The 53,465-nt window shown below is 48.2% G+C and overlaps 1 protein-coding gene across 1 annotated transcript; it reads right to left on the reverse strand.

The window, feature by feature from the left end:
* Positions 1 to 4,392: 4,392 nt before the first annotated feature.
* Positions 4,393 to 40,279, reverse strand: LOC149429179 (cytochrome c1, heme protein, mitochondrial-like). Its single transcript, XM_089666633.1, has 6 exons — positions 40,128 to 40,279; positions 31,538 to 31,728; positions 20,029 to 20,155; positions 16,558 to 16,715; positions 9,583 to 9,743; positions 4,393 to 4,556 (listed from the first exon to the last, which is right to left on the reverse strand). The coding sequence occupies exons 1-6, from the start codon at positions 40,275 to 40,277 to the stop codon at positions 4,408 to 4,410; spliced, it is 936 nt and encodes a 311-aa protein (XP_089522759.1). The 5' UTR covers positions 40,278 to 40,279; the 3' UTR covers positions 4,393 to 4,407.
* Between the last annotated feature and the right edge of the window lie 13,186 nt (positions 40,280 to 53,465).

Consider the following 53,465-nt stretch of genomic DNA (forward strand, 5'->3'; position numbering starts at 1 on the left):
ACACTTTCCCCCCTTCCAGTCCAGGACAATTTTCAGCTTTCAGCGCTATCACAATTTGAATGACAATTGCGCGGTCATGCTACACTGTACCCATATGAATTTTGTAGCATTTTTTTGAGACAGATAAAACTTTATTTTGGTGGTATTTATTCACCGCTGGGATTTTTATTTTTTTTGCTATGTAAATGAAAAAGTATAAACATTTTGAAAAAAAAAAAAGTATTTTTCTTATCAAATTTTGCAAATAAATATTTCATTATAAATCTTGGCCAAAATGTATTCCGTTATCTTTTTAATATAAAAAAAAAATACCCAAAATAGTTTATAACCAAAAATTATATATATTATATTTTAAACATTTTTTTTTTTACATTTTTATATTATTTGTTTTTACATACTGTCACCCTAGCAGTACAGTGTCACTATTACTACTTGTGGGGGGTGATTTTTTTTTTTTTATACTGATTGCTTTTACACCTGTACAAGGCTGTAAAAGCAATCATTTCTCCTTCTCTCTGGCTGTATTCTTGCAGCCATTGAGAACTACTGTGTGAGCTGTGATTGGTCACAGCGCGTCACATGGTACAAGGCAGTTGTGAATGTCCCTGTACCATGTGACCTCTGTGATCATTCACAGATTTCACACGTAGTAAGCAATGATGTCAGAAGTGACATCTTGCTTACTACTCTGCATGTGATCACTGATTGGCCAATCAGTGATCACATGATCAGGACCTCGTACAGAGGTCCCGTACGACGATCGGTGTTCCACTGTGTCCGGACCCGGGAGCGCGCACAAGCAGGGGGTGGGGAGGCCGTTTATAAACAGCCACCCGCCCCTGCACTGCCACCGTCCGGCCGTCTATATACAACGGCCGGACGGGAGGTGGTTAAAAGCGTCTCCTATAGAAAATATAGGGCACTGAAGTTTGTCGCCATTTCACGAGCGCGCGCAAATTTAAGGTTTGATATGCTGGATATCTTATTTACTCGCTGCAGCCTCATCTTTTATAGTTCACAAAAAAATAGAGTAATTTATTGCTTTTTTGTGCCCTAAAATTAACTTGCTTCTATTTTTTGCTGAAATTTTGCGGTAATATCACCTGACATAAAAATTTGAAACTACCACTATTTTATTCTCCAGGGTCTCTGATTTCAGAAAATATATCACGTTTGGGGGTTTTATGTCATCTTCAGGCCTAAAATTATTTTTTTTAAATGTGCAAAAAACCCAAAACCGGCTCTGGCAGCGAGAACCCAAAAACCGGCTCTGGCAGCGAAAACCCAAAAACTGGCTCTGGCTGCGAAATCGGAACTGACAGCAGAAACGCACAAACGGCTCTGGCAGAGAAATCGGCTCTGGAAGCGAAAATGCAAAAACGGCTCTGGCAGCGAAAATGCAAAAAACGGCTCTGGCAGCGACAACCCAAAAAACGGCTCTGGCATTGAAAACGCAAAAAACGGCTCTGGCAGCGAAAACCCAAAAACCGGCTCTGGCAGCGAAAACCCAAAAACCGGCTCTGGCAGCGAAAACCCAAAAACCGGCTCTGGCAGCGAAATCGGCTCTGGCAGCGAAAACCCAAAAACCGGCTCTGGCAGCGAAATCGGCTCTGGCAGCGAAATTGGCTCTGGCAGCGAAATTGGCTCTGGCAGCAGAAACGCACAAACGGCTCTGGCAGCGAAATCAGCACTGGAAGCGAAAAAGCACAAACGGCTCTGGCAGCGAAAATGCAAAAAACGGCTCTGGCAGCAAAAATGCAAAAAACGGCTCTGGCAGCAAAAACGCAAAAAACGGCTCTGGCAGCAAAAACGCAAAAAACGGCTCTGGCAGCAAAAACGCAAAAAACGGCTCTGGCAGCGCAGGACAAAAAAACAAAAAATGGCTCTGGCAGCTGTGCCCACCCCTTCTCTCCTCTGTCCATTCACAGAACACTTTGTATTTTGTGATTGGCCAGATGGAGAGGAGGGGTGGGCAAAGTGGCTGCAAATCTGCAGCTGAGAATAGAAGTTCCGGCTTCAGAGCACTAGAAATCTAGTGATAGCCGTGCGCCCGGTGCTCAGTAAACACCTAAACTGTGAATTAAAGAGATAGGTCCATGAGGTTGCATGCATGTCGTTGGACTTAAAGTGATACTAAAGCTAAAAACGTTTTTTATCTTAAAGTGTTACTAATCCCACAACAGTACAATCAGTCTGTAGATGCAGTAAAGCATGCTTGTTATACTCACTGTGGGACCTAAGGGGTTAATCCTCCGCATTGTGTAGAAAGGCTGTTTGATCCTGTCTTCTCTGCCCCTCCTCTTGTTGAAATGACCACCTGATACAGACTGAACCAGTGGTCACATGCTCAGTTTGGTGTGTATTGCTAGAGAGGTTTTTTTTTTTTCTTTTTTTTTTTATGGGAGGGTGCATATGATCAGCACAGGGCCAATTGGCACTGTCCAGACAGAAGGTCAGGGGATTTCCATCCTCCTAGAGCAGAAAGAAAACTCCTCCTACAAGCTTTAACCAGTGCTGTGCTGGACACTGATAGAAGTCACAAGACTGCTCTATACTGCTGATGAGGAAAGGCATTTAGCAGTTTATATTTACTAAAATAATTGCATTTCCATGTTCTGTGTACTGTGGGAGACCAGATATAGTGAATGCGGGGTCCGGGGAGAGCGGATATAGTGAATGCGGGGTCCAAGGAGAACGGATATAGTGAATGCGGGGTCCGGGGAGAGCGGATATAGTGAATGCGGGGTCCGGGGAGAGCGGATATAGTGAATGCGGAGTCCGGGGAGAGCGGATATAGTGAATGCGGGGTCCGGGGAGAGCGGATATAGTGAATGCGGGGTCCGGGGAGAGCGGATATAGTGAATGCGGGGTCCGGGGAGAGCGGATATAGTGAATGCGGGGTCCGGGGAGAGCGGATATAGTGAGTGCGGGGTCCGGGGAGAGCGGATATAGTGAATGCGGGGTCCGGGGAGAGCGGATATAGTGAATGCGGGGTCCGGGGAGAGCGGATATAGTGAATGCGGGGTCCGGGGAGAGCGGATATAGTGAATGCGGGGTCCGGGGAGAGCGGATATAGTGAATGCGGGGTCCGGGGAGAGCGGATATAGTGAATGCGGGGTCCGGGGAGAGCGGATATAGTGAATGCGGGGTCCGGGGAGAGCGGATATAGTGAATGCGGGGTCCGGGGAGAGCGGATATAGTGAATGCGGGGTCCGGGGAGAGCGGATATAGTGAATGCGGGGTCCGGGGAGAGCGGATATAGTGAATGCGGGGTCCGGGGAGAGCGGATATAGTGAATGCGGGGTCCGGGGAGAGCGGATATAGTGAATGCAGGGTCCGGGGAGAGCGGATATAGTGAATGCAGGGTCCGGGGAGAGCGGATATAGTGAATGCGGGGTCCGGGGAGAGCGGATATAGTGAATGCGGGGTCCGGGGAGAGCGGGTATAGTGAATGTGGGGTCCGGGAGACCAGATACAGTTCTTTCCCGTCCGCCATGCAAAGCACAAACACAGCCCAGTATGTAAAACAGCACACAGTTAACCCTTTGATCACCCCTCACATTAGCCCCTTCCTGCCCAGTGCCATTAGTACAGTGTCAGGGGATGTCAGTGACACCAAGTCACTTCCCCCCCCAGCGTCAGACTATCCTTTGCAGTCCCGCTATAAGCCACTGATCGCCGCCATTACTAGTAACAAAAAATTTTTTTTAATCCCAGTATCTATACCGCCATTTGTAGATGCTAGAACTTTCACGTAAACCAATTAATTGACACGTATTGTTTTTTTTTTAGAGAACTTTGGCTCTAAATTTATGACGAAATTATATTTTTTTACTGGACATGTTTAATAGCAAAAAGTCCAAAATATTGTTTTTTTCTCAAAATTGTCATTTTTTTTTTTATAGCGCAAAAAATAAAAAAAAATAATCGCAGAGGACATCAAATACCACCGAAAGAAGGCTCTATTTGTGGGAAAAAGAAAAATGTAAATTTCATTTGGGTGCAGCGTTGCATGACCGCGCAATTGTCATTTGAAGTAACGCAAAAAATGGCCCGGTCAGGAAAGGGGGGAATCCTCTGGAGGGCTTAAAGTGGTTCTCACATTAACACTGCCTGGTCCTGAATTTCCTGCCCCCCCCCCCCCCGTATTGTGACGAATGTACTTGCAGGAACCCTGTACTGAGAGGAATATGGGGCTGACGTCCTTCTGGAAAAGCTGGAGATCCTAAACTTTCTCACAACGTTTACAGTATAATAAAGGACTGACGACTCCCATGAAGTCATTTTATGAATGGAGAGATTTTCCCCCTATTTCCTGCCCAATGATTGGATGTGTATGGTGACCGGGGGAGGAGCTCTACCATCCACCCAATCCAGACGTAAACACAACTTCTGGCTTGCATCCTATCAGGTCACATTTGGTGCCTCGGTCAGGCCGGCCTCCAGTCCACTCACTTTGAGGCCCATGCGCTTGCGGTCATCGTATTCCGGTTCGGCGGCCCACCGCAGGAACGTGCAGACGTCTTTAGCCACCTGAGACATTGTGGCCGGGGTCCCTGAGAAGACAATAAATCCACACGTTAGTAACCACGTCCTGCTCTTCACAAATCCCTAAAACCATCCCTCGGCCATGACTGAAAGGGAGCCAATCACAAAGCATCAAATGTGTGTGAGAAGCCCTGGGTGGAAGCTGTCAGCTCAACTTCAGTATTATTACTATACGGGATTTATACAGCGCCAATAGTTTCTGCAGCGCGTTCCCCATAATACACGACATTCTGCGCTGGGCGCCCTCTAATGGACGACATTCTACGCTGGGCGCCCTCTAATGGACGACATTCTACGCTGGGCGCCCTCTAATGGACGACATTCTACGCTGGGCGCCCTCTAGTGGACGACATTCTACGCTGGGCGCCCTCTAACGGATGACATTCTGCGCTGGGCGCCCTCTAGTGGACGACATTCTGCGCTGGGCGCCCTCTAGTGGACGACATCCTACGCTGGGCGCCCTCTAGTGGATGACATCCTGAGCTGGGCGCCCTCTAACGGATGACATTCTACGCTGGGCGCCCTCTAACGGACGACATTCTACGCTGGGCGCCCTCTAATGGACGACATTCTACGCTGGGCGCCCTCTAGTGGACGACATTCTGCGCTGGGCGCCCTCTAGTGGACGACATTCTGCGCTGGGCGCCCTCTAGTGGACGACATCCTACGCTGGGCGCCCTCTAGTGGACGACATTCTGCGCTGGGCGCCCTCTAACGGACGACATTCTGCGCTGGGCACCCTCTAATGGATGACATCCTGAGCTGGGCGCCCTCTAATGGATGACATCCTGAGCTGGGCGCCCTCTAATGGATGACATTCTGCGCTGGGCGCCCTCTAGTGGACGACATTCTACGCTGGGCGCCCTCTAGTGGACGACATTCTACGCTGGGCGCCCTCTAGTGGACGACATTCTGCGCTGGGCGCCCTCTAATGGATGACATCCTGCGCTGGGCGCCCTCTAGTGGATGACATCCTGAGCTGGGCGCCCTCTAACGGATGACATTCTACGCTGGGCGCCCTCTAACGGACGACATTCTACGCTGGGCGCCCTCTAGTGGACGACATTCTGCGCTGGGCGCCCTCTAGTGGACGACATTCTGCGCTGGGCGCCCTCTAGTGGATGACATCCTGAGCTGGGCGCCCTCTAACGGATGACATTCTACGCTGGGCGCCCTCTAACGGACGACATTCTACGCTGGGCGCCCTCTAGTGGACGACATTCTGCGCTGGGCGCCCTCTAGTGGACGACATTCTGCGCTGGGCGCCCTCTAGTGGACGACATTCTGCGCTGGGCGCCCTCTAGTGGACGACATTCTGCGCTGGGCGCCCTCTAGTGGACGACATCCTACGCTGGGCGCCCTCTACTGGAAGACATTCTGCACTGGGTGCCCTCTACTGGACGACATTCTGCACTGGGTGCCCTCTACTGGAAGACATTCTGCACTGGGCGCCCTCTACTGGAAGACATTCTGCGCTGGGCGCCCTCTACTGGAAGACATTCTGCGCTGGGCGCCCTCTAGCAGACAACATTCTGCATTCGGCACCCTCTACTAATGGACGACATTCTGCACTGGGCACCCTCTACTAATGGACGACATTCTGCACTGGGCACCCTCTACTAATGGACGACATTCTGCACTGGGCACCCTCTACTAATGGACGACATTCTGCACTGGAAAAATCGTTCAGAATTCGACCCATGTATGGCCTGCATTAGCCACATACTACTCGGAGGGGGTTCATTATTAACCACTTCCTGGAAGCCCTATAGATGTTTTACTGCTACAAGGCGGCCGCTCGGCGCAAAATCATGGCTCCTGAAGATGTCAATCACCAGATCCTGGTCAGCGATTCATGGCTGGGACTCTGTGATTGGTGGATCAGCTGATGGGAGAGATCTGTGAGTGTAAACACCATAGATCTCTCTCCTGTCGGCGAGGACGTGCTGCTTTTTATCTCTCTGCAAAAGTGTGATAAAAAAAAAAATTTGGAACTCCCACCATTTTATTCCCTAGGGTGTCTGCTTTCAGAAAATATATGTTTTTGGGGTTTTGTGTAATCTTCAGGCCTGACATGATTTTTTTTAAACGTGTGCAAAAAAAAAAAAAAAAAAATGCAAAAACAGCTCTGGCAGTGAAAGTTATTTATTTCGAATAGCACTGCCACTAACCACCAATGCTGGGGAGTTCAATTTGCTAATGACCACCAATGGGAGCGAAGGAGGGGGTTATTAGGACCGACACCAATGCTGGGGGTTATTATTGTGTCCACCAACACCAATGCTGGGGGTTATTATTGCGTCCACTGACACCAATGCTGGGGGTTATTACTGAGTCCACTGACACCAATGCTGGGGGTTATTATTGCGTCCACTGACATAGCTGTTGGTTATTATTGTGTCCACTGATACCAATGCTGGGGGTTATTATTGTGTCCACTGACACCAATGCTGGGGGTTATTATTGCGTCCACTGACACCGTTGCTGGGGGTTATTATTGCATCTACTGACACCATTGCTGGGGGTTATTATTGCATCTACTGACACCAATGCTGGGGGGTTTTATTGAGGACACTGACACCAATGCGGGGGGTTATTATTGCATCTACTGACACCATTGCTGGGGGTTATTATTGCATCTATTGACACCAATGCTGGGGGGTTTTATTGAGGACACTGACACCAATGCTGGGGGGTTTTATTGGGGACACTGACACCAATGCTGGGGGTTATTTTTGCGTCCACGGACACCAATGCTGGGGGTTATTATTGCATCTACTGACACCATTGCTGGGGGTTATTATTGCATCTACTGACACCAATGCTGTGGGGTTTTATTGAGGACACTGACACCAATGCTGGGGGGTTTTATTGAGGACACTGACACCAATGCTGGGGGGTTTTATTGAGGACACTGACACCAATGCTGGGGGTTATTGCGTCCACGGACACCAATGCCGGGGGTTATTATTGCATTTACTGACATCAATGCTGGGGGTTATTATTGTGCCCACTGACACCAATGCTGTGGGTTATTATTGCATCCACTGACACCAATGCTGGGGGTTATTATTGCATCTACTGACACCAATGCTGGGGGTTTATCTTGCATCTATTGACACCATTGCTGGGGGTTATTCTTGCATCTACTGACATCATTACTGGGGGTTATTATTGCGTTCACTGACATCAATGCTGGGTGTTATTTTGTCCACTTACACTAGTACTGGGGGTTAATATTGCATCTACTGACACCAATATTGGGGGTTATTATTGTGTCAACTGACACCAATGTTGGGGGCGATTAATGAATACAACGACATCAATGAAGGGGGTTAATATTGTATCTACTGACACCAATGCTGGGAGTTATTATTGCGTTCACTTACATTAATACTGGGTGTTGTTACTGTGCCCACTTATATTAATGTTGGGGGTTAATAATGCATCCACTGACACCATTGCTGAGGGTTATTATTGGGCATACTGATACCAATGCTGGGGGTTATTATTGAGGACACTGACACCAATGCTGGGGGTTATTATTTAGGACACTGACACCAATGCTGGGGGTTATTATTGAGGACACTGACACCAATGCTGGGGGTTATTATTGAGGACACTGACACCAATGCTGGGGGTTATTATTGAGGACACTGACACCAATGCTGGGGGTTATTATTGAGGACACTGACACCAATGCTGGGGGTTATTATTGAGGACACTGACACCAATGCTGGGTGTTATTATTGGGCATACTGATACCAATGCTGGGGGTTATTATTGGGCATACTGATACCAATGCTGGGGGTTATTATTGAGGACACTGACACCAATGCTGGGGGTTATTATTGAGGACACTGATACCAATGCTGGGGGTTATTATTGAGGACACTGACACCAATGCTGGGGGTTATTATTGAGGACACTGACACCAATGCTGGGGGTTATTATTGAGGACACTGACACCAATGCTGGGGGTTATTATTGAGGACACTGACACCAATGCTGGGTGTTATTATTGGGCATACTGATACCAATGCTGGGGGTTATTATTGAGGACACTGACACCAATGCTGGGGGTTATTATTGAGGACACTGACACCAATGCTGGGGGTTATTATTGAGGACACTGACACCAATGCTGGGTGTTATTATTGGGCATACTGATACCAATGCTGGGGGTTATTATTGAGGACACTGACACCAATGCTGGGGGGTTTTCTGTGTCTACTTACACTAATAATGGAGGTTACTTTTGCACTCACTGACACCAATGTTGGTGGTTATATGCACTGCGATAAGCTGCTAAAAATAAAGCAGGATCAAAATTTGGGGTGTTGACGTATGGAAAATTAATTTCTATAGTGAGGCCCTCTGAAGATGTCGGGGCGCACTTGAGACCCTCTATAATTTTCAAGCTGACCACCACTGGGATGAATTACACTGTTTCTGGCACTGGCTGCAATCCAAAAGCTTTCCTCTCTCGCACACTGACTGGTGTGTGAGAGGAAAGTGAGAGCCGGTGGCAGCGATCACGTGGTACAGAGCCACTCACATCGGCTCTGTGCCTTTTTTTGTGATCTGTACTTTCCAATGGACACTGCAATCACATGACTTTGCTAGGGGGCCTTACCTTCTGTAGCATTCACCTCCCCTCCATTTATGTACAGTGGGGGGATGGAAGATCGTGAATGATCCAACACCCAACCATCTAATCTTGTAAGCCAGGGGTGGGCAACTGCGGCCCCCCAGCTGTTGTAGAACTACAAGTCCCATGAGGCATTGCAAAACTGAGTTACAAGCATGACTCCCAAAGGCAGGGGCATGATGGGACTTGTAGTTCACCAACAGCTGGAGGGCCACAGTTGCCCACAACTGTTGTAAGCAATTAAATATCTGACAGGAACTCGAATCTTTCCACACTTCCAATCTGGTTGCAGCTTCACTTTACCGCCAACGTCTGCTCAGGCGAATGATCACACTACACGGGTAACGGCCGAACACACACCGAGTACACGTGACACCACTTACCATCATCATACTCCAGCACCTCGTCATAGATAGGAGGAGCCATGGCGATAGACTGGCCCACGAAGTAGGGGTTGAAGTACAGGCCTTCCCTCACAGCGACACCGGCAGGAGGATCGCAGTACCCGGTGAGGAGAGAGAATATATAATCCTCCTCTCCATGCCTGGAATACAAAGTCACGCAATCAATTCTATGTACCCTCATCTATGTACACATTTCCCATAATCCTTTACAGCCAGATCAAGCAGGATTTTCACAGTGCTCACAGATCTACAGTCTCTTACCAAATGATGTGAATCGTCATGTCCCTCAGATCTATCTCCGGGGTCACAGATAAAGGGGTAGAGGCAGTACTCCCCTACTGGCCCCCATTGATTCAGGAGGAGGCGGCTTGGGCCCAATAGGGTCCTGTTATAGTGTGCTGGCTGCCCCTGCCTGATTTCATCTGTCCAGGAGGGCACGGTGGCATGGCTTCGGTGTCACAGAGCAAGCAGCAGTGCTAGTACAGTACAATGCTAATTTGTATTAACCCCTCGGTGCCGGCGCCTCCCGGCCCTTTAAGGGTTTCTGAAGCGGGGAGGCGGGGCTTAGGGTCATGTGACCGCCGTGACGTGCCGTCACATGATTGGGAAAGAGATCGGGACCTTTCCACGAGTACCGAACATGTGTGCTGGGAGAGCTCAGAGCGCGCACTCTTGGAACACATGTCCTTTTTTAATTGAACGCAAATGTGCGGCCGCTCGGCGTCTAGGCCCAGATGCCGGGAGGCCGGATATTTGCATCTGGCCGGCGTGAAGATGTTAAGGCAGGGGTGTCCAAACTATGGCCCTGCAGCTGTTGAAGTACTACAAGTCCCATCAGTGCCTCTCGGTGTCTTGCCTGTGGATGTCAGAGTCTTGCAAGGCCTCATGGGACTTGCAGTTCCTCAACACCTGGAGGGCCATAGTTTGGACACCCCTGGGTCAAGGGATTCAGAAGCCGGGAGGCGGGGCGGGGTTTTACGGTCATGTGACCACCATGATTCGCCGTCACGGCACTCACATGATCGGGAAAGGTCCCGATCGAAAGAGGAGATCGGGATCTTTCCGTGAGTACCGGACATGTGTGCTGGGAGCGTTCTTAGCACATATGTTTTTTCTTATTTGCACGCTAATGTGCGGCCGGCCCAGACGCCGGGAGGCCACACATTTGCGTGCGGCCGGCGCGAAGAGGTTGCCCTCCCTAGCGGTCCGATTATATCAGTATTTCTGTGCTCAAAGCGGTTACATTGCTTTCAATGGAAATATGTTGGTTTTTTTATTGTAATTCTTAGGAATAACTCACTGAAATCTGTCCGAACAAGAGTCTAGTAAACATCCCGGGGAGGATAACATTTGAAACACGAAATCATAAATTATAATTTAATAAATAATCATAAAAAATAATAATTATAAATGTAATTCAATAATATAATCAAACCAAAAACACTGAAATGTGAAATATAGCGCCAAGTTCGCACATCGCTGAGCAAAGTCGCAGAATCGTTTTCAGTGTCTGATGAGGAATTTCCCCCACCAATCATTATCACTCAATTCTGCAAGTGGTTCTGATTTACTATCGCTGTTCTCTAGCCGGTCTAAAACCGCGTCTGACCTAAAGGGACAGTTTTTGGACGCCATGGACGTTTCTCAGTTTCCAGGCAGAAAGAACAGTAAAAATGCAGGCAGGGCGCCGGACAAAGCACTCGGGACAAAATGTATGTGAAATGGTTTGATACAGGAATGTTATACTCTGTGATTTTAGTGGATTTAGTGAATGTCACTTTTTTACATTTTTGAATTTCCCGCCAGTCCCGTCCCCCCGTACGTCCCGACGTCACAGGGAACGGAACCCGGAAGACAGATGCCGGCATCGGCCGGAGGACATTGCCGGGGACACTGCAGGGGGGACATCGCGGGACAAGTGCTGGAGGGATCCCAGAGCAACACTGCAGTGTATTCCCGAGTGTAGCTCACGGTTACCACTTCCGGTACTGAAAGTTAACCCCGAGCTACACTCGGGAATACCGCCAGGGGGGTTAAAATGTTTACATACATTGTCATTTATTTAGCACTGCACTATTGTTTTGTGATGTTTACTATGCTATGTATTATGGTCTTGTGCTAGCTGCTATGATTTTGAAACCCAACGTAGCCTTGGCGCTTTTTTTTTTTTCCGTGCTCATTTACAATACTAACCTGTTACTGACGGGTATCTCTTAGACTCCGCCCCAAACTGCACAGAGAAGGCGTTTCGGCCAGCGCTGTGGATTGACGTTAACCCCTTGACGCCGATGTCACACAAACATGCGGCCTCACAGAACTGGGCTTCTTTCCGTGGGGTCGCACATTTGCGTACTTGTCTTTCTACTGGGAGCACACCGTGCACAAAGACCGCAGTGTCACTGAGAGCCCCGTTCTAACGATTGGGACCCGGGACTCCCGATTCCGGGTCACATGATCGCTGTGATAAATATCAACAATCGTTAAACCACAAAATTTCTTAACGTGAAATAACAGAAATCCCCTAGACCAGGGGTAGGCAACCTGCGGCTCTCTAGCTGTTGTGGAACTACATTTCCCATGAGGCATTGCAAAGATTACAAAACTAAGTTACAGCTGTGACTTGCAGAGGCATGATGGAACTTGTAGTCCTGCGGCTCTCAGGTTGCCTACCCCTGCCCTAGACGCACAAAAAGTCACACTTTTCCCCAAAAAAAGTCCAAAGTCAAAAAAAAAAACCTCCTCCGCGTCTGTGAATCTTCAAATTATCATGCATAAACTTGATCCATCTCCAAAACCCAAACCTTAGGTGTCCATGTGTACCTCAAAAAAAGCAACATAACTGCATATAGTGCATTACCCTCAATTACAACAAAATCAATATCAATGTGTATCAATCAGTATAGAAAATCCTTTTTCTGTTCATACTTTTTCGCTGCCATGTATAGACAACATCTTCTCGTCTTCAGATATCTCCAGTGGTACCAATCAATCTTCTACATTCTCTAGCCACCTGCCACCCAGACACTGTAGAAATACGGCAGCAGGGCTGGACAAAAGCACGTTTTAAAACGTGCGCTTTGTAAACAGGTAGGGGAGGCGCGCTGCCGCCCTACCTGTCCCGCCGATCACAGCCGCGGATGTCAGTCGCCGGGTCACAGCCGGTCGTTACCGGCTATGTCCCGGCGATCGGCGGCAATCACTGACAGAGAGCACAGCTGCAGTAGCTGTGCTTTCTGTCAGATCCCTGACAGCTCCAGGACATGCTGATCGGGACAGAAGAGTTTCTCTCTCCCGATCAGTAGTGTTCCCTGCAGTACACCCCCCCCCCGCCCCTAGTAAAACACTCCCCCTCACACAATATAAGATAAATAGTGCAGCGCTAGATGATATATGACTGCACCAGTATTTAAGGTGATGCAATATCCTTTAATCCAATGTCAACTAGTGTAGGCCACATATATTGTATGCGACCTTCCCAAGAAGTGAAAAAAGGAAGTAATAACGTGTACTCCACACGGCTTCACTTCATAATAAAAACGCACAATATGAATGCACAATATAAAATAGTCCAATAATAGTCTAGTAATCAAAAAAGCACAGATAGATGTATCTTGATAAGATCCTTGTGATGCATATAATCCGGCGTTTGTGCAGAAAAATGAATAACTTGCGCACTCACCGGAAGCACAATTAAATTGTGCGTTTATATCTCATACACCAAGGATCACTCCGGCTGTAGATGGAAGGAAGCTCTGAACAGGTGATTCCGTGATGGGGGGTAACACATCTGGGGGTCCCTTATGGTAGACCAGGCTCCAAACAGGATCAGCTGAATATTATTCTGGGCCTTGGGGTAGTCACCTGGTGGTCCTGAGGGATTAAATGCTCGATGTGGAGCAAAAAGGAATACCCATAGTGTAGTATTTAAATCAAATTTAAAACGGATTTATTGAATATTAGAGCAAGAAACACTTAACATGAGTATGAAAGTAAAATCAATCCTTGTGCACAAAGGATGTCACGAAATACACACTGACCAGCTGGTATAGAAGAGTGGCCGCCGGACCTCCTTGATCCGGCGGCTTTAAAGGAGGAGCCCCTGCTAGCCGTGACGTCAAGCCGCCGGATCAAGGAGGTCCGGCGGCCACTCTTCTATACCAGCTGGTCAGTGTGTATTTCGTGACATCCTTTGTGCACAAGGATTGATTTTACTTTCATACTCATGTTAAGTGTTTCTTGCTCTAATATTCAATAAATCCGTTTTAAATTTGATTTAAATACTACACTATGGGTATTCCTTTTTGCTCCACATCGAGCATTTAATCCCTCAGGACCACCAGGTGACTACCCCAAGGCCCAGAATAATATTCAGCTGATCCTGTTTGGAGCCTGGTCTACCATAAGGGACCCCCAGATGTGTTACCCCCCATCACGGAATCACCTGTTCAGAGCTTCCTTCCATCTACAGCCGGAGTGATCCTTGGTGTATGAGATATAAACGCACAATTTAATTGTGCTTCCGGTGAGTGCGCAAGTTATTCATTTTTCTGCACAAACGCCGGATTATATGCATCACAAGGATCTTATCAAGATACATCTATCTGTGCTTTTTTGATTACTAGACTATTATTGGACTATTTTATATTGTGCATTCATATTGTGCGTTTTTATTATGAAGTGAAGCCGTGTGGAGTACACGTTATTACTTCCTTTTTTCACTTCTTGGGAAGGTCGCATACAATATATGTGGCCTACACTAGTTGACATTGGATTAAAGGATATTGCATCACCTTAAATACTGGTGCAGTCATATATCATCTAGCGCTGCACTATTTATCTTATATTGTCTATTTGAAGGTTCATGGTTTTTCCTTTTTAGTGTATCAGCTGCTGTGTCGGTTAGCGCTCACTGAATCCCTCATTATTATATCTACTCCCCCTCACACAGTTAACCCTTCCCTGAAAAATAAATTTAACCCCTTCCTCCCCAGTGCCATTAGTATAGTGTCAGTGTTTTTTTTTTTTTGCACTGATGACTGTATTGGTGTCACTGGGGATGTCAGTGACCCCAAATCAGTATCCCTCAATGTCAGAATGTCCGTCGCAGTCCCGCAGTCCCGCCATAAGTCTCTGATCGCCGCCATTATTAGTATAAAAAAAAAACCTAAAAATTCCAGTATCTTTCCTGCCATTTGTAAACGCTATAACTTTCATGTAAACCAATTAATTTACACGGATTGGATTTTTTTTTAGCAAAGACATGTCACAGAATGCATTTTGGCAGAAATTTATGACTAAATTTGATTTTTAAATTTTTTTTTTACTGGACATGTTTTATAGCAAAAAGTCCAAAATATTATTTTTTTTTCCTCAAAATTGTCAGCCTTTTTTTTTATAGCGCAAAAAATAAAAACCGCACAGGCGATCAAATACCACCGAAAGAAAGCTCAATTTGTGGGGAAGAAAAAGGATGTAAATTTCATTTATGTACCGTATTGCATGACCGCGCAATTGTCCGTTAAACTAGCGCAGCGCTGTATAGCAGAAAAATGGCGTAAATTGCAGTATCTATACCATAGTTTGTAGACGCTATAACTTCACACAAAGCAATCAATATACACTTATTGGGATTTTTTTTACCAAAAACATGGAGCAGAATACATTTTGGCCTAAATTTATAACTAACTTTGAGTTTACTATATATTTTTTATAGCTGAAAGTAATAAATATTGTTTTTCTTCAAAATTTTTGGCCTTTTTTTGTTTATAGCGTGAAAATAAAAAGCGCCCAGGTGATCAAATACCACCAAAAGAAAGCTCTATTTGTGTGAAAAAAAGGACGTAAATTTCGTTTGGGTGCAGCATTGCACGACCGCGCAATTATCAGTTGAATTAGTGCAGCGCCGAGTAGCAAAAAGAGGCGTGGTGATTAAGGGGGGTAAATCCTCAGGAGGGCAAGTGGCTATAGCTGCGGTCCTCTTCTTAAGTTAACCCCCTGATGCTGACGTAACACAAATACGTGGCCTCACAGAAATGGGCTTTTTTCCCGTGGGGCCACATGTCTGCATACCTGTCTTTCTGCTGGGAGTGCCCCGCACGGTTCTCAGTTGAAGCAATTTTCATGCATTTTCATTAATGGCAACACCCCTTTTGAAAACGTATTTGATACGAAACGCGTTGAGGAGCCTTGCTACGCCGTGACGTCACGCCGCCAGATCACGGAGGTCCGGCGGCCATCCTTCCAAACCAGCTGGACCCCGGGTGTTCTTTCCAGACCAGAGGAGGGAGCTTTCTGACCAGACCCCATTACAGCTAACCCTTAAAGGGGACCTCCGATTGACATCTAAGCGCCCAAACCCACAGAGGAGGTGATTCCTGCACCAGGCTGTATCCTGCTAAAGAGGAGACCTCTGGGTGATTTACATGATTAATGCGCATTAAGATTGCGCTTCTGGTGAGTGTGCAATCTTACTATTTATCGCATGTCACTGGAGTATTATCTGTTCACACTGGGACCATGAAGTTACTCATCTGGATATAACAATTCTGGAACTCTTTATAACCAATTTCCGGGATATAGTCCTTTAACTGGGATTTATAATAATATTTTGCACTTTTAGTGGAACATTCTCTTTTTATGCAGATTATGTGTATCGGTATAACCATCCTATTGTTTTAATTACCACTTTATTTTGGGTTGCTACCATAATCAGTTGTTGGTAGTTTTGGTTACGTCCTACATTTATACTGCTTTTATTATCTCAGTGGTACTGTTTACGTATTTATTTCCTTGATTCAAACGCTGCACAATTTTTATCCTATTGCAATTTTCATGCATGATCTGATAAATGTGACCATTTGTAGTAAGTAGGCCCCACCCAGTGCCCGCAGAGCAGTTACAACCTGCAATGTTGCCTCTGCTGCACTCGGTGTATTCACACGGACAATGTATTACCTGGCGTTGGCAATGTAGCTGAGATCAGGGGGCAGGGCGCCATTGTTGGCTGCTCTAGCTGCCTCGGGGTTGGGGTACGGCTTGGGGAAGTGGTCAGACAGTTTCCCAGGACGAGTGAACATCTCACCGTTGTCATCAGGACCGTCCAAGATCTCAAACTGGAAATAAAATGCAAACAAAAATGTTACAGGTCAAGATACAGAGTATACAGGGGGAGCACAAGATACAGAGTATACAGGGGGAGCACGAGATACAGAGTACACAGGGGGAGCACAAGATACAAAGTATACAGGGGGAGCACAAGATACAAAGTACACAGGGGGAGCACAAGATACAGAGTATACAGGGGGAGCACAAGATACAGAGTATACAGGGGGAGCACAAGATACAAAGTACACAGGGGGAGCACAAGATACAGAGTACACAGGGGGAGCACAAGATACAGAGTATACAGGGGGAGCACAAGATACAGAGTATACAGGGGGAGCACAAGATACAGAGTATACAGGGGGAGCACAAGATACAGAGTACACAGGGGGAGCACAAGATACAAAGTATACAGGGGGAGCACAAGATACAAAGTACACAGGGGGAGCACAAGATACAGAGTATACAGGGGGAGCACAAGATACAAAGTATACAGGGGGAGCACAAGATACAGAGTATACAGGGGGAGCACAAGATACAGAGTACACAGGGGGAGCACAAGATACAGAGTATACAGGGGGAGCACAAGATACAAAGTATACAGGGGGAGCACAAGATACAGAGTATACAGGGGGAGCACAAGATACAGAGTATACAGAGGGAGCACAAGATACAAAGTATACAGGGGGAGCACAAGATACAGAGTACACAGGGGGAGCACAAGATACAGAGTATACAGGGGGAGCACAAGATACAGAGTACACAGGGGGAGCACAAGATACAAAGTATACAGGGGGAGCACAAGATACAGAGTATACAGGGGGAGCACAAGATACAGAGTATACAGGGGGAGCACAAGATACAGAGTATATCCTCACACTGTGTTTTGCATCTCCCTATGTGTATCAGCAAGATGAACAGTCATATCAGTGCGGGAGATTAACCCCTTCCAGTCCGGACACTTTCACCTCCTTCCTGTCCGGACGCTTTCACCCCCCTTGAGGTCCGGACGCTTTCACCCCCCTTCCGGTCCGGACGCTTTCCCCCCCTTCCGGTCCGGACGCTTTCCCCCCCCCTTCCGGTCCGGACACTTTCCCCCCCTTCCGGTCCGGACACTTTCCCCCCCCTTCCGGTCCGGACACTTTCACCCCCTTCCGGTCCGGACACTTTCACCCCCTTCCGGTCCGGACACTTTCCCCCCCTTCCGGTCCGGACACTTTCCCCCCCCTTCCGGTCCGGACACTTTCCTCCGCCCCTTCCGGCCCGGACACTTTCCTCCGCCCCTTCCGGCCCGGACACTTTCCTCCGCCCCTTCCGGCCCGGACACTTTCCTCCGCCCCTTCCGGTCCGGACACTCCTCCGCCCCTTCCGGTCCGGACACTCCTCCGCCCCTTCCGGTCCGGACACTCCTCCCCCCCTTCCGGTCCGGACACTCCTCCCCCCCTTCCGGTCCGGACACTCCTCCCCCCCTTCCGGTCCGGACACTCCTCCCCCCCTTCCGGTCCGGACACTCCTCCCCCCCTTCCGGTCCGGACACTCCTCCCCCCCTTCCGATCCGGACACTTCTCCGCCCCTTCCAATCCGGACACTCCCCCCCCCTTCCAGCCCAGGCCAATTTTCAGCTTTCAGCGCTATCACACTTTGAATGACAATTGCGCGGTCATGCAACACTGTACCCATATGAATTATTTTGCATTTTTTTGAGACAGATAAAACTTTATTTGGGTGGTATTTATTCACCGCTGGGATTTTTATTTTTTTTTTTGCTATATAAATGAAAAAGTCAAAAAGTGTTTTTCTTATAAAATTTTGCCAATAAATAATCTTTCTTCATAAATCTTGGTCAAAATTTATTCAGTTACTTTTTAGTTAAAAAAATAAAATAACCCAAGCTAGTTTATAACCAAAAATTATAACTTTTCAAAATTTTTTACATTTTTATTCTATTTTTTATATTATTCATGTTTTGTTTTGTTTTTGTTTTTTTACATACTGTCACCCTAGCAGTACAGTGTTACCATGGTGACACTGTACTACTTGGGGGTGATGAAGATTTTTTTTTTTTTTTTTTACACTGATTGCTTTTATACCCGTAAAGGCTGTAAAAGCAATCATTTCTCCTTCTCTCTAGCTGCATTCTTGCAGCCATTGAGAAATACTGTGAGAGCTGTGATTGGTCACAGCTTGTCACATGGTACAAGACTGTTGCGAATAGCCCTGTACCATGTGACCTCTGTGATCATTCACAGATTTCACACGTAGTAAGCAATGATGTCAGGAAATGACATCTTGCTTACTACTATTCATGTGATCACTGACTGGCCAATCAGTGATCACATGAATTGGGACCTCACACAGAGGTCCCGTACAGCGATCGGTGTTCCGCTGTGTCCTTCGGATACTGTGAGAGCTGTGATTGGTCACAGCTTGTCACATGATACAAGGCTGTTGTGAATAGCCCTGTACCATGTGACCTCTGTGATCATTCACAGATTTCACATGTAGTAAGCAATGATGTCAGGAAATGACATCTTGCTTACTACTATTCATGTGATCACTGACTGGCCAATCAGTGAGCACATGAATCGGGACCTCACACAGAGGTCCCGTACAGCGATCAGTGTTCCGCTGTGTCCTCCGGATCGCAGTGTCGCGCTCTCCCAGGGAGCGTGCACAGGCTGTGAATGCGGGGGCCGTTTATAAACGGCCACCCACTCCTGCACTGCTCCCGTCCGGCCGTTTATGTACATGGTCCGGACGGGAAGTGGTGAAGGAAAATGATAGGGGAGTCCATCTGGTCAGTGAGCGCCCCCAGCAGGCTATACAATTCTGGCAGAGCTTGCAGTCCATCCCAATAAATGAAAGTTGGGAGGCAGAGTGAGCTCTCCAGCCTGCTAGTTATCTTCACAGTAACAGTGAGCTGGAAGTCAGCTGACAAGGCGGCTCCCTTCACTCTACAAGTGATGATGTGTATGACCCCCGGTTCACATCTGTGCTGGTGGTGCAGCTACAGATTCGAATGAAAATCCGTGCAGCTGAATTTCGGACCCGCGGGCAGCGCCATTAGTTCTAACGGCACGACGCCCACACTGGGAAAAGCAACTGTACTGGGAACCTCGGCTGCGGTTTCCAAAGTAGTGCAGGGACTTCTTTCCCTGCGTGTCCCGGGCACAGGAGTCCATTCAAATGAATGTGCTCTCGTGCCCGTGCAAAACGTGGCCCGCACAGCCGCATAGATGTGAACCTGGGGTGAGGGCTGGGGGTCAGTACACAGGGGGTTTGAGGACCCCCGACCCAGTGGATGCAGAACAGCAAAAACCTCACCTCCTCAGCCAAGGCTTTGACTTCAGCCTCTGTATGGGAAACACCAACCAGGTTCCTGAAGGCCAGGTAGTCCATACTGTGACAGGCCGCACACACCTGCTTGTATACTTGATAGCCCCGACGGACGCTGCACAGAGAAAAAGAACCGGTCAGGAACAGAGCTGACAAATGATATTACAGAGATAAAGGACATGACACAGATTACAGCAATTGAAGGGCTCATGTACACGGCAGCTGATAAACGCACGTTCAGGAGCTTTTCTGCGTTTTTTTCAGCCACCCCTGAACTCTCCCTAATGTTCTCCTACGTGCCCGTGTACACTCCGTCGTTTACAGGCATTTGAGTTTACAATCTTTCTTTTGAACGCAGGAAACTTGCGTTCAGCAGTCGATTAAATCAGCGTTTCAAACGAAAAACGCTTGTAAACGCGGCAAATCACGTTTATAAGCGTTTGTGTTTGAAATTTGTTTTTTAAATTCCAGTTCCCGAAGCCTTTTTTCATCATGAAAAATGCATGCAAAGCGTTTTCAAGGTACTCAGATGGACTAAACACTGAACACAGGATGTTCCTACAAAGCTTGTTATACATTATAATGACCAATGACACCTCAGATCTCTCCCACCCTTGGAAAATAAAGATATGTTAATAATCAATTCACACCTTAGACCTCTCCCACCCTTGAAAACAAAAGATGTGTTAATGATCAATTCACACCTCAGACCTCTCCCCCCTTGGAAAAAACAAAAGATATGTTAATGACCAATTCACACCTCAGACCTCTGCCACCCTTGGAAACAAAAAGATATGTTAATGATCATTCACACCTCAGACCTCTCCCACCCTTGGAAACAAAAGACATGTTAATGACCATTCACACCTCAGACCCCTCCCACCCTTGGAAACAAAAGATATGTTAATGACCATTCACACCTCAGACCCCTCCCACCCTTGGAAACAAAAGATATGTTAATGACCATTCACACCTCAGATCTCTCCCACCCTTGGAAACAAAAGATATGTTAATGACCAATCACACCTCAGACCCCTCCCACCCTTGGAAACAAAAGATATGTTAATGACCAATCACACCTCAGACCCCTCCCACCCTTGGAAACAAAGATATGTTAATGACCATTCACACCTCAGACCTCTCCCACCCTTGGAAATAAAAGATATGTTAATGCCCATTCACACCTCAAATTCCTCATGAAGAACCCCTGCCAGGCGGCCTTAATGACTCCCTCCACCAGACACCTTTTCCACCCTTGGAAACAAAAGAAATGTTAATGAGCAACTCTCACCTAAAGCTAATCTCAACATATACTTCCGTCTCTGCTTCTACTCTCTGTATTTTTCTGAAATAGTTAATAATTTACCACTTTTCAGTGCATTCTGGGCATTAGGGAGGTTCTCCTGTGCTTATCTTTAAAAAATGCTTCTAAACGCAAACGCACATAAACGCGGTATGCAAACGTGGCTAAACAGACTTTTTTTTAACCTACGTTTTCCAGCAGTTTCCATCGTTCAGATGTGTCCCGTGTACATAGGGCCTAAGGCTTTTAAGACCATTTAGCCCAGGTTCACACTGATACGGTGCAAATTCTGCAATGCATCAGAATCGCACCCCGTTCATGCGAACTGATGCGGATGTGTATGTTAACACCCCGAAATCAGTCCACACCATACGCAGAATCAGATCGCATAGGTGTGAATGCCCATGCGATCCGATTCTAGTGCGGACCAAAAAAAGGGTCCTGTACCTTTTTGGTGCGGATGCGGTGCGATTAGAGCCATACGTAATGTACGATTCCGATCACACCGCACACAAATCGCATGTGTGGTGCGGTTCCTGTGCGAATCACAGGCGATATACAGAGCCGCAGAAGTGTGAACCCCGAGCTCAAGGGCAGCCAAGACACTCGGTTGGTTCAGCTCTGAGGAAGGAGGTCTAGACTCCTGAAACGAGTTAGCTTGCCAACCAGGCAATTCCAAGATGGGACGTATCATCTAAGGTTGAGACACTCATGTTATGTGCCTGATGTGTTTAATTGCTTGTGAATATCCATTAGGAATTATCTGTGCGGTGGTAATGCACAAGGAGTTTGCACCCTCTTGTTTGCGTTTTTACAGTTGGCTGGAGATTCCCCGATCTGTGGAGAGCTGCATCTGAGGAACCATTGCACACCATATCGTAAGCCGTATGGGCAACACCTCATCTGCTGCCAAAACAAAATCGAGTCAGCCTGACTACTTATCCACCATTCAGGAAAAGCCTTGTATTTTTACCAATGATAACGAAGCTTCCTCTGATTGGTCAAGGTGGAGAGGTGGGTGGATGATGTCCGGTACTCACGGATGGATCACTTTTACAGGCAGTAGAACAGGACGTCCCCCCCTCCAACTCCTGCTGCCTTCAGCGGGCTCTCCAGATGCCTAGGTCATCTTCCCCTGCTTGGCTGAGGCACGCTCCGGACCAGTACCGCCCCCCCCACGCTGCCCATTGGCAAAGGGAGCCTCCAGTCAGAGTCATATCTTCTCTTTCTCCAGCGACTCCCGAGCAGAACGTGATCCGGGCCAGGCAGTCATGCAGAGAACACATGGCTCTGACTGGCTGTGCTCTCCGCCAATGAGCAGCAGGGGGCGGGACTGTTTTTTGTTTTAAATAAAATTATATTTTTATTTATTATACTATCTATATACATACACACAGTTAGGTCCATATATATATTTGGGCACAATTTTCATACTTTTCTCTTTGTATGCCACCAGAATAAATTAAAGTGAAACAATCCAAATGAATGTGAAGTGCAGATATTCAGCTTTCACTCAAGGGGTTGAACATAAATATCAAGTACAAATTTTAGGAACTGCAACCATACACAGTCCCTCCATTTCCAGGGGCTCAAATGTAATTGGACAAATGAATATAGTCATAAATAAAATGTTTATTTTGAATATTTTGTTGAGAATCCTTTACTGGCAATGATTGCCTGAAGTCTGGAACCCATGGACATGACCAAAGACTGGGTTTCCTCCTTTCTGATGCTTTGCCTGAAGTCTGGAACCCATGGACATGACCAAAGACTGGGTTTCCTCCTTTCTGATGCTTTGCCTGAAGTCTGGAACCCATGGACATGACCAAAGACTGGGTTTCCTCCTTTCTGATGCTTTGCCTGAAGTCTGGAACCCATGGACATGACCAGAGACTGGGTTTCCTCCTTTCTGATGCTTTGCCTGAAGTCTGGAACCCATGGACATGACCAGAGACTGGGTTTCCTCCTCTCTGATGCTTTGCCTGAAGTCTGGAACCCATGGATATGACCAGAGACTGGGTTTCCTCCTTTCTGATGCTTTGCCTGAAGTCTGGAATCCATGGACATGACCAGAGACTGGGTTTCCTCCTCTCTGATGCTTTGCCTGAAGTCTGGAACCCATGGACATGACCAAAGACTGGGTTTCCTCCTTTCTGATGCTTTGCCTGAAGTCTGGAACCCATGGACATGACCAAAGACTGGGTTTCCTCCTTTCTGATGCTTTGCCCGAAGTCTGGAACCCATGGGCATGACTGTAACAGAACCAAACCCCGAATGCACTAGGGCAGTGATGGCGAACCTATGACACGCAGAGCCATCTCAGTGGGCACGCCAGGAAGAAGAGGAAGAACGGGCTCTCCTGCGCACCCCCGGGGGCGCGCTCCGGGCGATCTCCGTGATCGCTATGTCCTACGGACACAGCTGATCATGTGACGTGGTAAAAGGCCAATCACAGCGGCCTTTTACCACGTGATCAGCGGTGTCCAATGACACGCTGATCACCGGGAAATGCACATGCCGGTTCTCGGCTGCACTTTCCTCACGCTGTCAGATCGTGAGGAAAGTACTGCCGAAAACCGGCAGTTGTCAGTGCAGGGAATGGCACCGATCATCAGTGCCCTGATCATCGGTGCCCAGCAGTGCCACACACAAGTTCTGCCCACCTGTGCCCAGCAATGCGCCCACCTGTGCCACCCACCTGTGCCCAGTAGTGCCGCCCACCAGTGCCCATCAGTGCAGCCCAGCAGTGCTGCCAGTCAGTGCCCATTGGTTGTGCCAGTCAGTGCCCAGCAGTGATGTCAGTCAGTGCTGTCTATCAGTACCGATTATCAGTGTCGCCTATCAGTGCCACCAATCAGTGCCACCAATCAGTGCCGCATATCAGTGCCACCTATCTGTGACACCTCATTAGTGCTGCCCATCAGTGCCACCCATCAATGATGCCCAGCAGTGCCCGCCGGTCAGTGCCTCCAGTTGGTGCTATCAGTCAGTGCCGCTTATCAGTGCCCATCATTTCCTGCATATCAGTGCCTCCTCATCAGTGCTCACCAGTGCCGCCTCATCAATGCCCATCAGTGCTGCCTATCAGTGCAGCCTCACCAACGCACATCAAAGAAGAAATATTACCTGTTTGCAAAATTTTAGAATAGAAGCAAAGGAAACCTTTTATGTGTTTAATTTTTTGCTATAACCATATGCAATTGTGATTAAATACCACCAAAAAAAGCTCTATTTGTGTGAAAAAATGATAAAAATTGCATATGATTACAGTGTTGCATGACCGCACAATTGTCATTAAGTGCTACAGCACTGAAAGCTGAAAATTGTCCTGGGCAGGAAGGGGGTAGAAGTGCCCGGTAGGCAAGTGATTAATTCCAGTGTTGGCACTTTGAAATAAAAAATTTGGTTTTGTGTTGCAGTTTGGGCACTCGGGCTCAAAAAGGTTCGCCATCACTGCACTAGGGTATTTCTATTAAGCTCCCGAACACAGATCCACGGACAACACTGCTGGCCATAAGAGATTAGATGCAACCAGTCTTGAAATAAATCAGGAAACAGACTACTTTATTTTAACACAGAGACAAGATATATATACACAGGGTGGGGCAATACACACCCAGTAACAAGAAACACATCAGCAGACAGTCCCATCAGGGAGAAGGGCTGCCGGAAACACCCCTCACCAAGCCAATACACAAACACATACATCCAATAATAGTTTGCTCCCAAGCAAAACACACAATAGAACAATGGGATACAACCACATGGCATTAAACAAAGACAACACCCCACCTATACATGAATATCAGAATATCTCACCCTGCACCCCTAATAGGCACAGGGTGACTTACACATTAGATGGATATGGGGAGCTGAGACAGGGGTCTCCCCACCTCTCCAAAGTGAGCTGTGTTCCATGGGCCCCCCACCGAAAGTGACTCCCATCACAATGACCAAAGCCTGGGTATCCTCCTTTCTGATTCTTTGCCTGAAGTCTGGAATCCATGGACATGACCAAAGACTGGTTTTCCTTTTTTCTGATGCTTTGCCTGAAGTCTGGAACCCATGGACATGACCAAAGACTGGGTTTCCTCCTTCCTGATGCTTTGCCAGGCTCTAACTGCAGCTGTCTTCAGTTGTTCTTTGTTTGTGACTCTTTCAGCCTTTAGTTTTGCCTTCAGCAAGTGAAATGCATGCTCAATGGGGTTGAGATCAGGTGATTGACTCGGCCATTGCAGAATATTCCACTTCTCCTGGGTTGCTTTTGCAGTGTGATTTGGATCATTGTCCATCTGTACTGTGAAGCGCCATCCAATCAGCTTTGCTGCATTTGGCTGAATCTGGGCTGACAGTATATCTGTAAACACGGCAGAATTCATCCGGCTGCTTCTGTCTTCTGTCACATCATGAATAACCACCAACGACCCAGTGCCACTGGAAGCCATGCATGCCCATGCCATCACACCGCTTCCACCCATGCCATCACACCGCCTCCGCCCATGCCATCACACCGCCTCCGCCCATGCCATCACACCGCCTCCGCCCATACCATCACACCGCCTCCGCCCATGCCATCACACCGCCTCCACCATGTTTTACAGATGACGTTGTGTGCTTTGGGTCATGAGCTGTTCCAAGCCTTCTCCACACTTATCTTCCCCTCATTCTGGTACAGATTCATCTTAGTTTCATCCATCCAAAGAATGCTTTTCCAGAACTGGTCCGGCTTTTTTAGATGTCTTTTGGCAAAGTCTAATCTGGCTTTTCTATTCTTCAGGCTTATGAATGGTTTGCACCTTGTGGTGAACCCTCTGTATTTGCTCTCGTGAAGTCTTCTCTTGATTGTAGACTGACAATAATACGCCCACCTTCTGGAGAATGTCCTTTACTTGTCTGGATGTTGTGAATGGGTTTTTCTTTACCATAGAGGATCCTGCCATCATCCACCACTGTTGTTACCATGGACGTCCATGCTTTTTTATGTTGCTGAGCTCACCAGTGCGTTCTTCTTTCCTCAGAATGGACCAAACTGTTGATTTGGCCTCCTGATGTTGTTATTTCTCTGATGGATTTATTTTGTTTTTGAAGCCTTACAATGGCCGGTTTCACTTGCATGGACAGCTCCTTTGAACTCATGATGTAGGTTCACAGCAATAGATTCCAAATGCAAATACTACACTTAGAATCAACTCTGAACCTTTGACCTGCTTAACTGATGAAGACATAACAAAAGGAGTAGCCCACACCTGGCCATGGAACAGCTTTTGATTCAGTTGTCCAATTACTTTTGGTTCCTTGAAAAAGGGGGGATGGCTACTCCTAAGAGCTGTAATTCCTAAACCCTTCCTCCAATCTGGATGTACATACCCTCAAATTACACCTGAGAGTGCGCACTGTCCGCCCAGATCCATTATAGAACTAAAGCTGGAATATGTTTTGGTAAATACCTGAAAAAAACTAAAATTGTGCCTGTGTCCAAAAATATATATGGACCTAACTGTATATACCTACAAAACACACCACCAAGTCTTCTAGGCATGGGATGAACAAGTTGGCGTCATATTGCAACATCGATCTTTTTCCATTCTTCAAGAACGACCTCTTTTAGAGCCTGTATGCTGGATGGAGAGTGATGCTCAGCTTGTCTCTTCAGAATTCCCCATAGGGGTTCAGATCAGCAGATATACTTGGCCACTGAATCCCTTCCACCCTGTTCTTCTTCAGAAATGTTTTGGATCATCGCCATGTTGGAAAAGTGCACGACGACCGAGGGCACAGAGTGATGGGAGCATCTTTCTTTCCATATAGAGCAGTAGATCTGTGAATTCATGACACCATCAATGAAATGCAGCTCCCCCACACCAGCAGCACTCATGCTGCCCCACAGGACACTGCCACCACCATGTTTCACAGTAGGCACCATGCATTTTTCTTTGTACTTCTCACCATTGCGACACTATACAGTTTTGAAGCCATCTGTTCCAAAAACAATTATCTTGGTCTCATCACTCCAGAGTACAGAGTACCAGTAGTTTTCCTTTCAGCATGAGCATATTCTAGTCAGGTTTTTTTGTGCATGGGCTTTAGGAGAGGCTTACTTTGTGGACGACACCCATGCATGACATTCCTCTGCAGTGTACGCCGTATTGTGTCACGGGAAACAATTACCACCGTTTGGCTTTCTACTTCTTTAGCTAACTACAGTGAACTTGCATGGCGATTTTCTTAAAACCCTTCTCATCAGAAGACACTACTAACTTACATGGACAGCCTGGACGTCTCTGTGAAATGGTTGCAGTTCCATCTTTGTATGACTTTTGCTACAGTATTCTGACTGATAAATAAAGCTTTGCTGATCTTCTTGTAGCCTTCACCTTTCTTGTGTAAAAAAAAATCTCTCTCTCTCAGGCCTTGTGACATTTCTCTTCCATGTGGTGCCATTGCTGACAGCATTAAATGGTAGGGGTTTTCTTTGATAAGAAACGCCCTTTATATAATCACCTGTCCGCAGTCTCTGGTCATCCCTGTGCTGTGTCTGCAGTCTCTGGTCATCCCCTGTACTGTGTCCGCAGTCTCTGGTCATCCCCTGTACTGTGTCCGCAGTCTCTGGTCATCCCTGTGCTGTGTCCGCAGTCTCTGGTCATCTCCTGTACTGTGTCCGCAGTCTCTGGTCATCTCCTGTACTGTGTCCGCAGTCTCTGGTCATCCCCTGTACTGTGTCCGCAGTCTCTGGTCATCCCCTGTACTGTGTCCGCAGTCTCTGGTCATCTCCTGTACTGTGTCCGCAGTCTCTGGTCATCCCCTGTACTGTGTTTGCAGTCTCTGGTCATCTCCTGTACTGTGTCCGCAGTCTCTGGTCATCTCCTGTACTGTGTCCGCAGTCTCTGGTCATCTCCTGTACTGTGTCCGCAGTCTCTGGTCATCTCCTGTACTATGTCTGCAGTCCATTCGTTCAGAATTTTTTTTTTCCTGTTTTCTGCCTCTAAAACCTAGGGGTGTCTTATGGAGCGAAAAATATATATATATTTGTATTTTATTTAATTTTTTTCATTTATGTGGTGTATTATCTCATTGTTATTTGCACATTATATGTATTTGTTTTGATATTTTTATTATTTTCTACTTGTATTTATTTTGTTGTAATCTGTTATTTGCAGATATATTTTTATTAATTTACATTTTTTTTTATTTTTGTTGGTATTAACTGATTATTATTTGCAGATTGTACTTTTATTGAAAAATTTATTTTTATTTATTTTTTGCTGTTACAAATCAATTGTTATCTGCAGCCTTTTACCATCCAAGTCCCATCCATTGGGAGGGGAAACAGAGCCTGCCCATTCCGGGACACCAGATCAACCATCATAGAACTGGACAAAGACCGGAAGCGCTTTGTCTGCCTCTATGATATAGGAAACAGAAAATGATGAGCATACATCACTTCCACAGATGGCACCATTTCTAAAAATGGAATCCATTTGATCACACAGATCTTGGTGTGATCAAATGCTGTTAAGGGCAGAGGAAGAAGTCCGGAAGTGACGAAACGCGTTAGGTGACGTCAAGACGCACGCACGCTAACCGGAAGTGTTGCCGCGGCCATTTTGTTGGTTGTCTACGTATGGTTTTCAGCCAAATGTTTGTGGAGCCTGTACAGAGCCATTGAGGGAGCTATGTTGAGAGCTGAAAGTTCCTATCTTTATTGTAAGTTATGAATAAATTTGTTTCTACGGTTTTGAGATCTGTCTTATCTTTATGAGGACTTTGGAGGAGTACCCCTGAAGTGAAGGAATGGGAAGATATGGATTCTATAATAAAGCCTATGCTTGTGAAAAACTCCCAGAGGGTAATAGTATCTAGTATCACGGTTGGCTAGATCACAGAGTGCACATATTATTGGAGTGTTCACGGAGTTTCACTTTTTGGTTTTATTTTATACATTTAAATAAGTAAAAAAAATATATATATATATATATTTTTTTTTTTTTTTACACAATTTTGAGAGTGGTTTGCGTTTTGCACAGAGGGGAGTGTTTATATATAGTAAAAAGTAATGCACTGTGGATTTTTCTTTTTTTTTTTTTGAGGTTTTCGTGGAATATGTAGGATTGTTTTCCTTCTTACCGGATTGAAGTGGAAATTTGGGTCTTTGGACGTTATTGGACACATTTGAATGTTTATTGGATACACTTGGGACTGAATTGAATATTGGACATTTTTTAATTTTTTTAAAATTTTATTTATGCTTTTTTTATTTGTGTTGAATTTTATTTTATTTTGTGTTTGGGAATTTATGCGGTTGATCACAAAAAGGTATGTTTCATTGTGCACTTTCTATGGAGAAAGTGTGACTTTTTGGGGGGAGTGAAGTATAAGGAGGTTACTTATTGATTGGAATGTGCACCGCTTGCTGCCCTCAACAGACCGGTGTGGTCCAAATTCACTAAATGGAAAAACAAAAAGAGAGCGCACCAACCGAGTGCATTATCCTTTAAAAGTATTTATTGAGAGAACAAAGTAAGCATCATACTCACAATGGACATAAACACAGGCATGTCACAGCGAACAAGATGTTCGATCCAAACAGCATCTGAGTCCATACGATGGAACCCTGGATGACCAACTGGCTAACGCGTTTCGAGGACACAGCCTCTTCCTCAGAGCCCCTGTCCTGGATAGGGCGGGTCAACTGGGTGAAAATGACTATCCTGCCTAAATTGTTATATTATTTCCGCACTCTCCCAGTTCAGGTTCCTCATTTCCTCTGGCTGATTCAGTCGCAGTTGAAGCGACTTATCTGGGCTGGCAGACGCCCCAGAAATACGCTTTTGGTTCATAGACTTGCCGGGAAGTCTTGGGGTACCTAATGAGAAGTATTACCAGGCGTGCCAGATTGCCCCACTGTCCATGTTGCGTGCTTCCTCTGATGTTTCTTCCTGGGTTCTCCTGAAACGTTTTCAGAAGTGCCGGGACTTTTTTCCCTGCGTGGTACCGGAGTCCATTCAAATGACTGGACCCTCGTGCCCAAGCAAAACGCAGCCCGCATAGATGTGCACCTATGGTTAGAGCGCCCCCGCTCTGGAGGATGAAGCACAGGGGGCACCCTTGGACAGCAGCATTGTCAGTCCGGCGGGAGGGGAGTGTTAGATGGACTAGCAGGTTTAAATACACTAAAGAATTGAAGCCAAACTCCACCTCACACTTTATGATCCGTTACGGCAACCATTTTTTTTTCCTTTTGGGAAAAAGGTTTTACATGAATAAAAGGGCAGCACGGTGGCTAAATGGTTAGCACTTCCGCCTGGCAGTACTCGGGTCGTTGGTTTGAATCCCAACCAAGGCACCACCTGCCTGGAGTTTGCATGTTCTCCCTGTGCCTGCGTGGGTTTCCTCCGGGAACTCCAGTTTCCTCCCACACACCAAAGACATGCTGGTAGGTTAATTGGATCCTGTCTAAATTGTCCCTAGTATGTATGAATGTGAGTTAGGGGCCATAGATTGTACACCCCTTGAGGGTTAGGGACCTTAGATTGTACGCCCCTTGAGGGTTAGGGACCTTAGATTGTACGCCCCTTGAGGGTTAGGGACCTTAGATTGTACGCCCCTTGAGGGTTAGGGACCTTAGATTGTACGCCCCTTGAGGGTTGGTGACCTTAGATTGTACACCCCTTGAGGGTTAGGGGCCATAGATTGTACGCCCCTTGAGGGTTGGTGACCTTAGATTGTACGCCCCTTGAGGGTTAGGGACCTTAGATTGTACGCCCCTTGAGGGTTAGGGACCTTAGATTGTACGCCCCTTGAGGGTTAGGGACCTTAGATTGTACACCCCTTGAGGGTTAGGGACCTTAGATTGTACGCCCCTTGAGGGTTAGGGACTGATGGGAATGTACAATATATATGTAAAGCGCTGCGTACATTGACGGCGCTATATAAGTACCTGAAATAAATAATCATTGCAAGCACCCCTGCCAGTGCTAAATGGTTTGTCTCATCCCTGTAAACGGATACATTATGCTGGAGAGCTTGTGCTTTTGAAAATACAACAGACCTACTGGCTGGATCACCAGATGAAAATAGAACCATAAAAAAAAGAAAGAAAACGAATGCAGCCATCACATGTAGGAATCAGCAATATAGGACATGTTTGGTTTTTAGGTGTAATACCGCTTGCAGCAGCAGTAAAGCGGACTTTACCTGGCGTGATCCAGGGAGTAGAAGAGCCCGCCGTGGCTCCAGGGGTAGCTGGGAGCGTGTAATTCTAAGTCAGAAGCTTTCACGGACCTGTGGAGGGCCAATGCCAAGCCGGCTCCCCCAGCCAGCACTACACCGAGAGTGGACAGAGCCATCCTCCGGCCCCGGGACATGGTGCTGAACGACATGTTGGCCTGGAAGAAACAGAAAAAAAATGAGAAAACCGAGAATCTTCTACCGTGTCCCTCCAATCACATCCAACCAGAGTCCCTGGGTATACCTGTGCCTGGTGACCCCATACACTCACCTTCCTGATTATCAGCAGTGGTTATAAACCATTCCCGGCCTCAGGGGATACACAGAGATGAGGAGAGAAGAGAGGAGAAGAGAGAAGAGGAGAAGAAGAGAAGAGATGAAGAGGAGAGAAGAAGTGAAGGAGAGAAGAAGTGAAGGAGAGAGAAGAGAAAAGAGAAAAGAGAAAAGAGAAAAGAGAAGAAGAGAAGAAGAAGAAGAGAAGAAGAAGAAGAGAAGAAGAAGAAGAGAAGAAGAAGAAGAGAAGAAGAAGAGAAGAAGAAGAAGAGAAGAAGAGAAGAAGAGAAAAGAGAAGAAGAGAAGAGAAAAGAGAAGAAGAGAAAAGAGAAGAAGAGAAAAGAGAAGAAGAGAAAAGAGAAGAAGAGAAAAGAGAAGAGAAAAGAGAAGAGAAAAGAGAAGAGAAAAGAGAAGAAGAGAAAAGAGAAGAAGAGAAAAGAGAAGAGAAAAGAGAAGAAGAGAAAAGAGAAGAAGAGAAAAGAGAAGAAGAGAAAAGAGAAGAGACATGCCCCCCACACCCACACATATTACAGGAACAGAGCTGAGGCTGTCAATCACAGGCTGTGTGCTGGAGCTCCCTCCCGTCACCATTTTTCTCTTGGTGTCAGAAGTGACTGATAGAGGAAGGAGGCAGCAGACAAAGATGTCTGGACTGAGCCCAGTACACACTATAGAGGGATATGCTTTGTACATATTTCATGTCTGAGGGTTACAACCCCTTTAAAGAGAACCTGTCAGGTTGGCCATTACCTGCTGGGAGGGCCTTTGGATGCTTTACTCCCCTAATGAGGATTATTGTCTGGGAGGTGAAGTGTCACAGAGGAGTACTACACCCCAGAACTGACCCCACCTCCAGACGTCAGCCAATGGCTGCATGGGAGTCGACCACCTCATGCTGTCACCAGAACCCCTTGCCTCCTATTCAGGCGAGGACTCACAATGTTCAGTTTTCCCATCATGGTCCCATCAGCACACAGACAATATTCTTCAATCAAACCTGTTTTCAATTCATGCTTTATTTCAGTCCTGATGTCATCGCTGGGTCTCTGTGCTTCTCTAAGCAATGCAGGTAGATCATGGCTGGTGGGAAGGTGCTGTACATAGCCTCCAAAAACCATCACAGCGCCCTGCCTCAGTTCTCCTGTCAAGTGCCCTCAGCCTTGATACGAGCAGTGGGAGGAGTTATGCAAATACCAATAGGCCTTGATGGGTGGGTGTCAGTTTGGAGCAGTGGGTGTTCCTAGGCAGGTTGTATTTGCATAGGTAACGCCCAAATGTGATGCTGAGCCTCCATAATTGATAGAACTGAAATCCAATAAATGAAAGGGGCGGGGCGCTAAATACTGCTGGATGTCCTCCAGCCAGGAAATGAGGCGGGCTCTAGATTAGGAGGCGGAGCTCTGACTGGCTGCAGCTTCTAATGCACATTGTGAGAAGCTCACATTGTGCAGGAACATCAGAGGAAGTCACTCCAGTCCAGGGGAGGAGCCGGTACACCCGCGCAAGGCTGGAGGGGAGGAGCCGCTACACCCGCGCAAGGCTGGAGGGGAGGAGCCGCTACACCCGCGCAAGGCTGGAGGGGAGGAGCCGCTACACCCGCGCAAGGCTGGAGGGGAGGAGCCGCTACTCCCGCGCAAGGCTGGAGGGGAGGAGCCGCTACTCCCGCGCAAGGCTGGAGGGGAGGAGCCGCTACTCCCGCGCAAGGCTGGAGGGGAGGAGCCGCTACTCCCGCGCAAGGCTGGAGGGGAGGAGCCGCTACTCCCGCGCAAGGCTGGAGGGGAGGAGCCGCTACTCCCGCGCAAGGCTGGAGGGGAGGAGCCGGTACACCCGCGCAAGACTGGAGGGGAGGAGCCGGTACACCCGCGCAAGACTGGAGGGGAGGAGCCGGTACACCCGCGCAAGACTGGAGGGGAGGAGCCGGTACACCCGCGCAAGACTGGAGGGGAGGAGCCGGTACACCCGCGCAAGACTGGAGGGGAGGAGCCAGGACACCCGCGCAAGACTGGAGGGGAGGAGCCGGTACACCCGCGCAAGGCTGGAGGGGAGGATAGAATAGTCCATGTAAGTGACAATCTCTCTTCCCTGTGCAGCAGCATCCCATAAAAAAAACAATCATGCCCCCCCCCGCTGTCAGTCTAACACAGAACACACCTCCAGGAGGTGACCTCCATGAACCTATAATTTATGGAGGAGGCACCTCAAGATGGGGGATGGGAAGAGACACCGGGCTTCATAATGGTCAGGATGCCAGATTCTGGTGCATCACAGACAGTCCTAGTTGCAGGAGGAAACCCTGACTATCCAACCTGCGGTGAGACTTCATTATGTCATTCAGGGTGGAGCAGCCTGTGTATGAATGGTGGAGGGGTCATCCTCTGCTGTAGCACAGACAGTCCATATTGCAGCAGTCTCTGGTTACATAACCTGGTGTCATCTATACAGAGAGGGGTCACCTCCTTGTACTGCAACACAGACAGTCCATATTGCAGATACCAGGCCTCGCTCAGGATGCCAGACATCCCTTGGTGGAGGGACTGCAGGACTCCGATGATGGAAGGGTCATTCTTGGTGGAGCACAGACAGTCCGTATTGCAGGAGGAGGAGTTTGGTTATCTAATGTGATGGAGGGGGGGTCATTGGTGGAGCACAGACAGTCCATATTTCAGGATCTCTGATGACCTGTTATATGTCAGGGGTCCCCATGTACAGACATGGGGGGGGGTCCCCCGGACTCTGTACTCTGATGTAGCACAGACAGTACATGTTGCAGGAGTCTGGTTATCTAACCTAGGAATCCATGTACATACAGGACACAGTGCAGCACAGACAGTCTAAACTGCAGGAGCCTCTGCTTATCTAAGCTGTTGTCACATGACACTGCCATGTCCCTGTGCAGCACAGACAGCCCATAATCCAGGGGGAGGAGTCAGGCTAAGCTGTTGTCACATGACATTGCCATGTCCCCGTGCAGCACAGACAGTCCATAATACAGGGGGAGGAGTCAGGTTATCTAACCTGTTCCATTGTGTCATTCAGGGTGGAGGAGCCGTATACAGGTGATGTCGGAGTCAATGAGCCCTCCTCTGGTGCAGCACAGACAGTCCATATTGCAGGGGGAGGAGTCAGGTTATCTAAGCTGTTGTCACATGACATTGCCATGTCCCCGTGCAGCACAGACAGTCCATATTGCAGGGGGAGGAGTCAGGTTATCTAAGCTGTTGTCACATGACATTGCCATGTCCCCGTGCAGCACAGACAGTCCATAATGCAGGGGGAGGAGTCAGGTTATCTAAGCTGTTCCATTGTGTCATTCAGGGTGGAGGAGCCGTATACAGGTGATGACGGAGTCAATGAGCCCTCCTCTGGTGCAGCACAGACAGTCCATATTGCAGGATCCCTGGTTACATGTGTTACAATAACATTGCGGGTGGAAGAGAATCTGTACCAATGGCAGAAGGGGAGGTAATCCTAGTACTGTGTCTATGCACAGACAGTCCACGTTGCAGGAGGGAGTCGGATTATCTAACCTGTTGTGTAATGTCAGAGGGGGGGGGGGTATGTGTCACTGGTCCTCAGTACAAGCTCTGCCCTCCTACGATGCAGCACAGATAGTCCACATTGCAGGAGGCAGTCTGACTAACCTGTTGTGTAATATCCGGGTGGGGGGGGGCTCCACATATATATGATGGGGGGGCACCTGTCCTCAGTACAAGCTCCGCCCTCCTCTGGTGCAGCACACACAGTCCATGTTGCAGGATCTCCCATTCCCTCATTTTATCATTCGGGGGGAGGAGCCCCATACAGACGACAGAGGGCTTAGCTCTACTACTTGCTTGTCCCCGGTGCAGCACAGACAGTCCGTATTGCAGGCAGATGTCCTGACTCTGAAAACTGAACCCTCTGGAGGGACGATGCAGGGGTCTCAGCCTGTCCTGGTGAAGCACAGACAGTCCGTATTGCAGGAACTTCTGGTGATCCAAGCCATTCAGAATGGAAGAGCTGTGTACAATAGCAGATAGGTCACTGGCCCATCCTCCAATGCAGCACAGACAGTTCATGTTGCAGGATCTCTGGTTAGTTATGTAATGATATCATTTGGGGTGGAGGAGCCGTGTACAGAGGGATCTGACTTAGTACAGCCATGTCCTGATGCAGCACAGACAGTCCACAGTGCAGGCAGAGGTCCTGACTAGAGGTGGTATGGGGTGGGAGGGGTCACCAGGTCTCAGCCCCCACATTACCCTGTCCTGCTGTGGCACAGACAGTCCATGTTGCAGGATGCGTCTGCCAATGTAAATTTCTGTATAATTACACAGCGTCATTCGGGGTGGCGGGGTCACCGGGCCATCCACTGCAGCAGCACAGACGGTCCATATTGCAGGGGGAGGAGTCTGGTTATCTAACCTGCTGTGAAATGCATAGAAATGAGAGGGGTCACCTCAGTACAAGCTCTGTTCTCTTCCTGTGCAGCACAGACAGTCCATGTTGCAGGATCCCTGGTTACTTATCATATTCAGGGTGGAGAGGCATCTGTAAGGTGATGGAGGGCTCCTTCCTCATCTACGTGCAGCACAGACAGTCCATGTTGCAGGACATCTGGTCACTTTTTATTCTCATTTCTATCAGTCCTGGTACCATCATGTCCCAATGCAGCACAAACAGTCCATGTTGCATGTGGAGGTCCAGACTGGAGAGGTCACAGAGGTCTTCGGGTCTCAACCCTCATATTGCCCTGTCCTGGATCAGCACCGACAGTCCATGTTGCAGGCAGAGGGGGTGTTGCAGAGGTCTCAGCCCTCATATTACCCTGCTCTGGATCAGCACAGACAGTCCATATTGCAGGAGGAGGATTTTGGTTTCCTAACCTGTAATGTCAGAGTGTCCCCATGTATATAACTGACAGAGGGGGACACCAGACTCCAGTCCTCAGCACAGACAGTCCATATTGCAGGAGTCGTCGTCTGATTATCTAGCCTGTTACATTGTGTTGTTCATGATGGGGGAACCATATACAGGTGACAGAGGGGTCATCGGGCCATCCTCTGATGTAGCACAGACAGCCCATATTGCAGGGGGAGGAGTCTGGTTGACCTGTCATGTGATGTCAGGATGTCTCCTGATGTACAGTCATGGCCGAAATTGTTGGCACCCTTGATATTTCTCCAGGAAATCATGTATTTCTCACGAAACGTATTGCATTAACACATGTTTTGCTATACACATGTTTATTCCCTTTGTGTGTATTGGGACAAAACAAAAAAAGGGAGGAAAGAAAGCAAATTCGACATAATGTCACACAAACCTCCAAAAATGGGCTGGACAAAAGTATTGGCACCCTTTCACAACTGCGGATAAATAAGAATGTTACAAGCATGTGATGCTCCTGTAAACTCACCTGGGGCAAGTAACAGGTGTGGGCAATATAGAAATCACACCTGAAAGCAGATAAAAAGGAGAGACGTTCACTTAACCTTTGCATTGTGTGTCTGTCTGTGCCACACTAAGCATGGACAACAGAAAGAGGAGACGAGAACTGTCTGAGGACCTGAGAACCAAAATTGTGGCAAAATATCAACAATCTCAAGGTTACAAGTCCATCTCCAGAGAACTAGATTTGCCTTTGTCCACAGTGCGCAACATTATCAAGAAGTTTGCAACCCATGGCACTGTAGCTAATCTCCCTGGTCGTGGACGGATGAGGAAAATTGATGAAAGATTGCAACGCAGAATAGTCCGGATGGTGGATAAGCAGCCCCAAACATGTTCCAAAGACATTCAAGCTGTCCTGCAGGCTCAGGGAACATCAGTGTCAGCGCGAACTATCCGTCGACATTTAAATGAAATGAAACGCTATGGCAGGAGACCCAGGAGGACCCCACTGCTGACACAGAGACATAAAAAAGCAAGACTACAGTTTGCCAAAATGTACTTGAGTAAGCCAAAAGCCTTCTGGGAAAACGTCTTGTGGACAGATGAGACCAAGATAGAGCTTTTCGGTAAAGCACATCATTCTACTGTTTACCGAAAACGGAATGAGGCCTACAAAGAACAAAACACAGTACCTACGGTAAAATATGGTGGAGGTTCAATGATGTTTTGGGGTTGTTTTGCTGCCTCTGGCACTGGGTGCCTTGACTGTGTGCAAGGCATCATGAAATCTGAGGATTACCAAAGGATTTTGGGTCGCACTGTAGGGCCCAGTGTCAGAAAGCTGGGTTTGCGTCCAAGATCCTGGGTCTTCCAGCAGGACAATGACCCCAAACATACGTCAAAAAGCACTCAGAAATGGATGGCAAAGAAGCGCTGGAGAGTTCTGAAGTGGCCAGCAATGAGCCCAGATCTAAATCCCATTGAACACCTGTGGAGAGATCTTAAAATTGCTGTTGGGAAAAGGTGTCCTTCCAATAAGAGAGACCTGGAGCTGTTTGCAAAGGAAGAGTGGTCCAAAATTCCGGGTGAGAGGTGTCAGAAGCTTATTGATGGTTATAGGAAGCGACTGATTTCAGTTATGTTTTCCAAAGGGTGTGCAACCAAATATTAAGTTAAGGGTGCCAATACTTTTGTCCAGCCCATTTTTGGGGTTTTGTGTGACATTATGTCATATTTGCTTTTCTGCCTCTGTTTTATATTTGTTCCAATACATACAAAGGGAATAAACATGTGTATAGCAAAACATGTGTTAATGCAATACCTTTTTTGTGTGAAATACTTGATTTTCAGGAAAAATATCAAGGGTGCCAACAATTTCGGCCATGACTGTATATACAATCAGGGGTCTCCGTGCACAGATATTGGGGGGGGGGGGGGGGTCACCCTGGTTCACAATAACCATTTGTCCTGGTGCAGCACAGACAGTCCATTATTCAGGTTCTCTGATGTTGTGACCTGTTATATACAATCAGGGGTCCCCATGTACAGATATTGGGGGGGGGGGCTGGGTGTCACCCTGGTTCAGTACAATGACTATTGGCTGTGGTGGAGCCCCAACAATCCATGTTGCAGGAGCAAGACTGGTTGTGGAATCTCAGATATCCCCATGTATATAAATGACAGAGGGGGATCACCAGTCCTCAGCACAGACAGTCCATGTTTCAGGAGGATTCAGCTTCTATAACCTCCGGTGTCCCCATGTATATAAATGACAGAGGGGGTCACCAGTCCTCAGCACAGACAGTCCATGTTTCAGGAGGATTCAGCTTCTATAACCTCGGGTGTCCCCATGTATATAAATGACAGAGGGGGTCACCAGTCCTCAGCACAGACAGTCCATGTTGCAGGATCTCTAATGATGTGACCTGTTATATACAATCAGGGGTCCCCATATACAGATATTGGGGGGGGGGTCACCCTGGTTCACAATAACTATTTGTCCTGGTGCAGCACAGACAGTCCATGTTTCAGGAAGATTTGGCTTCTATAATCTCAGGTGCCCCCATGCATATATATGACAGAGGGGGGTCACCGGTCCTCAGCACAGACAGTCCATGTTTCAGGAGGATTCAGCTTCTATAACCTCGGGTGTCCCCATGTATATAAATGACAGAGGGGGTCACCAGTCCTCAGCACAGACAGTCCATGTTTCAGGAGGATTCAGCTTCTATAATCTGAGGTGTCCCCATGTATATATGACAGAGGGGGGTCACCGGTCCTCAGCACAGACAGTCCATGTTTCAGGAGGATTCAGCTTCTATAATCTGAGGTGTCCCCATGTATATATGACAGAGGGGGGTCACCGGTCCTCAGCACAGACAGTCCATGTTTCAGGAGGATTCAGCTTCTATAACCTCGGGTGTCCCCATGTATATATGACAGAGGGGGGTCACCGGTCCTCAGCACAGACAGTCCATGTTTCAGAAGGATTCAGCTTCTATAATCTGAGGTGTCCCCATGTATATATGACAGAGGGGGGTCACCGGTCCCCAGCACAGACAGTCCATGTTGCAGGATCTCTAACGATGTTATATACAATCAGGGTCCCCATGTACAGATATTGGGGGGGTCACCCTGGTTCACTACAATGACTATTGGCAGTGGTGAAGCCCAGACAGTCCATGTTGCAGGAAGAGGATTCCAGTTCTCTAGGCCGTGGTGCCAGGTCAAGGTGTCCCCATGTATATAACTAAGAGAAGGGGTCACCAGGCCGCAGGCCTGCCCCGGTCTACACACAGGAGGTGTCTGGCCTGTCTCCCGGGTGACCTTCACTGCTCTCCCGGCCTGACTCCTCCCCCACACCGGCCGCTCCTCCCACCCCAACGCCACGCCTCCCTCTCCCGGCTCCGGTCACCTGTGGCGGCTGTGGCCAGACCGGCCTCCCCCCGAGCAGTTGTCCCGCCCGCAGCGACCTCCGGAGCACCAGGCACGCCGCCGCCATCTTTCCTGAACGGAAGTGCCAGGCCTCCCTCAGCCGGCTAAACACGTCATTTCCCGCTGCCATATTCCTCCTCCACAGCTTGTTGTAAGCCCAGTGCCTAGGGGGGGTGCTGGTGAGGCCTGAGCGCTGGGTGTACAAACATGGCGGCGCCCTACTGCTTGACTCTCCGCCTCCAACGCATGCGTGGTGCGCTCAGGGTCAGCGGCTCAATGACAAATAGCCGGCCGCAAAAGAGGACCTGTCTACGTGGCGATTTCTGTGCAAAAAATCATTAATGAGGGCTGACTCCGCCCCTGATTTCTGGGGACAGTCCCGGATGTAGGAGATGTGTGCTATATACCCTTCTATATAATGTTACAACCACTTCTTACCACCAGAGCCAGCCGCGTGAACATCGAAATGAATGAAACCCCCCCAAAATATGATATATTTCATGAAAGCAGAGACCCCGGAGAATAAATTAGTGGTAGTCACATGATATTAGTGCAAGGATTTAGCAAATGCAAAATTTTGGTATAACAATACACCAACATTTTTTTTTTATTATTTAAATTTTCATTACCTAATTTTTTGGTTAAAAAAAAAAAAGATGATGTGTTCAGTAAATAGACACCCAATATGACAAAACTGCGGCGTGAAACAGCGACAAACCAACACACTAATGTGTCCAAAGCAGCAGCAGGAAGGGATTAAAAAAAATCATTTTAAGCCTGAAGATTATAAACCATCTCCAAATATTACAGACACTCTGGAGAAAAGAAAATGGCGGTAGTTCCAATTTTTTATGTCACAGAATATTAACACAACAGTTCACAAAATGCTAAGTTTCAATTACAATACACTAAATATGTTTTTTATTTTTATAATTTTTTTCACTAATTGTATACATTTTTTAAACTAATTTTTTTTTGGTAAAATTTAAAGATGAGGAATGCGTTCAATAAATACCCAATGTGTTTAAAAAATCATTTCAGAACTAAAGATTATGTAAAACCCCCAAAACAGTGTGTGTGTGTATATATATATATATATGTGTGTGTGTGTGTGTATATATATATGTGTGTGTGTGTGTGTGTGTATATATATATATGTGTGTGTGTGTGTATATATATATATGTGTGTGTGTGTGTATATATATATATGTGTGTGTGTGTGTATATATGTGTGTGTGTGTATATATATGTGTGTGTGTGTGTATATATATATATATATATATGTGTGTGTGTGTATATATATATATGTGTGTGTGTGTATATATATGTGTGTGTGTGTATATATATGTGTGTGTGTGTGTATATATATATATATATATATGTGTGTGTGTGTATATATATATATGTGTGTGTGTGTATATATATATATATGTGTGTGTAGATATGTATAGATAGATAATAGATACAGGTGAAACTCGAAAAATTAGAATATGGCGCATTCATTCATTTATTTCAGTGCAGCAACTTAAAAGGTGAAACTAATATATGAGACTCATTACATGCAAAGCAAGATAGTTCAAGCCGTGATTTGTCATCATTGTGATGATTATGGCTTACAGCTCATGAAAACCCCAAATCCACAATCTCAGAAAATGAGAATATTCCATGCAATCAATAAAACACGGATTGTACATAGAACAATATCGGACCTCTGAAAAGTAGAAGCTGCATATGTACTCAGTACTTGGTTTGGGCCCCTTTTGCAGCAATTACTGCCTCAATGCGGCGTGGCATGGAAGCTATCAGCCTGTGGCACTGCTGAGGTGTTATGGAAGACCAGGATGCTTCAATAGCGGCCTTCAGCTCTTCTGCATTGTTCGGTCTCATGTCTCTCATCTTTCTCTTGGCAATGCCCCATAGATTGTCTATGGGGTTCAGGTCAGACGAGTTTGCTGGCCAATCAAGCACAGTAATCCCACGGTCATTGAACCAGGTTTTGGTGCTTTTGGCAGTGTGGGCGGAGCCAAGTCCTGCTGGAAAATGAAGTCAGCATCCCCATAAAGCTCGTCTGTGGAAGGAAGCATGAAGTGCTCCAAAATCTCCTGGTAGACGGCTGCGTTGACCCTGGACTTAATGAAGCACAGTGGACCAACACCAGCAGATGACATGGCTCCCCAAATCAACACAGACTGTGGAAGCTTCACACTGGACTTCAAGCATCTTGCAGTGTGTGCCTCTCCATTCTTCCTCCATACTCGGGGTCCTTGGGCCTCTCCATTCTTCCTCCATACTCGGGGTCCTTGGGCCTCTCCATTCTTCCTCCATACTCGGGGTCCTTGGGCCTCTCCATTCTTCCTCCATACTCGGGGTCCTTGTGCCTCTCCATTCTTCCTCCATACTCGGGGTCCTTGTGCCTCTCCATTCTTCCTCCATACTCGGGGCCCTTGGGCCTCTCCATTCTTCCTCCATACTCGGGGCCCTTGGGCCTCTCCATTCTTCCTCCATACTCGGGGTCCTTGGGCCTCTCCATTCTTCCTCCATACTCGGGGTCCTTGTGCCTCTCCATTCTTCCTCCATACTCGGGGTCCTTGTTCCTCTCCATTCTTCCTCCATACTCGGGGTCCTTGGGCCTCTCCATTCTTCCTCCATACTCGGGGTCCTTGGGCCTCTCCATTCTTCCTCCATACTCGGGGTCCTTGGGCCTCTCCATTCTTCCTCCATACTCGGGGTCCTTGGGCCTCTCCATTCTTCCTCCATACTCGGGGTCCTTGGGCCTCTCCATTCTTCCTCCATATTCGGGGTCCTTGGGCCTCTCCATTCTTCCTCTATACTCGGGGTCCTTGGTTTCCAAATGAGATGTAAAAGTTGTTCTCATCAGAAAAGAGGACTTTGGACCACTGAGCAGCAGACCAGGTCTGTTTTTCTTTAGCCCAGGTAAGACGCTTCTGACGTTGTTTGTTGTTCAGGAGCGGCTTGACAAGAGGAATACGACATTTGAAGCCCATGTCCAGGATCCCTCTGTGTGTGGGGGCTCTTGATGCACTGACTCCAGCCTCAGTCCACTCCTTGTGAAAGTCCCCAACACTTTTGAATGGCCTTTTCCTGACAATCCTCTCCAGGCTGCGGTCATCCCTGCTGCTTGTGCACCTTTTTCTTCCACACTTTTCCCTTCCACATAACTTTCTATTAATGTGCTTTGATACAGCACTTTGGGAACATCCAACTTCTTCTGCAATTCCCTTTTTGAGGCTTTCCCTCCTTATGGAGGGTGTCAGTGATGGTGTCAGGTCAGCAGTCTTTACCATGATTGTGATTCCTACTGAACCAGACTGAGAGACCATTTAAAGGCTCAGGAACCCTTTGCAGGTGTTATGGCTGAATGAGCTGATTAGAGTGGGACACTTTGAGCCGAGATTATTCCACCTTTTCACAATATTCTCATTTTCTGAGATTGTGGATTTGGGGTTTTCATGAGCTGTAAGCCATAATCATCACAATGATGACAAATCACGGCTTGAACTATCTTGCTTTGCATGTAATGAGTCTCATATATTAGTTTCACCTTTTAAGTTGCTGCACTGAAATAAATGAATTTTTGCACCATATTCTAATTTTTCGAGTTTCACCTGTATGTATATATCTATATATATATATTGGAAGGCAACACCCTAGAGAATAAAATAGTGGTAATTCCAATGGTTAATGTCATAGAATATTGGCAAAACGGTTGTAAAATGCAAAATTTCAGTAAAAATACACTATTTTATATTTTTTTTTACATTTTTTTAACTTTTTTTTAAGTAAAATATAAAGATGAGGATGTGTCAAATAAATAGATACTAAACTCATCAAGCCTTAAAATTGAGAAACAGAAGCAAACTGATACCCCAATTGCTACATAGGCGACAAGTTAACCTTTTAGCTGCCAGAGCCGATTTTGTGGTCTTTGTTTACATGTTTAAAAAAAATTATTTTAGGCCTGAGGATTACGTAAAACCCCCCAAAACATGACCTATTTTCTGGAAGGCGACACCCTAGAGAATAAAATAGTGGTAGTTTTCATTTTTAATGTCACATAATATTAGCACAACGGTTGTAAAATTTCAGTAAAAAAGACACTGTTTTTTTTTTTCATTTTTTTAAACTAATTTAGTTTTTTTTGTAAAATGTAATGATGAGGATGTTTCGAAAAACTTGATACTCAACATGTCAAGCCTTAAAATTGAGAAACAGTGATAAACCAATACCTAAAATGGTACAAAAGCATTGTGTTAACCTTTTCACTGCCAGAGCCATTTGTGCATGTTTTATTTGAAAATTTATGTTTTTTATGAAAATTTTAAAAAATAATAAACTAAAAAAAAAATATTTTTATTTTTAATTTTTGATACCCATTATTTTCCAAACAAATAAAATAAAGACGAGGACGTGCCGAATAAATAGATGCCAAACACGTCACGCCTTAAAGCTGAGAAACAGAAACAAACTGATAGCCCAAATGGTACATAGGCGACAATTTAACCCTTTTATGCCACATAATATTAGCACAACTGGTTGTAAAATGCAAAATTTCAGTAAAAATACCCTATTTTATATTTTTTAACATTTTTTTAACTACTTTTCTTTTTGGTAAAATATAAAGATGAAGATGTGTCAAATAAATAGATACCAAACTCATCAAGCCTTAAACTTGAGAAACAGAAACAGACTGATACCCCAAATGGTACATAGGCAACAATTTAACCCTTTTGCTGCCAGAGCCGCTTTTGTGTTTTTTGTTTACATGTTTAAAAAAATTATTTTAGGCCCGAAGATTATGTAAAATCCCCCAAAACATGACCTATTTTCTGGAAGGCGACACCCTAGAGAATAAAATAGTGGTAGTTCCAATTTTTTATGTCATACAATATTAGTAGAGATGAGCGAAGTATTCAAAAATTCGATTCGACTGATTCGGCGAATTCGTAGAAAAATTTCGATTCGAGTCGAATATATTCGCTGTGAATTTAACTTAAAAAAGGGTGTTTCTAGGCTTCAGAGAGACTTAATATTAGTGCTGAACACTGTACCTTTAATTTAAATGCCCTTGGAGTCTGCTGGGGAAGAGAAATAATACTGTCAGGCAGTATGACATGCAGATGAGTGCCGTCGATCTTAGAATCACCGCACACTTCACTCATTTGGCCAGTCACGGGGCCAAACCAGAGTGTGGAGCCACAGTGTGGCGGTGGAGGCAGCAGCAATGGGAGGCCATACAGCACCCTATGACAAAAATGGAAACCACCAGCAGTGTGAGGAGACCTGAAAGTGGCACATAGCAGAGTGTGGCGATAGAGACAGCAGCAATGGGAGGCCGTACAGGGACCCATGACACACTCTGGACCTGGCAGCAGCATGAGGAGGCGGTACAGGGGCCCATGGCAGATTACGGGCCTGGCAGCAGCATGAGGAGTCGGTACGGGGGCCCATGGCAGATTACAGGCCTGGCAGCAGCAATGGGAGGCCGTACAGGGACCCATGACACAATCTGGACGTGGCAGCAGCATGGGGAGGCGGTACAGGGGCCCATGACAGATTACGGGCCTGGCAGCAGCATTTGGAGTCGGTACGGGGGCCCATGACACACTCTGGACCTGGCAGCAGCATGAGGAGGCGGTACAGGGGCGCATGACAGATTACGAGCCTGGCAGCAGCAACTTGGACAGGAGGACGTTCAGTTTCTGCACCGTCTGGTGCGTGCTCGCAAACTGTTGTCTCTTGGAAACGGATTCCAAGAAAGACTGCTGACGGAATCCGTGAAGAGGAGTAGCAGGAGAAGGAGCATCTGAACGAGCGGAATATGCCAACAAGCGACAACAGGGGCCCATGGCAGATTAGGGGCCTGGCAGCAGCTATGGGAGGCCCGTAATCTGCCAGCACCCTATGACAAAAAATGGAACCCACCAGCAGTGTGAGGAGACCTGAAAGTGGCACATGGCAGAGTGTGGCGATGGAGACAGCAGCAATGGGAGGCCGTACAGGGACCCATGACACACTCTGGACCTGGCAGCAGCATGAGGAGGCGGTATATAGGGGCCTATGGCAGATTAGGGGCCTGGCAGCAGCTATGGGAGGCCCGTAATCTGCCAGCACCCTATGTCAAAAAATTCTACACACCAGCAGTGTGTGAGACCTGAAAGTGGCACATGGCAGAGTGTGGCGATGGAGACAGCAGCAATGGGAGGCCGTACAGGGACCCATGAGAGACTCTGGACTTGGCAGCAGCATGAGGAGGCGGTATAGGGGCCCATGGCAGATTAGGGGCCTGGCAGCAGCTATGGGAGGCCCGTAATCTGCCAGCACCCTATGACAAAAAATGGAACACACCAGCAGTGTGAGGAGACCTGAAAGTGGCACATGTTTGGGGCATGATTCATGGCGGATTTAGTCAGTTGTGTCAGGAACTGGTGGTTTGAAATCCAGACTAATCCACGCCTGATTCATTTTCACAAACGTCAGTCTCTCCACACTTTGGGTGGACAGTCGTGTCCTCCGCGGAGTTGCAATACCTCCTGCCGCACTAAACACGCGCTCCGATGCCACGCTACTGGCCGGGCATGACAGCCTTTCAAGGGCAAATTCAGCTAGTTGGGGCCAAAGGTCAAGTTTCGTTGCCCAGTAGTCAAGGGGATTGTCTACCTCGGTTGGCAGGGTGCTGTCCAAGTAGGCCTAAGCCTGTTGTTTGAGGTCCTGCTCCAGGTCCACCTGATGCTGCTGCTGCTGCTGCTGCTGCGGCTGGTTAGTAGTTTCCTCACTGCGCTGGTGAAGAAAGCTACTCATCATCGACTGCAGACTGAGGCAGCCGCTGCTGGTGGAGCTGCCACTGCTCCTACCACCCCACCCCTCCCCTGCTGCCATGGCAGCGGAACGCGAGCGCACAGGGCCCACAGTGTCTGAGGATGGACGTTGGCGCAGACAGGCAGAGACCAGCTGACTACATAGGTGGTTTTTATAGTACGTTATTTTGGCCTCCCTCTCAGCAGGTGTGAAAAAGGCCACCATTTTTGAACGGTAGCGAGGGTCCAACAAGGTGGACAGCCAAAAGTCATCCCTCTGTCTGATGGTTATTATTCGGCTGTCGCTACGCAAGCAACCGAGCATGCTATGGGCCATTTGTGCCAAGGAATGCGAGGGACTCCCTGCCTCCATCTCCACAGCATACTGCCACGGTGCGTCTGGGTCCTCTGTCTCCTCCTCCTCCTCCTCCTCTACCAGATGCTCCTGCTCCTCCACTCCTGTCCGCTGAGTGGAAAAACCACCCATTTCACTCAATAATTCCTGAGCACCAATGTCCTCCTCTACCTCCTCCTCTTCTTCCTGTCCTGCCCCCACAGGGGTCATGTGGCGTTGAGATCTGTGCGCCACGTCTACCGCACCCTGACCAGCCATTGTTAACAGCATTTGTTCCAGGACGTGCAACAGAGGAATGACGTCGTTCATCCCATAGTCCTGCCGACTCACGAATAGCGTGGCCTCCTCAAAGGGCCTGAGCAAGCGCAGGTGTCACGCATGAGCTGCCAATGGCTGACATCTAAGTTACACAGGGAGTACCTTTATCCGCTTTTAACATCAGGAAATCGGTGATGGCCTTTCGCTGTTCGTAAAGGCGGTCTAACATATGTAGGGTTGAATTCCACCTTGTTGCAACGTCACAGCATGAGGAGTCGGTACGGGGGCCCATGGCAGATTACGTGCCTGGCAGCAGCAATGGGAGGCCCGTAATCTGCCAGCACCCTATGTCAAAAAATTCAACACACCAGCAGTGTGAGGAGACCTGAAAGTGGCACATGGCAGAGTGTGGCTATGGAGACAGCAGCAATGGGAGGCCGTACAGGGACCCATGACACACTCTGGACTTGGCAGCAGCATGAGGAGGCGGTATAGGGGCCCATGGCAGATTAGGGGCCTGGCAGCAGCAATGGGAGGCCCGTAATCTGCCAGCACCCTATGTCAAAAAATTCTACACACCAGCAGTGTGAGGAGACCTGAAAGTGGCACATGGCAGAGTGTGGCGATGGAGACAGCAGCAATGGGAGGCCGTACAGGGACCCATGACAGACTCTGGACCTGGCAGCAGCATGAGGAGGCGGTATATAGGGGCCTATGGCAGATTAGGGGCCTGGCAGCAGCTATGGAAGGCCCATAATCTGCCAGCACCCTATGTCAAAAAATTCTACACACCAGCAGTGTGTGAGGAGACCTGAAAGTGGCACATGGCAGAGTGTGGCGATGGAGACAGCAGCAATGGGAGGCCGTACAGGGACCCATGACAGACTCTGGACCTGGCAGCAGCATGAGGAGGCGGTATATAGGGGCCCATGGCAGATTAGGGGCCTGGCAGCAGCAATGGGAGGCCCGTAATCTGCCAACACCCTATGTCAAAAAATTCTACACACCAGCAGTGTGTGAGGAGACCTGAAAGTGGCACATGGCAGAGTGTGGCGATGGAGACAGCAGCAATGGAAGGCCGTACAGGGACCCATGACAGACTCTGGACCTGGCAGCAGCATGAGGAGGCGGTATATAGGGGCCTATGGCAGATTAGGGGCCTGGCAGCAGCTATGGGAGGCCCGTAATCTGCCAGCACCCTATGTCAAAAAATTCTACACACCAGCAGTGTGTGAGACCTGAAAGTGGCACATGGCAGAGTGTGGCGATGGAGACAGCAGCAATGGGAGGCCGTACAGGGACCCATGAGAGACTCTGGACCTGGCAGCAGCATGAGGAAGCGGTATATAGGGGCCTATGGCAGATTAGGGGCCTGGCAGCAGCTATAGGAGGCCCATAATCTGCCAGCACCCTATGTCAAAAAATTCAACACACCAGCAGTGTGAGGAGACCTGAAAGTGGCACATGGCATGAGACACTGTGGACCTGGCAGCAGCATGAGGAGGCGGTATATAGGGGCCCATGGCAGATTAGGGGCCTGGCAGCAGCTATGGGAGGCCCATAATCTGCCAGCACCCTATGTCAAAAAATTCTACACACCAGCAGTGTGTGAGGAGACCTGAAAGTGGCACATGGCAGAGTGTGGCGATGGAGACAGCAGCAATGGGAGGCCGTACAGGGACCCATGACAGACTCTGGACCTGGCAGCAGCATGAGGAGGCGGTATATAGGGGCCCATGGCAGATTAGGGGCCTGGCAGCAGCAATGGGAGGCCCGTAATCTGCCAACACCCTATGTCAAAAAATTCTACACACCAGCAGTGTGTGAGGAGACCTGAAAGTGGCACATGGCAGAGTGTGGCGATGGAGACAGCAGCAATGGGAGGCCGTACAGGGACCCATGAGAGACTCTGGACCTGGCAGCAGCATGAGGAAGCGGTATATAGGGGCCTATGGCAGATTAGGGGCCTGGCAGCAGCAATGGGAGGCCCGTAATCTGCCAACACCCTATGTCAAAAAATTCTACACACCAGCAGTGTGTGAGGAGACCTGAAAGTGGCACATGGCAGAGTGTGGCGATGGAGACAGCAGCAATGGGAGGCCGTACAGGGACCCATGACAGACTCTGGACCTGGCAGCAGCATGAGGAGGCGGTATATAGGGGCCTATGGCAGATTAGGGGCCTGGCAGCAGCTATGGGAGGCCCGTAATCTGCCAGCACCCTATGTCAAAAAATTCTACACACCAGCAGTGTGTGAGACCTGAAAGTGGCACATGGCAGAGTGTGGCGATGGAGACAGCAGCAATGGGAGGCCGTACAGGGACCCATGAGAGACTCTGGACCTGGCAGCAGCATGAGGAAGCGGTATATAGGGGCCTATGGCAGATTAGGGGCCTGGCAGCAGCTATAGGAGGCCCATAATCTGCCAGCACCCTATGTCAAAAAATTCAACACACCAGCAGTGTGAGGAGACCTGAAAGTGGCACATGGCATGAGACACTGTGGACCTGGCAGCAGCATGAGGAGGCGGTATATAGGGGCCCATGGCAGATTAGGGGCCTGGCAGCAGCTATGGGAGGCCCATAATCTGCCAGCACCCTATGTCAAAAAATTCAACACACCAGCAGTGTGAGGAGACCTGAAAGTGGCACATGGCAGAGTGTGGCTATGGAGACAGCAGCAATGGGAGGCCGTACAGGGACCCATGACACACTCTGGACTTGGCAGCAGCATGAGGAGGCGGTATAGGGGCCCATGGCAGATTAGGGGCCTGGCAGCAGCAATGGGAGGCCCGTAATCTGCCAGCACCCTATGTCAAAAAATTCTACACACCAGCAGTGTGAGGAGACCTGAAAGTGGCACATGGCAGAGTGTGGCGATGGAGACAGCAGCAATGGGAGGCCGTACAGGGACCCATGACAGACTCTGGACCTGGCAGCAGCATGAGGAGGCGGTATATAGGGGCCTATGGCAGATTAGGGGCCTGGCAGCAGCTATGGGAGGCCCATAATCTGCCAGCACCCTATGTCAAAAAATTCTACACACCAGCAGTGTGTGAGGAGACCTGAAAGTGGCACATGGCAGAGTGTGGCGATGGAGACAGCAGCAATGGGAGGCCGTACAGGGACCCATGACAGACTCTGGACCTGGCAGCAGCATGAGGAGGCGGTATATAGGGGCCCATGGCAGATTAGGGGCCTGGCAGCAGCAATGGGAGGCCCGTAATCTGCCAACACCCTATGTCAAAAAATTCTACACACCAGCAGTGTGTGAGGAGACCTGAAAGTGGCACATGGCAGAGTGTGGCGATGGAGACAGCAGCAATGGGAGGCCGTACAGGGACCCATGACAGACTCTGGACCTGGCAGCAGCATGAGGAGGCGGTATATAGGGGCCCATGGCAGATTAGGGGCCTGGCAGCAGCTATGGGAGGCCCGTAATCTGCCAGCACCCTATGTCAAAAAATTCTACACACCAGCAGTGTGTGAGACCTGAAAGTGGCACATGGCAGAGTGTGGCGATGGAGACAGCAGCAATGGGAGGCCGTACAGGGACCCATGAGAGACTCTGGACCTGGCAGCAGCATGAGGAAGCGGTATATAGGGGCCTATGGCAGATTAGGGGCCTGGCAGCAGCTATAGGAGGCCCATAATCTGCCAGCACCCTATGTCAAAAAATTCAACACACCAGCAGTGTGAGGAGACCTGAAAGTGGCACATGGCATGAGACACTGTGGACCTGGCAGCAGCATGAGGAGGCGGTATATAGGGGCCCATGGCAGATTAGGGGCCTGGCAGCAGCTATGGGAGGCCCATAATCTGCCAGCACCCTATGTCAAAAAATTCTACACACCAGCAGTGTGAGGAGACCTGAAAGTGGCACATGGCAGAGTGTGGCTATGGAGACAGCAGCAATGGGAGGCCGTACAGGGACCCATGACACACTCTGGACTTGGCAGCAGCATGAGGAGGCGGTATAGGGGCCCATGGCAGATTAGGGGCCTGGCAGCAGCAATGGGAGGCCCGTAATCTGCCAACACCCTATGTCAAAAAATTCTACACACCAGCAGTGTGTGAGGAGACCTGAAAGTGGCACATGGCAGAGTGTGGCGATGGAGACAGCAGCAATGGGAGGCCGTACAGGGACCCATGACAGACTCTGGACCTGGCAGCAGCATGAGGAGGCGGTATATAGGGGCCCATGGCAGATTAGGGGCCTGGCAGCAGCTATGGGAGGCCCATAATCTGCCAGCACCCTATGTCAAAAAATTCTACACACCAGCAGTGTGTGAGGAGACCTGAAAGTGGCACATGGCATGAGACACTGTGGACCTGGCAGCAGCATGAGGAGGCGGTATATAGGGGCCCATGGCAGATTAGGGGCCTGGCAGCAGCTATGGGAGGCCCATAATCTGCCAGCACCCTATGTCAAAAAATTCTACACACCAGCAGTGTGTGAGGAGACCTGAAAGTGGCACATGGCAGAGTGTGGCGATGGAGACAGCAGCAATGGGAGGCCGTACAGGGACCCATGACAGACTCTGGACCTGGCAGCAGCATGAGGAGGCGGTATATAGGGGCCCATGGCAGATTAGGGGCCTGGCAGCAGCAATGGGAGGCCCATAATCTGCCAGCACCCTATGTCAAAAAATTCTACACACCAGCAGTGTGAGGAGACCTGAAAGTGGCACATGGCAGAGTGTGGCTATGGAGACAGCAGCAATGGGAGGCCGTACAGGGACCCATGACAGACTCTGGACCTGGCAGCAGCATGAGGAAGCGGTATATAGGGGCCTATGGCAGATTAGGGGCCTGGCAGCAGCAATGGGAGGCCCGTAATCTGCCAACACCCTATGTCAAAAAATTCTACACACCAGCAGTGTGTGAGGAGACCTGAAAGTGGCACATGGCAGAGTGTGGCGATGGAGACAGCAGCAATGGGAGGCCGTACAGGGACCCATGACAGACTCTGGACCTGGCAGCAGCATGAGGAGGCGGTATATAGGGGCCTATGGCAGATTAGGGGCCTGGCAGCAGCTATGGGAGGCCCATAATCTGCCAGCACCCTATGTCAAAAAATTCAACACACCAGCAGTGTGAGGAGACCTGAAAGTGGCACATGGCAGAGTGTGGCTATGGAGACAGCAGCAATGGGAGGCCGTACAGGGACCCATGACACACTCTGGACTTGGCAGCAGCATGAGGAGGCGGTATAGGGGCCCATGGCAGATTAGGGGCCTGGCAGCAGCAATGGGAGGCCCGTAATCTGCCAACACCCTATGTCAAAAAATTCTACACACCAGCAGTGTGTGAGGAGACCTGAAAGTGGCACATGGCAGAGTGTGGCGATGGAGACAGCAGCAATGGGAGGCCGTACAGGGACCCATGAGAGACTCTGGACCTGGCAGCAGCATGAGGAAGCGGTATATAGGGGCCTATGGCAGATTAGGGGCCTGGCAGCAGCTATAGGAGGCCCATAATCTGCCAGCACCCTATGTCAAAAAATTCAACACACCAGCAGTGTGAGGAGACCTGAAAGTGGCACATGGCATGAGACACTGTGGACCTGGCAGCAGCATGAGGAGGCGGTATATAGGGGCCTATGGCAGATTAGGGGCCTGGCAGCAGCTATGGGAGGCCCATAATCTGCCAGCACCCTATGTCAAAAAATTCTACACACCAGCAGTGTGTGAGGAGACCTGAAAGTGGCACATGGCAGAGTGTGGCGATGGAGACAGCAGCAATGGGAGGCCGTACAGGGACCCATGACAGACTCTGGACCTGGCAGCAGCATGAGGAGGCGGTATATAGGGGCCTATGGCAGATTAGGGGCCTGGCAGCAGCTATGGGAGGCCCGTAATCTGCCAGCACCCTATGTCAAAAAATTCAAC

Source organism: Staurois parvus, unplaced genomic scaffold (assembly GCF_062004578.1).
Source record: "Staurois parvus isolate SC_StPar_1 unplaced genomic scaffold, SC_StPar_1.0 ptg002756l, whole genome shotgun sequence".
In the NCBI taxonomy this organism is placed as follows: domain Eukaryota; kingdom Metazoa; phylum Chordata; class Amphibia; order Anura; family Ranidae; genus Staurois; species Staurois parvus.

Coding starts and splice junctions, on each gene's coding strand:
- LOC149429179 (XM_089666633.1), bottom strand. CDS start 40,277: ATGGCAGCGGGAAATGACGTGTTTAGCCGGCTGAGGGAGGCCTGGCAC. Junction 31,729..40,127: donor TCTGGCCACAGCCGCCACAG/GTGACCGGAGCC, acceptor TGTTTCTTCCAG/GCCAACATGTCGTTCAGCAC. Junction 4,557..9,582: donor GGTGCTGGAGTATGATGATG/GTAAGTGGTGTC, acceptor TTGTCTTCTCAG/GGACCCCGGCCACAATGTCT.